Raw genomic sequence first — 72,089 nt, forward strand, 5'->3', positions numbered from 1 at the left:
ATCTCGTTGATCGGTTGTTTTATCAGAGCGTAAAGGATATATAAACCAACCGACACACGTTCGCATTCATAATATTAGTTAGGATGCAAAAGTGTTTGTCCACTACTCCTACTACACACTGAACACGAACATAGGATACTTCTTATCCTGGAAAGTACCTGAAGATCGTGATTGACGTTAATAAAAATTACTTATTAAGGTTTTTCGCAAAAATCGCAATCTTGATTGCATAGGCTTGCATTTAACAGACCGATAAGGATACTTTTAAGCCCACGAAAAAAAACTTCAGATTTTTTTATATCTGACGCAAGAGAAGTCGCAGGAAAATGTATTAGCCATCTTCATGTCAGATTGGAGCCACTTAAGGTCGTAAAAAGAATCTGTCTCAAAAGAATTAGATATTCAACCGAAACTGGGTTTAGTCGCGGAGAGGTCGTCGTAAAGTTGTAATTTAGATAAGATGAAATCTATATGCCGACAGTTTTATGTGATTCCATCAAAGGATAATCCAACTAGTTCCGGGTTCACAGTTGTGGGCAAAAAACGAATACTTTCTAATTCGTGAGGTTTTGGAGCTACCTCGTTACACAATTTGAGACGGTTTCATCAGGACGCCAATTCATTCGATCGTTTGTTTTATTTAACAAATCTGGCTTTCTATTGTTATGTTAATAGCTTGAAGATTAAACAATAAAATCTCAATTTGCGATAAAATCTGCTGTTATTAAAACAAAACTGGTCACTGTTGTGTGGCAATAAACTGCCATTTTGTATGCAAATACAGAATATAATTAATACACAAAAAATTAAAAACTTATTCACTAACTATGGGTCTTATACAAATACTCAGTCACATAGCGAGCTATGAAAACCCATTCGGTGTTTTGCAGTGCATTATCAATCAGTTACCGAACAACAAAAAGACATGGGTCTCCTCTTAGACTTGGAAAGGTGAGTTGTCCACCCCGCTGGCCAAGAGCGGATTGGTGGATTTTCAGAGTTTAGCTGCGTTCCTCACGATGTTTATCTTCACCGTTAAATGATATTTTAAGTAATTAAAATATCATTTAAGGTAGAGAACGTAACGTAACGTTTAAGGTAGAGATGTGCCTCAAACTCTGTCCACTCCGAAAGGGAGGCCGGAGGTCTAATTACTTCTGTCTATTTTGTTTGTCTCACGTCAAGATGGTGCAGTACCATTCCATGAGATTAAAACAAACTTCCAATAGGTATTTCGACGAGTAGACAAATCTGTACTGTGTGTGAAATATGTAATTCAGCGGGACAGATTCTTACATTAAAAATAAATACTTTTATATGTATCTAAAGAATTTTAAGCATTAAAATTATTATATGCGCAATATATTTTGTATAATAATTTTGATGTTTCACAACTGCTAGGCATTCCAGCGCCTTCTTAAACATTTTAAGGGAACAGAACACAGATCCCGAAATATTGTTTGACTAGTTGTTTCCCGCGACTCGTAATATATTTTATGGATGAAATTTTGATGCGAAAAGCCTATGTTTTTCTTAGTACTTAAGTATAACAAAGAATGAGTAGCAGCGACCTCTGCCCGTCGTTAGGGGCAAACTCCGATGGGAGAGGACTTTAGTCCTATTATGGGTCCATATATATTTATGATGATTCTTATACCTTTGCGCATCGCCAATTCACTGACAGAAGTTAGTGCAATTATTAACTTGAAGAAAATTACTTGTAATGAAAATTACTTTTTTGTGTTTAGCAAAGTAATTTTTAGTGATTGATTGATTTATTTTCTGACCCCTGAACTAACCACTGTACAAAAAACTCTTGCTCGGTGTTAAACAAAAACAAATCTATCGCATGCATTTTTCCGGCATTAAAAAATAGCCTATGTACGCTATTCCAGTTTTTTTTTATGTCAATACACACATCGCCGTCTAGTAAGTGTAGCTTTTGTTATGAGTACTTAGACAACTGATGAATAATTTTATGAATAACTAGCTTTTGCCCGTGGCTTCGCTCACGTTAAGTTCAATTTTTGATGTGGTAAAATTTAACTTCAAAGGTTTAAAAAAAAGGTCTTGCTGCTAATAGAAAAATATGAACTTATAGCCGGACTATCACCACTGATATATATATACGAATAGGTTAGAGGACCGAGTTCGATCCTCGGCAGAAACCTCTAACTTTTCGGAGTTATGTGCGTTTTTAATTTAAGCTACTAAAATGTCACTTGCTTTAATAGTGAAGGAAAACATTGTGTGGAAACCTGCTTGCGAAAGAGTCCTCCATAACGTTATCATAGGCGTGTGAAGTCAATCCGCACTTGGCCAAATGCTGGACTTCCGTAAAGCAACGCCACGGTGTCTATCCATCGGGGAGTTAGGTACTCATTCATGCAAGAGCACTACTTAAAGAACAATTATTAATAAAGATTTAGGCAAAAAAAGGAGTAACTCGTTTAAATAATTCAACGTGTCGAGCAAAAACACGCGCACGTGGGCGTAACTATGGAGCTACATGTTCTTGGAGTCACATGTTACATCACAAAAAGGCAACCATGATTCAATCTCACCAACCATTACTTAACAAAAGCTTTGTAGTCGAAGAGCTTATGGTTGTATGGATTAAATAGTTTTATCATGTGATCATGCATTAGTGACTAAACGTATTTAAGTCAAATTTGGCACCCAAATAAATATTGTACATGCACAAAGAATAATTAAGGTTTCCTTTTAAAAGATCATAATAAAAGGTGTATTTATGAAGAATACATTATTTTAGTATCAAATTTTCGAAAATTAAAATGACCTAGATAGATAGATTAATTCTTTATTCTATACAATTAAGGGATAAAAATATTAAATAATGGAAACAGAAATACAAGAAAAATAAAAATGTGCAAAGGCGGTCTTTTTGCTTTAAGCCATCTCCTCCAGACAACCCTTAATGGAAGTTTCATTGGGTAGAGGAAAAAAATTCGTTCCAAATGGTAATTTAAAAATACTACATGAGTTCCTACTTATTGGGTCAAGGGATGTTAAGTTATTTACGTATCAATTAATGCACCCAAAAAATATCCACCAGCTCTCGAGCTACTATATAAATATATCCTCCCAAAAAACTATAACCAGTTTTACACGTCCAGATTCAAGGGCACGCGTACTGGCTTGTATTTAAACAACCTTACGTACACATTTGTTACGACGTCTTGGTGTACGTTTGTTCATATAAACTTTGAGTGGTTTTAACTTACAAAAATATAGGGATGCATTTTAGAAGGTATTTTTATAGGCCTACTAAAATTTTCAGCACTATGCATAGATATCGATAATAAATATCGATTTGGGTACCTAATTGTTAATTGTTTGTTAAGTTTTATGGTATGTATTTTAATGGTTCAATCTATTGTTTTCCCAAATTTTTCTTTTCCCTACTTATTTTTGTATACACCCTAACTCCATTCTGTAACTTTTCTCTCGATAGGTTGCCTGGTAGAGATTGCTTGTTAGTGAAAAGGTCGCCCGTTGTACCTGTCAAATATTTATAAATTTTTATTCTTCCTAAAGATTTATTATGTTTTGGTATACAATTAAATCCCTTCTCATTGTTAGAGGAGAGCCTGCCCTGTAGTGGGCCGGTAAATGGATTGGTGATGATGATGATGATACAATAAAGTGCATTAAATCAAAATAAATAAAATGAAATGCAAAACTTCTATTATTTTGAATATTGCTTAAAGTTATTGGAGATCCGATAGATTCATCGGGCTAACGATGTTAGATGATAAAAAAATCACCGTGTATGCTATATATCCTTTATGCTGTGGCTTTTGTAGTTTTGTATTAATCTGGAGCTAGAAATTTCAGAGATACCGTGATCTTATAGGTCGCCCCTTAATTTGTGCAAATAGGTTTAAGTTATTCAATGTTAATCTGTTAGCATATCTAAGGCAAAAAACTATGGAGATATCCTATTAAAAATGTAAATAAGTACCTTAACTGTTTACACTAAATGTCCCAGTGACCTCGTCCGCCATATTATTGTTTGCTCGAAAATCAGGTTTAGTATTAATGGCTATGAACGTATTTTAACATACAAGTGTTTATAAAAAGATTATTTTAATGTTATATATATAAAACTATACAAGCTTATGTATATTTATTATAAATATACATATAGCATACTTTACATAATATAACTACTTTATTTTTAACTATCTCGTTGGTCTAGTGGTTAGCAACTTTGAAAACGGATCACGAAGTCTTGTATTCGATTTCCGGGTGGACCTATAAATTGTTTGGTATCTCATCATCGTCATCATCACATCAACCTATTACCGGCCCACTACAAAGCACGGGTCTCCTCCCACAATGAGAAGGGATGCGGGGAAGCGGATTGATGGATTCCACACACCTGAGTTATATTTTAATTACCTTAAACGCGCGTAACATAGAAAAGTGAGAGGTGCGTGCTGGGATTCGAACTCGGCCTCCTGAAAGTGAAGTCGACTTCCTACCCAATGCGCTTCATATTATGTGTGTTTGGTATCTATCAGCCTGGAATAAGGGAATTGGCGTTGTTCTCCGCCATGCCAGCACCGGCAATCGACATTTGAGCTTAAAAGTGGAAATAAAACTTAAACTACTCTCAAGCTTGCACCGTCCGTAACCCTTTCACTCCAATCGTCGCCTGAGCCGAGGTTCGGCCACACATGAGGTGCCCTCAACCTTCTTCTTCCCTTCGCTTCTTCAAGTCCCTGGGTTTACGCCAACAAGCCCTCGTTACGCTGTTAAAATCATTAGGGTTAATCAGCTACACCCAGTCCAAAAAAAAACTCTCGTTAAGGTAAACGTTACAAGTTAGTGGTTTGTGCCGAGGATCGAATTCGGTCCCCCTGCAAGAAAGGCTGGACTAGACTATCTCAGTTTAAGCTTTGGCTTATGTATCGTCAGGCGATTAAATCCTCAATTAGGTCTTATTATCTGACACAATAATAATATTGTATACGGAGGCACGTAAGCCGGTTATATACGCACGTTTTACATAAATACATATAAATCGTTTGATCTGTTTTTCTTCGAGCAACCTTTGTGTCGTAACGTATAACTTTTAATAGCTCTGAATAATTAAACGACTCGAGAGGTGTGTCAGTTTCCATGGCCGTTATAATTATTGCTTTATATGTATCTGCGATATTTTAACATGCTAACATTTGAATACATTACTAGTATTCTACGCCTACCGACTCGACGGACAACATTTTTTTTATAAATACAACATTAGAACATTTGAGAGATTTATATATAATTGCTAAATTTGAAACAGAAGAAACAAACTTGGTTATCCATACAAAGATGATAAATGTAAAGTTGTAAGTTTGCTTATTTGCGGCTTGTTGCGTAAGTTTAGGCTTAGCTCAGTGCACACAAAAATTAGTATAAATCAAGATCACTAATAAAAAACCAAATCTCGAAATTCTCACGCTCCAGGATTTCGAAAAGTTAAAGGCGCGCTGGAATTCGAACTCAGCCTCCCGAAAGAGAGGCCGACGTCCTAGCCACTGGGATGTAGCCACTACTATGTACTTATATAAATATATATATATATATATATATATATATATTTTGCACACAATGTAATCAAAATCATCGCTAATTAATTTTATGTACCTAGCAAAAAAACTAAAACTGGTTACACATTTAATTTAAATTATCAAAATGACTGACTGGTTTATCAGGATTCAGGATTAATAAACCTACTTTAATCCAATCGTAATGTGCTACAAATAATTAATTTAAGTATTAATTACTCACGTATTAAAGAAGGCTCGGAATCACTCAGGGAGCGATGGAAAGAGCTATGTTAGGAGTATCTCTACGTGATAGTCGCAAAGCTAAAGTGGCAATGGGCGGGGCACATAGTTCGGAGAACCGATGGACGTTGGGGTTCCAAGGCGTTGGAGTGGCAACCCCACACCGGTAAACGCAGCGTTGGTTGACCCCCAACCAGTTGGACAGACGACATCAAGCGAATCGCGGGATGCCGCTGGATACAAGCGGCCCCGAATCGTGGAGTTTGGAACGCCCAACACGGAAGACCTGTGTCCAGCAGTGGACGTCAATCGGTATATAGGATGATGATGATTATTTCTACTCTTCTCTTTCGTACTCTAGCTCCACAGATCGTCATGAGATCCTTTTGAAAACTAAATGGAAGCAACTAGTACTGACCCTTTAAATAAAGAAAAAGTTGATAGTTGCATATTATGCACATCTCTTTTTGAAGATAGGCCATAGAATAGGCATAGGCAATAAAAACTTTTCTATAGCCAGATATCTTTCTGACAAAGGACTTACACTCGAGGTTATATTGGATTGGATGAGTAAAATCAATCTAATTTAAAATCCTTAGATAGCAGATCGAATGTGGTGGTGATATTCTTTTCGTACTCATACTCCAAGCAAGGAAAGTACCTACTAAATTCAATCGGCCATCTAAAGATTTTGGATTAAGCTGGATTATTTACTTGAATATTGAGGAATAATCAATAACTATTATTTTCAATAAATTATTTATATACAGTAAGTGCGAATGTTGTAAATTCCAACTTAAATATTAGGCGTCAGTCAGCTTTGGTCCCTTCAACTGGAAAGATGATTTCCAGTATTTGGGGGTCAATCTTCTACAGGGGTATGATTCCATGTTACATTCGTTGACGGATCCAGTTGAAGAATGCCGTGACCCTCATGAAACCAGCTGGATGGCCGCTCTGGCACCCGGCGCGGTGCACAAAAGACGTTACACCAATCTGCGTGGTACAAAAAGTATGCTTCAAATTAAATGGTACTGTCTATATAAATCTTAATAACAAGACATTAGAAATATCCTTTAGCACTTTCAGCATCCTTTTGGCATAGTGGCGTAAAAGCAGTCGATATGCGCTGTCGCGAACATCCCGAACGCAGTGCAATAAGCTTTGCAGCCCCGTCAGCACCCTGGACGCATTGTTATATTATTGTTATTTATTTATTATTTATATTACGCCATTAACCTTAAGTATAGAAAACACTGATCTACACAACGCGTACGCGCACGCGCTTTGAGTCATATATTTCTGTTTTTCTCAACAACAAGTAGTTGTTTTACAGCGTAAGAGGCGAAGTAGTTTAAAAATTACAATAAAGTCAAAAACTGTTACAATTTTTTTGTCAAAATTTGAGTGCACTAGTATAAGGATTTCTTTGGTACTGTCACATGTTTAGAGAGGTCAGTGGTCAATCTACCACCTACCGCCAGCTTAGCCAAGACCAAAAAAAGGCATAAGACCAAATACTTTTACTTTACGTTACGCAAATGTTCTAGATTCTGTTATTAGAATAGATTCGTTTAGAATCAAATATAAAGTATGGACGTCAAAAATTACGTCTTTCTAACTCCAAAGTTATTCCACTATTACCAATAATTACCAGTTGGGTTAGGGAATGGTCCGAGGTACGATTCCTGACTGAAATACTTAGTTTAAAAATGTTATCTATATATATAAAAGATAAATCCACTGACTCACTGACTAATCACGAAATCTTTGGAAGTATAAAGCCTAAAAATCCCCCTTTAAGGGTGGGAAAATAGGGATGAAAGGTTTTGCAGATTTGACCTGATATTAGAAAACTGGTTTCTTTTAAAGCATAGACATCATTTCAGGAAATATTTTATACAAATTTACCCCTCAAGGGGTAAATCTTAGCAAATGGGATAAATATATTCTTTGAAACAATACACTGGCTATTTTTACGCTTCGCACCCAAAGGGTACCACCTGACAGTCTATCTGTCCGTCAGTCACCAGGCTGTACTCATGAACCGTCATAGTAAGTTAGTTAAAATTTTTACATTATGTATTTCTGTTGCCGCTATAACAATAAATACTAAAAAACGGAACAAAGTAAATATTTAAGGGGACTCCCATACAACAGACATGTTTTTTTCACACCGTTTTATATATAACTAGCTGTTGCCCGCGATTTCGTCTGATTTAGTTTTTTGGTGTGGCATTAAATTTAGTAGTAAGTAGTTCTATAAAAATTTACAGTACTCAGTATCGCTAAGCCTTGAATTAGGGGTTTGCTGCTGTCCGCTGAGGAGTTCTGTCCTCTATCTCCAACCACAGTTAGGACAAAGTTAAATATCTACATACAGAAATAATTATTTAAATCGGTTATAATTTGTCGGAGTTATAGTATAAATCGTCAAACACTCTCATCCCCTCTCCCAAAGGAACCGAGCTTAATGTCGGGATAAAAAGTATCCTTCTAACACTTCCAAGAACATGTGTACAAAGTTTCATGTGGATCGGTTAAGTAGTTTTTGCGTGAAAGCGTAACAATCAAACTTACATTCACATTTATAATATTAGTAGGGATAGGGAAAGGGATAGTACGGAACAATTCGTGCGCGAGTCTGACTCGCACTTAGCCGGTTTTTTTTAAATGTATGTAGCTGCTTGAATTTGATGTAGCGGGGATCGAATAAAATGGAATACTGACCAGCTGTCTACCAGCACCAGTGCCGATGACCAGGGGTCCGCCGGAGTCGCCACTGCACGTGCTGGTGCGGCCATTGGCGGTGCCGGTGCAGATCACCGAGGCCACGATTGTGCTCGTGCCGTAGGAGTTGGCGCATAACGCGTTGGTGATGACCTGCAGGCTCACGTGGCTTAGAAGCTGGTTCTGCCCGATGTTGGCGGCTAAAGTATACAGTTATTGCCGTGAGTACAAATCGTTGATAAGTGTTAACCTATCTGTATTATTGGATAGAAGCAGGCGCTACCTTGCGGAAATCCATGATATATTATGAAAATAAAGCTTAACTTGCTATAGTCCGCGAAAAACATAAGAATCTGTACGGTGTGATTTATATTTTCTTTAATCCTTCTCTCTTTCTCTACGCACGTTTCGCTCCGAAACCTGAGTATCCTCATTGCGGAGCAGGAGTTGATGCTCCGGTTAGCAAATTAAGCTTAATTTTCATAATCTATCTCTATTATTAGCCCTCGACGCAAAAACGAGACGAGGTGTGATTAGTTTGACGCGTCTTTCTGTGTGTGTATAGCTGTGAATCTGTCTGTGGCATCGTAGCTCCCGAACGGATAAAACGATTTTGATTTTGTTTTCTCTTTTGCTGGAAAGGTGAATTAGTCGGGTGGATTACATATTTATTGAAATATATGATGGGTATCAAATGCTTAGCTTCACTGGTAGAATAATGTAAATAAGATTTAAATTGAAATATATGTTTGAGTAGGCACTTGTAATTTGTTTTGTTTATCTCTTCCTTAATAGTTACTTATTACATAGATAGTTGCACAGGATATATAGATGATTTATAATGAATAAAATCTCCAGTAAGAGTTATAAAAAACTTAAGGATAGGCATTGTAAGAGTTATAAAAAGCCTATAGCTATATAAGAGATTGTCTTCATTTTATATCATCTGCATACCCTATGCACGCCACTGAGTTTACTCCATTTTTTAAGTTTGTACATAGGTATGCAAAAACTGACAGATAAAAAGACAATGTATCTTACTATCGCTGGTCCTCCCGAACCCGGCAGCCACAGCCCAGGACCCAACGAAGAGGTTCGATCCAGATGCCAGGTTAACAATGTTGACATTATCTAAAATTAAACGTGGGATATTAACATCTTAAATCAGTTAAAAAATAAAAATAAACTTAGTTAACTCGCCTTCCTAAATTGTGAGTTAATTGACTGAATATGTAAACTAAACTACTCGTAACTGCCCTCTTTAAGTCGGATGAAGAATTTTATTGACCCGCTATCCGTTAGCTGAGCTGCTTAATAAAACTATGAAATTACATAAAAGTCTGTTCAGCCATTTTATTTTAAATTTTTATTACACTCAGGTTAATTTTTCTTTTATGTAGCTACTTTAATCCCAATGTTTATACTATCTCAATGCAAAATACAATGGGTGCATATCAACCCATTAGCGGCCCACTACAGGGCACGGGTGTGATGAGTAATGAGAAGTGGTTAAGCCGTAGCCCACCACGTTTTCCCAGTGCGTGATGGGCACTTGGTGGACTCCACACGCCTTTGAGAACATTATGACTCTCAGGCATGTAGATTTCCTAACGATATTTTCGTTCACCGTTGAAGCAAGTGATATTTTAATTGCTTAAAACGCATATAACATAGAAAAGCTAGAGGTGCTTGCTTGGATTAGAACTCGGCCCCTCGAAAGTGAAACCGAAGTCCCAACCACTAGGCTATCACGTTCTCTTTCGCATTTATAGTATGCGATTATCTTTCATACAACAAGACCATTAAGTAGAAGTTTTATATAGTAGTTATATACGTAATGTAGAGAAATAAATCATTCATTCAAGATGTGTTAAAATGTAGTGTAACAACCAAGTGTTTTACACGTTCTTACATTACAATGGCGATATTAGTATGAGGTCCTTACATATGAATATATTTAGTTAATCAAAGTAGTAATCCAACTATTGCTCTCTATGCACTTTTGCCACCTCATAAGTAATTCATTGATCCCTTTACTAAAAAAAAACATTTGGATGGGAGTTGATAAAATCTTTAAAGGCGCTTTGAAGACTGCCAATCAAAGTTTAAGTTTTTCCCTTACAAGAAGTTATCCAAATTTTGAAAGAAATAGTAGTCTGTTGGAAAAATGTCCGGGGAGTGCGTTGGCTGCCTTAGACTTTCAATTGGAGCTTATAATTTAGTAGCCTTCCTGGGAGTCCGTGTGCTAAAGCAGCAGTGCCCTAGAGCGATTGACCAGCCTCGGTTGTGTAGCAGCTAGCTTTTGCAGTTGCTGACAAAAGACATCCGCCGTAATCGTCTCGCCAGATTTAAGAAAGCTATAGTGAACGACACCGGCGCTAGTCCACCCAACGCTGAAAAGTTATTTTGTTTGAGTCAATTTTCGCTTGGGGCAGGATTTGGGCTTAGCCATTGCGATGAGCGAATCCACTTTTCATCACAGGTAATTATTCTGCAGCTAGCTCGGACGTTGTTTGCGATAAACCCGCTTTAACAATATCTTTCAATTTTTCATTATCAACTTTGTTCTCCGGCTGTCCACGGGGCTTGTTCTGGAGAACGAAATTTCCAAAACGAAAATGTTGAAACCAAAAAACCCACTGCAATTTCTTATGCGAAACGGACGCAATACGCATAATTAATCCTTCGAGTCATTTCTGCAGCACTGGTGCCACGGTGGAACTCGTACTCGTAAATAACGCGATATTTCAAGTTTAAAAAAACCAAAAGAGGAAACAACAAATTAAATTGGGCAACACAAAAGCATTAGTAAATAGCTGTATACATTTGAAATTAGGATTCCAAACCAATGAGGAGATATTTGAGATCAAAGTCGCTGGTACGACAAAACGCCAATTTCATAGGCAAGGACTTAACATTCCAATCTATGCCAATGCGCTGTTACAATAAAGTGCATTGTAAGACTGGCAGATATACAATAAAGTTCAGCTTTGTATAGAAGCAGGCGTTACTTTGCAGAATTCCACGATATACCTACTATGAAAATTAAGCTTAATTTGCTGTACTCCGCACAAAGCATATATAAGCGGAGATATATAAACCGAATTTGATGGGTTTGGGATTCTGGGTTATTAAAAGGGCAAATGCTTCGTGTAATATAAACACACGTTCCTCATTCTTGGCTGATACTTGGCTGACACACTATCGTCTGCCTTGATTACACGTGCAGGTTTAACAAAGTAAGCTTAATTCTATATTCATTTATTATTTATGTACCATAAATTGTGATTGTGAACATATGATGCATGAAGTGAACAAAGGAAAGCTTATCTCTATAAGATATCTCTCCCACTTACCCCAGGATGTGAGTAAGATGATTTTATTGTGGTATAGGTCAAATAAAGGTGCAATATACTAAATGATGTCAAAAAGACAAAGTCGTTAAAACAAAACGATAATGGCACTTACTGCTTAAGCCTATCCGATTAATGATAATGATGGCCATATCATTGTTCAAGGTCCGCTCATTGTAGTTAGCGTGCAATTGAACAGTCCTTGTGTTCACACGAGTGCCGCCCGAGAAGAGGCGTACGGAGCCGAGTACGACAGTCAGTTGACTGGCCTGGGAATTCCCGTGTCGCCAGCAGTGGGCGGCGGTCAACAGCCTGGTCGCGGATAAGAGAGAGGACCCGCATACTGACTGTCTGTTTCCTTGCAGCTGAATTACCAGGCCACCCTGAGAAAGAGAAAGGTTATAGATTTATTTAGACGGTCGATATGTATAAAAAAACTCATCAATTATCTTAGTATCCCACTAGCTACGCTTACTTTGGGGCTGGCGATGTGTGTGGATTTTCTTACAGTACAGTACGGTAGGTACAGTTACGGTTGGTGGACATAGGACGTCACTTTGCAGTTCGTGGTCCTTGCATGCCCTGCGAAGTGTTGCTTTGTTTATTGGCGACGGTTTTCCAATCACTACCAGCTGGGCATTCTGCTTGGCCCGTCAACTATTACGATAGAAAACACATATTGCTATTAGTCGAAATTCTCCCCGAAATTATATACTTCTGACAGAATACTGGCAGAATGATTTCGAAAACCAAATGTTTCCGCATAATAATTCTACATACTATAAACAAATTAAGTTGGCAACCCATTTACTGGCATGTATTAAATTTATCAATCAGTAAGATAGGTCAGCCGGTGCGCATCACCATTTTTAGCAATAAGATCTTATCACCGATCCATTGGAAAGCAGGCTGTGTCAGATAGCTAAAGATGTAGACAAAATTGAATAAGACTTACCAAATGAGGGTGTTGCCCAAGGGTGGAATGACTTCCACCAACGATCCTCGCGCCGTCGAAGTCCATAGACTCCTCGGTGGCCTTGATACGTGCTGCCTCAGCAATACCAAACTCTTCATGGTAATCCTCCCAAATTGGGGAGACTTCGGCTGAGGCAGCCACGCACAACCCGAGGACAATCAGTAACAGTTGCATGGTAGCGACTAGTAAAGAATACGTTCAAATCTGGCCTTATAAACTTAATTATAATCTTATCACAGGATTCAAAATCAATCATCAATTATTAATTAAGCGTTAAAGAATTTTTTTATGGCCTTCCCCACATTTTTGGGCTTTATTGGATTTGTAGATTAATGTATAAAACACAAAAAGGCATAGATTAACGTATTACAATTCTAATATCTTTTTTTATACGAATGCCTAACACACTCCGGCATTCTGGCACTCCGTTGAGCAAAACGACGCGGAAATGTAGGCTGGCTAATACTTTCATTTGCTCCAGTTGGGTTTCAGTTATGTTCATACGGAGGCGCACCTATAGAAAAATTCAGCTGAGGTATCATCGTATAAAAGTCTTCCAGAGTCTCTGTCATTATGACTACATTTCGGCAATGGGTGATGTACTCGCCGTTGATGTTGTTGCCTAGGCCGCTCCAATATAATAATAATTATAATAATCTGAATTTAAATAATAATAATAATTTGAAACAGTTGTTGTGATCCTTCATATCGTTCGTAGGCATCATAACATGTCTCATGCTCACAAACATCTCGATCTATTTACATCGATCGCGGGTTCGTTGAGCAAAAACGGTGATATTCAGGAGCGACTTCCCTCAGCAATAACTAGTCCAGTCAATTTCGTTTTATCGCCCGTAAAACTGGGCTTTCTGTCACACCGCAGCGTAATAATTTAAAAAACGGTTGCATATTTAGTATCATGCACTTTTTGACGCCTATAATATTTTGCAGTTATTGTACGCATGCTTGTATATTGTACTAGAAGTCCAATATGTGACAATGCAGTCTGTAGTAGGAAGGGCCTTAAACTGAAATGGGTGTAGCAGTTTATATGACCGCTAAAGAGTGATCTGCGCTGCTACCTTATAGTTAGTATGGATACCGCCTAACGATTTAGCGATCCGTTATGGTGTCATGTATGTACTAATTATGGGGATCACAGTGTATTAATACACTGTGATCACACAAATATTTAATAATATGTGTACAAAAAATATTTTTAGTTTATTATGAGTTTAAACTAATAATAAACTAAAAATATTTTTTCGTTCTTATAAGAATAGAATGCCATAAAATCCAATTATATAGAAAGAAAAGAGTGGCATGATGATACATGTAAGGCTCACTATCTCGCTCAGTAAAGACGAACATTATTATTTATTTATCTACTCATATTTAAGTATTTATGGTATATTAAGATTGGTATTAGCATATTTATTTTTTATATTTATCAATAGTATTTTTTTATTTTGTGTAGTCTGGTTTATGTATTAGTATGTAGATAGATGGGCCTCATAAGAAGGCTTAGAGTCACTCAGCGGGCGATGGAGAGAGCTATGCTCGGAGTATCTCTACGCGATCGAATCAGAAATGTGGAGATTCGTAGAAGAACCAAAGTTACCGACATAGCTCAACGAGTCGCGAAGCTTAAGTGGCAATGGGCCGGGCACATAGTTCGGAGAAAGGATGGACGTTGGGGTCCCAAGGTGCTGGAATGGCAGCCCCGTACTGGAAAGCGCAGCGTTGGTCGACCCCCAACGAGGTGGACAGACGACATTGAGCGCGTCGCAGGTAGCCGCTGGATCCAAGCGGCTCAGAATCGTGGAACTTGGAACTCTCTACAAAAGACCTATGTCCAGCAGTGGACGTCTATCGGTTGATGTGTGTGTGTGATGTAGATAGATACCCACCTATTTGTTTTCTTTTTAGTTTTCCTAATCCTAAGGTTGCCTGGCAGAGATCGCTACTTAGCGATAAGGCCGCCTTTTGTATCCTGCTTCATTCTTCATGTGTTTGTTCTTTTTTTTGTCTCGTCTGAGTGGTGTACAAATAAAGAGTATAAATAAATAAATAAATGTAAAACAATGTACGGTGTAAGCGGAGGTCACTTTTATTATTATTTCGGTGAAGGGAGGCTTCCAACTCATTTCACGTACCTACGCTTAATTAACGATTTGCTCAACCACTACCATTTATTTCCGGCTCAGGGACTACAATATTCAATAAAAATGTCAGTGTCCTCGACAGCCGGAGTTAAAGCAAGAAGGTTTATATGGCTTATAAGGGGTCCCCTGGTTCGATTCCCGGCATGAGCATTTTTCATTTATGATTTCCTAATTGGCTCAGTCCCCCCATATAGTTATTTATCTGACAGTAGCTAACTAGTGACGATCTATCATCTAAATAAAAAAAATGTGAATAATGCGTTATACATGAAGATGACCAGTTGGCAACTTGTAGGAAAAGTTACTAAACCAAACGGCAGGGTTGGCTACGACTATAGCTCGTTAACATCCTATCAGCAAAACCATCTTTTAGCCTGTGCGTCTTGAGAGATGATTCAAGCACTGTGTAAGGGAAATACCGCGCGGGCGAAATTTACGGCCGCAATTATAGTTGAACTCGAGCAACCAATACCGCACTGTTATTTGGCGTTGTCCAATCAGATTTAGATAACTGCCTGATCCTACAAGGCATTAGGTTAGGTTAGCGTACTGAGAGAGGACGACGTAGACTCTAATCCGTCCCGCCGCAGAAGAGTCGGGCGTAGCCTCCGGGCGATAGATACGGGGATTCTGTCGCCCGTAAAGGATAAGTCCTCGAATTGAAAGGCACACTCCATGTTCTTGGTGTGCCTTCGATGGTGTTCAGAGGTTCTTGATGTTTACACAGAGAATTGCCTGCCTCGGTAGGCGCCGATGGCTGGGTTGCAGTTGTGTACGAAAGCGTTCCGTTGTGACGAGATGGAACACCGTGGGGTTTTAGTCACCATGAGAATTTCCCTACGAGAAAAAAAAAGGACATAGCGTACTGGGCATAGAAAACGAAAGAATACGAGGTAGTTATTTATTTTTATAAGCGTTGGCGAATCCAGGCGTTGAATGACGTCACCCGGACGAACCCGGCTGGCTGGCCGCGCTGGCAGCCGGAGCTGTGTACGAAGGATGTCACACCGATCTGATGACAAACAAAAGCATCATCATCTTCAGTATTCTCCTCGGATAAAAATAAAATAATATAAATATTTTCCGTCTCTTCAAATAACTCTATGCCAAAAATCAAGTGGATTGGTTGCTAAGTTAGGGCGTTAAGGAAGGACACACAAACAAATTAACAAACACACTTTCACATTTTTAATATGTAAGAATTTCTAGCCTACTAAAGGGCATGCAAAAAAATTGGCGACCACATTGGTTTAGAAATTTTTGTAGTGTATTGTCAAACCCTTTCATTCCCGTATTGTAGGAGTTGAGAAAAAATATGTATTTGCCCATTTTGTGGCGGCGGCGATCTTGAACCTATCAAGCATAACGTAGAAGACTTTCCGACTAAACAAAAAAAAAACTAAATCAAATAAGTTCATCCGTTCGGGGGAGAAACCAACAAACGCACACACAGAAATGTCAAACTTATAACACCCCGTCGTTTTTGTCTCAAGTTAAAATAATCTAAATGGACCTGTTGTCGATTAGCCCCAGTGCCGATGTCCAGCGGCCCGCCGGAGTCTCCTTGGCAGGTTCCGCGCCCGCCCGTGGTGGCCGTGCAGATTACGGAGCCAATGACCACGTTGGGACCGTACACGCCAGCGCACGCCGCGTTGGTGATGACCTGCATGGCCACGTGCCGCAGCGACTGGCTCTGGGTTATTCCTTGGTCTGAAATAGATATTTATTTATTTATCTTCGCCCATGCTTTAAATCCTTTTATAGTGAAACTTTTATTGCATCGTCTCAAACTTTTTAGGCTGTATGTTGCATGTCGCGTGACGGTCGGCCGCGGAATAGGGATAAAGTGACAGGCTCTTTCAGCCGATACCAATATCTATGTTAAATGTCTATAATGTGAAAAAAAGTTTTAAACCACACAAACCTTTTTTTTATAGTTATGATTGACAGACCAAGCAGACGGCTCACTTGATAGCAAGTGGAAGTCATAGCCGATAAACAGAGCGATACAGCATTACAACAATGCTGCTTAGCGGCAGAAATAAGCATGGTAGAGTACTTCCAAAAAGCTTTAAAGCTATTAAATGACTGAATGCTTTATATATCTAAAATATCATCCAAACGGATGGTAAAATGTTGTACTGAATTGATGAATTTCATAATTTCACTCCTTTGTTTTTTTTTCATTCGATCAACACATTCTTACTGCTCGATGCGTTCTGTATCAATTTCAAAAAAAGAACTTTGACATTCACGCGCAAACCGCCAGATTTTTTAAAAATCTGAAAAAAACATTTGCAACAAATTAATTATTAGGTATTGAAACAATAAATAATATACTACGGGAATAGCTTGTGTTATTAGTACGAATAATATACACAAATACTTATTATATACAGATAAACAGCGCCGGACACAGAAAACAAGATGGCTGCGTAGCCGGGGAAGGTCTCTTATATATATATATATATATATATATATTATCTATCTCTAGCTATCTAGCGATAAGGTCTCCAAATTGTACCCTCTATTTAACATTTTCCTTCCTCCATTTAACTTGATCTATGAATTGTTTTTTCTGTTACTGTCCCTGTGGTGTAAAATAAAAGTGCTGTCGTTCATTCATTCAATGTCGTATCATTGTGCACTTACTGTCTCCTTGCCTGCCGAAGCCGGAAGCCGTGGCGGTGTTTCCGGCGAACGTGCTAGAGCCACTGGCGATGTTAATACGGTTGATATTATCTGTGAATATAAAAAAAAAACAGAACTTGTATTGAAAATTTGAAGACAGCTGTTACCTAAGCAATTAAATAACTGATCTATCGTGAGGAAACCCGCACGCCTTAGGGTTCTCTATAATGTTCTCAGAGTCTGCACTCGGCCAACGTGGTGGCAGACCCGTGCCCTGCTGTCGGTCAGTAATGGGTTGATACTGATGATGATGCAGAGTACAGGCTCAGGAGAGAGGGTTTAGAGCATTCACTCAACACGCTACTCCAGTGCGTGATGGGGGTTAACGTCAGTAATTTTTAAATTTAACAGCATCTCAAAGAATAAGTAGATATCTAAGCTTGAGTAGCTTTGATTGTAGGAGAATGTTATCGAAGATGATTGATGATGAAATTTCATTGTAAAGAAGATTTGGAAAAAATTACTAAACACGGCATTAAAAATATGATTTTCAAGCAATATTCAGAAAAGCTTAGGTACTTAGTCTACATTGTACATAATTTTGCGTATAGCAAGTTACTGTGATCAAATTACCAAAACAAAATGAACGAATATCTTATAAATGAATGCAGCTAAGATATGGTTCATAAAATTACTAAGAACTCTATAAATAAAGTGGTTTTGGTTTTTAGTGGTAAACATTAGTTTTTAATAACTTGGAAATCACCTATCAGCCATTCATCCGTCAGCTGATTGTGACACCTTGGATTGGACGGAGATATGGATTTCACGAAGGGTAGAAATTAAAGGAGAAATAGGGTTTCGGCTGAGGATTTCTCTGTTCATCTGTTACAAAGTTAATTAGACCAATTCTAGGCAGTGAGCACGTAAAGGATTAGTCCTCAGTCTTACCTAAAGGTCTACATGATCTTCACTCTCACCCTAGATCATTTGCCAACACCAGTATTTGAGGTCTGGTTGTGAGACGGAGATAATTTAACTTGCCAAACTAAAGTGGGCATTCAGGGCGAACCTGATATTAAGTGGATAACTATCGCCTGTAAACAGAGCTGTATGTTGTAGGGAGCAAAGAACTCGCCATACAAATTGCCGCCCTGTGTCCATCAGCATCATGTCTTTCAGACTAGAACACAGCAATTCTCAGGATGAGCTCTGTCAAAAAAGATCGAATGCTAAGGTGAACCCACGTCCGCCCAGGTGGTGCTTGGGTTTCCCCGTTCGCGAGCTCTAAGTGGGGCCTAAGTGGGGCCTACTTAGAGCGGTTGCTGAAGCGGCGCCATAGCGTGCTGTCATACTGTCTTGTGCAGGTATTTACCGGAAATGGCTGTTTCGGCAAGAACTTGCACGGGATCGCGGAAAGGGAGGCCTCGCCGACCGGCCACGTGTGTGGTGCGCCTGAAAACACAGCGCTCCATAGTCTGGCAGAATCGCGTCACGAACGCCGCCAAAGCACTCACTCCTGGACGGCAAAATCTCGCTGTCGACCGTTATCAATCTGATGTTCGGCAGCGAGCAGGGCTAGTATACCGCTGTCTAGTTCGGCGAAGCCGTATTGACTTTGAAGGAGGCCTCGGAGAGAGACAGAGAGATGCTCTTTCTCTCTGCAGAAGGAGGACTGGTGGCAGGAGGCGCAGATATGCGCATTTTATGCCACCCTCGTAGACACCGCTGCTTGCCTCCGACGGGTGAGCTGGGGCGTCAAAGTTTGCATGCGACCGCGATCCTGTGATGCCCACTAGGCGCGGGCGGCTTCGCTGGGTTATAGTGGGCATTCTGACTAATGCTTTACCAGCCAGCGAGTCTCAGATACCCTTCTGGAGGCTTCCTACATCCGACTGACCAGCCTCCAGCCCCCTTAATGCATTTCCCAGCTTCAAAAAAAAAGGTGGTGATTGTGTTGAAGTGGTTGATATGCTTTACACTTACTGTTGAAAGTAATCCTAGTGGTTAGCATAATGATGGCGATGTCATTGTTAAGGTTGCCCTCGTTGTAGTTGGCGTGCATTTGGACGTTGTTGCTGGTGAGCCGCAGGCCGCCAGTGAACAGACGCACGGAGCCCATCACGGCGGTGAGCTGCCGACCCTGGCTGTTGCGGTGTCGCCAGCAGTGGGCGGCAGTAAGCAGTCTATTGTTGGAGACGATGGATGAGCCGCATACTGATTCACTGCCACTGGTTAGAACGACGATTAGGCCAGCCTGAAGAGCAAGACTTCTTATCAGAACACCAGCTTATTATCTATATATATAAATATATATATATGATGTGAGAATGGTAAGGTTTTTTCTTGTTCTTATTTATATACATATAGATATAGATATATGTATATATAAATAAGCCGTCAATTAAACATTAACACATTGATTTAATATGTAGGTAAAGATGTAGAATGGTAAGGTTGTTTCTTCTGCCTTAGGTTAGCTTTAATGAGAGTCAAAGGGCTCCAAAACACAATACTGCAGTAGTTTTAGCTTTAGAAATGTAATTGTTATCTCAAATCGACGTAAAAAACACAAACTAGCATACAATGACTGAAAGATACTCAAGTTATTAGCACGCAAAAATGACAGTGATTTAAACCACGGGGGGCATACCCACCACAAGAGTTGTTTCGATTTGATTATTATTGGATAACTAAATGTTATGCGAAAAAAACATCGATTTGCTTTTAATATTCTATGAAGATCGCAGATCATAATCCTCCGATATATTACAATACAATAAAGTACTTTTAAAAAAAAAAAAACTGAAACTGAATTTAATAATTTAATTTAAATTATTAAATATATTATAGCCCGACACAACCATGGCAGGTGTATGGTGAAAGTCCTTTAACTTACCAAGTGGGGGTGTTGTCCGAGGCTGGACGCCTGGCCGCCAACGATTCTGGCGCCATCGAAGTCCATAGACTGCTCAGCTTGTTTGATTCGCGCGGCCTCAGCGATACCGAACTCTTCATGGTAGTCCTTCCAGATCTCCGCATACTCCGCAGAGGCAGCCACCACCAATCCAACAACGAGCAATAACAGTTTCATTTTGACAGCTTATAGTGATATCCGTGGCCACAGTTTATATACCAAGTAATATCTTATCATTACGTTCAAATGTTATCAATTAATCTTCCTTCCTTTTAATAAAAAAATCGGAAATCCATTTTTGGATTAACCATAATGTTATTTGAATTTGTTTGTTTTTATGTGATTGTAGCATTTTTTCACCACATAACTATATTGATTGCAACGATTTAAATCACTTAAATTGATAAACATTTGCTTGCAATGCTCCACTGAAATTCAATTCAATTGAGTCGATGGTCAGTAATGAAACTGTGTTCTTTTCTATGGAGGTTTTTCAACAAAATGTTTTTTGATAATTCAGAAAAAAGAAATTAAGTTAAGTGGTCTGTTTTCTGTTTTTTGTGTGTCAGAGATTTGAAAAACAAAGATTTTATTGATTGACCATATACGAGTAACATAAAGCCAGTGTTCCATTTTTGAATACCAACTTATTATGAAAATAAAGCTTAATTTGCTACACTCCGCGAACAGCAGCAGAATCTGTATGGTGTAATTTATAATTACTTCAATCCGTATACTCCACACCAAACAGATCCTCGGCAATGTACCCTCTACGCACGTTTCGCTCCGAAACCGGAGCATCCTCCGGAAATGTTAACTTTACAATGAATAATTGTTTTGACTTAACAATTATAAATTACTTGAAGTAATTATAAATTACACCATACAGATTGTGCTGCTGTTCACGGAGTATAGCAAATTAAGCTTTATTTTCATAATATATTATGGATTTCCGCAAAGTAACGCCTGCTTCTATCTAAAAATACCAATTTGATACTTTTTTGTATGCAAAGATGTTTTGACGCCAGCTACTTCCGTGAAGACGGTTAAATTTAACAAAGATTTAATTTTACCATTGTGCATTGCCGCGGAACAACGCCCGGGTGTTCGTTAGGAATAAGAGTAGCCAATGTCTATATCTCCACGATGTATTCTATATTGGTGCACTGGTTGAACCGAATGTAGGTAAGATATTATTAAACCAACAGTCACAATTACCTTACGCATTTTTAATATGGGTATTTTTCATATATATATACTTAAAATTATTTTATTAAATTAAATATTTTATTAATATAATCAATCTTAAGTGAATTCCGGTTTCTTTTGCGTGAATGTTATCTAGTGGAGGTTGGCAATTTCCAGAGTTCTGTTGCACTTCCAGCTTCTTGGGAATTCAACGTCCATCAGTCCCCTAATATCTCACTCATCGCCACTTCAGCTTCAAAACACTTAAAGCTATATCAGTAATTATAATGGCCATTTCTAAAGAAATTTTAAAGATAACCCAAGCTTTTATCGATTATCGCTCGCTGAATTCTCTCAAAGCGGTGATATGAAGCCTAACGACTACGCCAAAAGTGATCCAGTTTCGTCACAACATTTCTCGCTCTGGCTGAACGGGTTCATTTCAAGCATTCTATGATCAAAACAATGCAAGCAAACTGCGATAAAAACTATTGTGATCCTCAATAGAATTTAGATTAAGTAATATATCAATTTAATTTTATATTATTACTAGCTGTTGCCTGCGTTCTTCGTCCGTGTTTTCACAAATCTTCTGGGCTCCGTTGGTTTTCTAGGGATAAAAAGCCTTATTTGCTCTACGTGCTTTCAATTAACTCTTTGCCTAAAATCAAATTGATAAGTTCGTTAGCTAGGGCGTCAAGCAAGGACAAACATGACAAACATACATGCTGACATCTAAGCTATATTTATATTGAAGAAAAGTGCTGTACGATCAATATATAAACTCAAATCACGCGAATTCCTCCTTGAGAAATTTAAAGAAATAGGTATACTTACTGTAGCTTCACAAAATATTAATAATAATACAGTATTTTTAAGACAATATATTAGTCTATATAAACAAAAAGTGGATATAAACAGTCGACTTACAAGACATAGTCATAAATTAGTGTCATCTGCATATCGTCTGCGAAAGATATAGAAGTCATTTGTGGCATTGAGTACGCTTTTGTAATATGATTCCTAAGGTAATTTTGACCCTACCAATGATAATAAGTTTAAAGAATATGTTAAAACACATTTTTACAGCGAGGTGAGATTGATGAACTAACTCCTTTATGACATGTTGCTTGGAAGCATCCGGCTCCGTTTTCATCTGTCACAAGATAGAAAATTGAATATTAAAATGTAAAATGTAAATAGTTGATGTTGGATAAGAGCAACTGCTGAGTTTCTGCACGGCTTCTTCTCGGAAGAATCTGCCTCCCAAACTGGTGGTAGATTCACTACAATGAGACAGACTTGACGTTTCAAAAGTACTTATAATACCTACTTGAAATAAATTTTGTTTTTCATTAAAAATTAAGTCGGATCACTGGTAGTTGATGAAGTGGCTAAATTTGCAAATAACGCCCCACTTTGTGGTGAATCATAACATCCCAGTCGAGCTTCATACAGTAAGTTGTTGATACGATTTTGTACAGTAATTTTAGCGTACTCAGTTTTTAACCGCTTAAGGTTCTGAGCTACCATTTCTCCAAAAACGTCGGATTCGTCACGAGGTGTTATTGTTCCTGCAGATTCTAAAAGTTTAAACAGACTTTTGGCATCATGTTTTTCTTCATTTCTGGTAACCTCTTTTTTCGTTGATACTCTTGGTGGTTTAAAAACATCTTGCTTTGATTGAATTTCTTCCTCAGCGATGTTTTCCATGCCAACTTCACATAGCATTAACGGCATCTCGACTTCATCGACAGCTTCATGGGAGTGGTTTCGGATATCTGACAAAGTTTCATCATCATCGGATTCACTATCCTGGAATTAAACAATCGAGATATTATATATCATATAACTCTGTTCATCTAAAACTGAAAGGAGACGGTTATATTTTGTTTGTATGACTTTTGCCATTTCTCTAACAAACAGGTTGCTATGTTTTGTTGGCCGTTAAGTAAATCATTTTGGTACTAAAACGTCTATTAACTTAAATTAAATAGCACCCTTTAAAGCTAAAATAGGAACCGGATTTTTTACCATTTTTTTTTGTAACTAACTAACAGACCTAAAGTACAAAATGAAATTTAAATTTAAATCCAAGCTCTAATCCCGAGGTAAAAAAAAGAGCTTACGATAAATATCAAGTCTTCTAATGAGTCCTAACCCATTGTATCTGCTGCAAGTTGCTAAGCGGTTTGGTATATCGCAGACTTCTGGTTGGTGCAGCGTCATTATACCGAATTTCAAATGATCGGACCTTGAAAATATTCAAGCAGTAAATGATCAGATAATTTTCGAGAACCATCTCGTCTTATGCCGTGAGGTCTGCTTTCATAAAGACGAACCATATCAATCCAGTTGTGTTAGATACCACAGACAGACAGATAAAACACATTAAGCTGATACTATTCTTATTTTTAGGTTTAGCCTTTATTCCGATTAAAAAGATAATATTACCTGGTATTCCCCCCCAACTTCGCCCCCTCTCCTGGGCTTCTCATGTAGAAAACTCATGGCGTGGTAACCAAACCATTTCGCCCTAAAACTGCCGCCCACCCCCATGCTTTTAACTTTTTTATAATTCCTTCTTTCCCGTTGATACTGGGATATTATATTTTTGATTTTCCTGTCGACTTCCGTTGTAGTCGTTTGGAACGTTGCCGCCATTTCTTTGTAAGCGTCTTGTTTCTTCATTTTACTTTTGTAGTAGACACTTCTGCCATCCCATAGACTGGGGTGCTTTTGAAATTGTTCTATGAGGGATAACACTTCTTCGCAGGTCCAACTGCGTTTTTCTTCCATGCTCCACCGTACGCCTAACAGAGGTTATTAATCTGGGCGTTTAATTTTTTAATTTTTTTTGTAGTTACATGAATTAAATGAGGTCGGGAACACTGGAAGGGTTGTTTGTCACTTTTTATCAATTGCATGTGTTTTCGTCTGACTCTATGATAACGTGCAGTTCTTATCGAGTTTAAAACACAACTGTTTAGTGTTTCCCCGGAGTCTGGCGGAGAGTTTCAAAACAAAATGAAAACCTCTCGCTCGCTCGGGTTTCGCTAACTAAACTTCTCGAGATCGATACGAGTTGGTTTGCTGTTTTTAGTTGACTGCCTTACGGTTTTGTTTTGGTCTGGGTATGGTGGCTAATATGTGTCCTCATACGTTCTAAACTTAAAAAGAATATACATATGGTGACGTGGATTTTGTCTTAGCAATCCACTTCCATAAATCGGTGATAGCCTAGGTTTCACGCACAGACATTGGCCAGCGTTGGTTATGGGTTGTTGTTTATGATGATTATGATGATAACTCCACCTATGAACAGATTATATAATTTCGATCTGTTCATGGACGCAGGTCAGGAACATGTCCTAAGCAGTGCCGGTCTGTGTCCATCGACCTAAACCAAAGGTCTTATGCCTCATGTGCCTGTAAACCACACAAAAGTAAAGAAAGTAGAAATCAAACCACAACACAACGACTAAATAATTGGTCACATATCGATCGCTATGTGGACTTTGTCAAATTCAAATTCAAATTCAAATTCAAAATTCATTTATTTCAAGTAGGCCTAATATAAGCACTTTTGAAACGTCAAGTCTGTCTGTTTGTAGTGATTCTACCACCGGTTCGGAAGGCAGAAGAAGGAATTTGTGGCTATAGATAGCCAAAAGTTCTTCATGTATTTTACTATTTTCATTGAATAACTTTATTTAATTAATAAGATAACACAGTTTTATTAATCTGATATTGTTACAGGATGTTTTGACACTATCTAAGTGAATTAGTGTTAATCAATCATGCAATAAAATTATTTTTATCGATCGGATTAGTTATATGTTATTTTGTAACACATTCAACTTTGGTATTTAAGAATTACATTAAGGTTCCCGTGTGTATTAAATTTCAGCTTCTTGTAGATATTTTTGTTTTAAATCATCAAGGTCTTCCATTGCCGGCCCATTTGGCATTGTTATCTCAATTTGATCTCATATCTTACTTTTTATTTTCCGTCCCTCAATTTTTGTTCCCCATATTAAATGATAATAAAAATTTATTTATTTCAAGCAGGCGTAAGTTATAAGCACTTTTTGAACGTCACCGGTTCGGAAGGCAGATTCCACTGGAAAGAGCCGGCAAGAAACTCAGCAGATTGCTCTTTTCCAACATCATTTTATAGCTTAACAATCTCTCTGTTTTGATTGATTTTGGTTGGTATTATGTTGGGGCATTAAGAAATAAACATATTCAAAATATTATTTTGATAGTTTTATCTAGACTTTATTGTCGGCTTTGACGGCTGGACAAATTCACACAAAATACATTTTTCCATTTTGGTACTAACCCTAAAAATTGCTATAGATGCTACTTACCTACTGCTACATACCTTTCTATACATTGCGTTAAGGCAGCCCACTCAAATATATATTCTCTATCACTTCTTAATTATTTTCAGCTTTGAATCCCATATTTAAATAGGAACCACTCGTACAAATAGATAAATACCTTCATAAAAGCCAGTTACGTAGGCCTTCTCTAAATAGACAGACATTGTATTTGATTCATAAAAGCAGAGTGGTTATCTGGATGCAAAAAGCTTTCTCTAAACAATATCCACTTCCCCATGCTTTGGAAACGCGATGCCATAAAATCGAAAGAGATCGTAAAGATAGCTGCAAAAAATCCGTTTCTTAAGCTACCTTCCCACCGAGGATGTGAGGTAGCTAAAGTGGTGCGAGAAAGCTACTAGTTGTAAAACAGTGAGCTAAGCGCAGCTTACTTTAAAAAAAAATTCAACAATCAGTGAGTTGAATACACATGTCTGCAAATACCTCGTAAGTATTATTTAAATCATGAACGGTTTTTAAAAAAATAAACTTTTTATGATTTCCCCATTACAATATCCATAACCAATTACTTCTAAATTGGTTACTTTAAATTATTATATCTTTTTAATAAGTCGTTTGCAAAGTACTACTTTAAATGAGCACTAGGTACTTACGAATGCTTGACTTATTTATTTTCGGAGACTACACATAGGACCATCAATTTAAAACAGAATGAGATTGTTTTTAAGATTTTTCAAGATCCACATTTTTCAGCTTCAAAGATTTTTATAATGATGAATCAAAATAATGGTACTGTATGTACCTTTAAGATTTGTAAATGATCATTAAATGATATATACGATATAAGTTGGTATATTTGTGCGTGAGACTCTGATACTTCGCCCTGCATTCTTACCCCTCATGGCACGGCACCCTTATACATCCCTGACTTCATAAACCGGGCTGCCAAATATCCCCACATGAGCAAAATACTAGAACTTCATGAATTTCATCAAGCGTTTGTCTCTTTCGCACGCACACCGCCCGTCCTGCTCGCACTCAATCTCCATTATGACGATAAAGTGACGTTGAGCGTAAGATTGGTGGCAAAGTATAGCCTGATTTAGAACTGTTACGAAAACACTCGCTTAGCGAAAACCAACCCAATTTCTTCGTTGTTAGATCCTATATAAGATTTTCTGGAGTGGTAAGGACAACTTTGCGTTAGTAAGGAAGTGTTTCCCTGGGAGAGGAACGCGCTATCTTCAAGGGCTGCTACAGAATATTTGGACTCGAGGGCTGTATCTACCCTATCATCGTTATCTCTTGGTGAAAGTCTCGGAAAAACTGTCGCGTCGGAGAAAAATGACAAAGGTTTGCAAAAGTGTTGTAAAAATGCAAATGTCTCGAACGATACAAACTTTGTCTTCTATAGTGACATAAAAAAAGTAGTAACTTTTCAATTAGGCATGAGTTTGACATATTATCACGATTAGATGTCTAGTAGCTTAGTTAAAGTCAAAGTCTAAGTCAAATATTTATTTGTTCAAATAGGCACATATATAGATGGCACTTTGGATGCATACGTTATATGTAAAATATAAAATAGAGGTGAGTTGATGGAGATAACTAAATTCTTCAACTTTAAACTGAAGCTACTAATGTTAATGTTTTATAGCACATCACTACAAAACATCGGTTCGCAAATAGAAGCTAAAATGATACATAACTATTTTGTCTTTGCCTATTTACCAGACACAGCAGACTTTACTCGCATTTTATTGTTTTTTTTAAACCTTCGGGAAGTATCGACTTTCTCAGAATTAAATATACTATGCATAGATGCAATATATATCCTTGTCGAATTTCATCGCTGTTAAATAATTTAGCCGTGAAAACAGACAAAAAGAGATACTTTCGAATTTATAACATTAAAAGTATGGATCTAAAAATACGTTTTTTTATGTTATATATTTATAATTACAAACTCAGCAGATGATGAGTATGCAACTGTTTCCAAGTGCAAAACAAGAATAAGCCAGGAAAAAATAATTACCTATATATTGGTGCCTAATTTTGATTCATGATCGAATGTTATACCCATAAGGAAGATATCATGAAGTTGTAATTTGAACGGGCTTTAGAATCTTACGGCCCAACTGCTGCTATACTTGCAAAACAGTTTATTTTGTGTTTGTAGTCGTATCATCCAACGAAATAAAAGAATATAAACACCGTCCGAAAGCTTTGATGCTCGAACCAGTCGATTGAATGAGTTTTAGTAAAAACGGATTAAGATTTTTTATGAATAAATAAAACTCGGAGGGGAGATATCTACACCGCGGGATTATTTATAATAAACGACGTAATCCGCGCCGCTGCACTAGTATTACGCCGGGGTGACTATGATTTTTGTAAAAACGGAAAGACTAACTTTTTTAACTACCACCTAATTAAAAGTAACTTACCTACCATTCCAGCTTAGTTCGGTAAGGAACTCAGGGCGGATTTTTGTCCTAAAAGCATCGTGTACCGTCGCTGTAGGGAAACAAGACGGACAATTCTTCTTAGGTTTACGTATTTTTTGTTTTGTTTTATAAATAAGAATATAATAAGAAATGTTATTTTAAGATTATATTTTTTCCATTTTATTTATTTATTTATTCGTAATCAACAGCGTTACTATAAAAATATATTTATAAATAGTTTCACTTATTATATATTAATTTGGTTTTGTATGATGTTTTATGTGTTTTTATTACAAATATATAATTAAATAATTAAGATCACTTTTTATCTCATCGACTATTTTATACTTTCTTTGTATTATTTGTTATTACTAGCTTCTGCCCGTGACTTCATCTGCGTGGACTTCTGAATTGGGATAAACCTTCGATCGTTAACAATTTTTAATCTTACCACGGGAACGGTTTGAGATATCGGTACAGAAAGTACATGTCCTTTTCCATAGGTGACATGTATACCAAAATTCAAAACTGTTGCCCGTGGCTTAGCTCGTAAACAATTTACAAATTTTCGTCGAGAACTACATAAGATAAAAGGTAGCCTATGTCCTTTTTTTATATCAAAGGCTGCATGCATGCCAAATTTCATTCAAATTCGTTTAGCCGTTTTTGCGTGATTGAGTAACAAACATCCACATACACTTTGACATACACGCAACTCAAAACTCACTCTAATGTTTCATTATGACCACCAAATCTTAACCCACCATCTACTCACTCTATACTCCGTCAATCACTAACACTCAAAGGTGGGCACCAAGAATTAATATATAAGCGTCGAGGTTTTCACTTAAACCAAATCTCACATACCTAGAATCTTTCTTAGAATGCATATCAGCGCGGGAAAAATAATGTTCCACTAATGCTCTATTTAATATTCAATGTGTTCTTATGCTGGTAAGAGATTTAGCGTTCCAGTACGATGTCTAGTAGACACCGATTAAAAGTATGGGTTTCAAATAATTGCTGTACCCCTAACAGGTTAGCCCGTTAGCATCTTATAATGTTGATGACAAAAAAAAACATCCGTCTAAGTTTTTTGTTGACTTTCTTAGACCAGGACGCGTTTCGAACCCTCCTAGAAGTTTACGAATATGGTTATCGCCATCATCTAACTACCGTACACTTCTCATGTAATGTACGCATCAAAAGTGCCACATATGGGCCTACTTGAATAAATGAGGCCACCAGAACCAGAGTGACCCAAACACAAGCTACTATTATGTGGATATGTGCCAAAATAGTTAAGGTGAAATTTTAAGTAGATGTAATTAAAAAAAAAATCATAGACACTGTATTCAAAATTTGTAAAATATGATATTAGTTATTGATAAAATTTAGATGAACTGTAAAAATAATCAGTATTTTTGTTATTTGTAATTTTTTTTGCAGATAGGCCACTATGGCACTTAGCATTGACAATATATTTATAAACAGTGTATAAATAATAGGCCAATATGTATGAACCTTATCACCTTTTTTATTAATTTAAATGCAAATTGTCATTTTTCAACTTAAATACTACAAATTAAACTCAGAACTAGCTCCTTTATTACTGTGTAATTTTTATTAAACTTTAGATTTATCTTAAACTCATATATTATTAATTTATTATAGTTTTTATTTCAACTTAAGACTATCTTAGGCATAACATGACAAAGTATTAAATTAGCCAGTCAGTTAATCAGTCGAAGAATCACTAATTGCACCATCTAGTTCATTCCCCGCATTGGAGGAGACTTTGAGTTGTTCATAGAAAGGGTGATAGATAGGTGGAACATATTCCAAAAGGCATAGAAGGTCTTTTTTTTTCTCATGGCTGATTTTTCTTCCCTCTGGAAATAAAATCTCGAGTTCAAAGTTTGACGTATCTTTGGATGACCTCTTGCTGAAATTAACCTCTGCGAAAAGAACTTCTGGCTCGTTGGAATATTTGAAGAACATCGAGAATGGATGGCTTTTATTGTACAAAAGCCACTGTATTTTAAGCCATTCAACTTTACTTCGATCAACGCCGATCTTCCTGTTTGTGATATTAGTTTCCAAGGCTTTGGTGGATATAAAGTCATCTCCTTTCATTTCCACAATTTTGAAAGGTTTCTTTTTTCTTGCTGCTAATATCACATTGTTCCAATGTTCGGGAACGTATATGTCTGGGAAATACTTCTTTTGTTTTTCCACCAAGCCAAAAGCCCGGTCGCAAGATGAAAAAGAATGTCCGCTGACCGTAAATTTGTGGTCTATATTTTCCACTGTAAATTGAGGACTAGAAACAATATGCATACATAACGCTGCAACTTTTATGTTGCGGTTTTGCCCGCCACACTGGTCAGAGTACATGATTAGCCTCTTTGTGTGTACATGTTCTCTGATAAATTTTAGGAGGCATGAACCTATTTCTTGTGGTCCCCTGGATGCTGTCGATTCATCCCAGACATACATAAACATTTCGTCTGTACCAGCATTATGAATGCCTAAACAGTAGGTCCACAACTGACGCTTGTAGTAGCAAATACCAGTTGAAATTACTGGTGTTGGGAGAGTCTTCATTAAGTCAAAGATTATAACGGTAGTATCGTTATCCTGCTTCGCATTTTGCATGTCAAGTTTTAAATTTTTCATCGCAGATTCTGCTTTTCGCAAATGAAGTTCTTTGGCGATAGTAAGCTCATTTTTTTTAGAAAGCTCGTTGTTATCGCAAGCGTCAATTTTTACTTTGAAATTGTCACATCGCTTACATGAGTCAGTTACTGGAGCATGAAATGTGAGGTTGAAATTTTCATTAAATATTTTTTCGAATATGTATTTTGAAACTGGTCCTGCAACCTTACTTTTGTATTCAGAGTACATTATTGACAAATTTAAGTGAGGAGGCAAGTACTGTCTCGATTCACTTTTGTGTCTTGTGTAGTGAGAATCATATTTCGGAAAAGTATTGATGAAATCCTTTACTTCGTTTACTTTTGTTTCTGGAGTTTTATTCGACGGAATGTGCCGGCCTCTTTTATCAATGGGAGCGGGATCGCCAAGAGGCTTATTTTTCAGAACCCTTGTAAGGCGTCCGTCCGATACTTTAAAAACTTGCTTAAAAAATGACTTACACACACGAATATGTTTTCCATTCGCCTCTGGTAAGTGATACAATCGAGAAAATTCCTTGGGCTTCGATGTGACGTTTCCAGCTACCCGATCCGATGTGGTATCTCTAACTCTCACATAAGACCTTGCTTTTATCACGACATGTATGAGTGAATATAGGTATGCACTTTGCAAATCAAAATTTGCTAGGGCATAAAACTTTGAAAAAAGTTGTTTTTGTCTGTCATGTACAATTTTGTCATGGCATTTTTGATTACAGGTGCATTGAAGACCTGTATCTATTTGTTTAGCAGGAATGAGAACGCCTTTTGTATTTACGTATGCCTCACCTCTAGCTCGTTTATTTTTTCTCACATTCTTTTTCCATAAACTTTCTTTGCGCATACGCTTCCTTGTATCTTTGTTTGTTGAAAAAGATGGCTGACCCTCTTCATTGTTTTCAGTAGACGAGTCCCCAAGAATGTCTTGTAAACTCCTCGATGAGCTCCTGCTACGTTGTTCTGGGACATACTCAGAACCCGAATCCTCATAGGGCTCCACCGGACTCAATCCAAATATATCTGCAAAAATAAAATTATTAACTAATTATTATAGCGTAAATTAATAGCTAAAATATATAAAAATCAGAAAAGTAAGTAACAACCTACATACATGACGAAAACTTAACATTAAAACTTCTCATAAGCACCCTCAATTTTTTTCAAAAGATCTATCCAAGAACGCCTCCTTCAATAGTCTAATACGCGAAAAAAAAATCCCACATTGTTTTATTACGGAACTCTAAAAACGTAAGCTTACCACGTAAGTCACCTTCAATGTTGTCAGTAGCTTCATTCTCAGTTGCACTCATTGTAGCTTCTGCTGGGTCTGGCCCAAACAAAAATAGTCAATGAAAATACAGTAACAAATTAAATAATAACATAACGAAAACTCAACATTTAAAACTAAGAATTACCTAGTATGTCATCCTCAATGTTTTCAGCAGCTTCATTCTCAGTTTCAATCATTGTAGCTCCTGCTAGATCTGTTCGAAACAAAAATAGTAAAAATTAAGTTAATTTGTAGGTTACAATTTATTGACATCGAAAAAACAAGAAAATATCTGACTAATAACAGGTATTCTTACCTCTTAAGCTTATTGCTGTACCGCCAACACCTTTCCGCACGTTCACGTAGATTAATAACTAATCTATACACACTTATTGCGTAAAAACACCAGTTTTGTACCCACAACACCAAAAATGTTTACACGTAAGTACCAAAGACCAGAGTGGCCCATGTCACATGAGCCGTAATGGCGGCAGATACTATAGTGACTCAAGTGATCTGGGCCACTATGCTCTATTAATATTCATTTAAGAATCAAAATGCCAGAACAATTTTTTTAACGCCATCTATGATTGTTTACTGAAATTACCTTTGAGCCACTCTGGCTATGAACTTAAGGGTTTGAAAAGGAGCATTGCCGTGGTCAACTAATATATCACAAATTGTGGTTTGGGCCGCTCTGGTTCTGGTGGCCTCAAATATATCTTTGACTTTGACTTTACTGCATTATTACTTGCCATCAGGTGAGATTGCAGTCGAGGGCTAATTTATAGTGAAAAAAAACCCCAAAATCGTGTGACTGGGACGTGTGGTCGCCCCACTACGCTCGCCGTCCCACCTCCCGCTGAGTGCATATTCAATTTGACACAACATCAAATTTGAAATCAGCTGGTCGTAAATACTTCGCCGCCCACCCCGCCCGCCCTGCCCCCCGCCCAGAGCGCATCGATCAAAAACGCGTTACCGACACATTTGACGAGGTAATGTCGCGTGAACTCTACTTACTTTTTTATTTCATGACAGAATCGTATTCGAATATGATCTCATACAACCTTGGGTACCCATGATATTACATACAATGAACATTAGCACCTTGGTCCTGTACCTTGTTGATGTGTACATTGTGTACATTGTTGATATTGGAAAAGAGCAACTGCTAAGTTTCTTGCTGGCTTCTTCTCGGTAGAATCTGCCTTCCGAACCAGTGGTAGAGTCACTACACACAGACATTTCAAAAGTGCTTAAATTAGGCCTACTTGAAATAAATAAATTTTGAATTTCGTACCAGTTTTCAGATACAGTCCGTCAACAATCACAATTTTTTTCATAACCTAGAAATAGTGGTTTATGCGTTGGTCTCTTACTAATAGAAAATCTATAAATATCGACATCATCATGAGCTTACGACTGCTGAGCACTAGTCAGCTCGCTGCAAGCTGAGGGTTTGTAGAAAATAGACCCTTAAGGATCAAAATATCATTATCTACATCATCATATTTCTCCTCCCAGAATGAGAGGGGTCAGGCCGTAGATATATTCATATCTTTATCAGCTTCTATGCTGCTTGCTTTGTTCTTGGTTGGTCCTTTAGTTTCAAAATAAGTATTTTTTTGTGTTAATATTTGCTTGTATGTAGTATTAAACGTACGTGCGTAGAGTACGTAGTAGGTAGTTAAGTTATTTTGGACGTGGAGCGTATTTCACCACGCTGTCTAAGCGTGGATTGCAGGTTTACTTATGATGTTCTGTTAAAATGGATACAATATTTTCATACAGTGTTAAGTCAATCTGGATGCCAAAATATCGTATACAACATATCCTACACAACATAACATCATATCCACGTCCAAAAAAAAATTACTACTACGTACTCTACGTACGTACGTTTAATAAAACATAAAGCAAATAATTATTTTGAACCTAAAGGACCAACCACGAAGGAGCAAGCAATATTAAAGCTACCAAAGATATGTATATGAAAATTTTAAAGCTCATTGCCCAACATACAAAAAAAGAAGGTATGAACTGGGGCCGTATTTTGAGTGTTTCGTCCATGGTATATAACACATATATCATATAGTTTTTAATATTTTCCTAAGGAAGTAAATTGATATAAAATATGAAGTCTCATAAGTAATAAAGCAGGCGATAAATAATGGCAGACATTAATAATGTTTTTGTAGCGCAACAGCTGTTGTCTAATGTCTATTCTCAAGACGTCCCCCACAGCGAGCAGGTTGATTCCCAAGACGGTTTACGGCTGCCTACACCGCTAAGACAAGTATAGTAAGTAATTAGTAGTAGTAGAGCTTCTTGTGTGTCGCTCGTCCGGGAAAGTATTATTACCTTGCTTATTTCTGCTGCTAAGCAGCATTGCTGTGTTCCAGTCTAACGGGCGTGGCTGCGGTGTCATTTCAGGCACACCAGGCTTAATACTGTCGCCTCAGGTTGATAAACCTCCTGCTCAGTGTTCCTCTGTTTATGGGCGATGGTTTTCCTCTTTTCATTAAGTAGGTCTACCCGGCCCGTCAATTTTTAGAAATAAAAAATCATTCCAGCCATCCATTCCAGCCTGCTTCACTCATCATAAACATATCAACCCATTAACGGCCAAAATTTAAAATATTGTTTAGTATTTATTTTTATTTTATTTTATTCTACTAGTTAAGCTCTTTCATATGATACCCTTACTGATGGAGGCAATTTATATACACAGATTGGACCGATTTTCATCAAGAATAGCGTAAAACACTTATTTACCTTTCAAACAAATAAAAAAAAAACAAAATCGGTTCATCAGACAGACACACACGCTCACACACACACATAAACACACACGTCCAACTATAACACACCGTTTTTTCTGCGTCCGGGGTCGGTAAAAATAAATAAGAATAAGCGTGTCTTAGTATTAATTTACGTTCGTCTTCAGTGAGCCTTATGTGACGTATAAGCGCAGGCATATAGAGTTTCTTATGGTTTTTGTGAGCGATCAGCTGTTCGGCATGGGGGCCCTTATCATCGCTGCTAGCCCACATACCTACTGATAAATGCGGAGCAGACCAACGGACGTCTTCGCATAGGGGTAGCAAATTATACGTTGTGAAACGTTTCGCTCTTTGCTATTTTAAAACTTTCGAAGTTCCATGTAAAACAATGACTTTGGAAGAAAATTTGATTGGACATCAAATATTTTAACCCCTACCCTCAATACCCCTGTTATTCCATGCCTTCATGGAATAACAAACAAACAGTCTTTTATGTTATTAGTGAGAAAGTCTTTGATCTTTTGTTAACTGTTACTATACCTGTTGGTTATGACTTCTGACAATGCATTCTAACACCGGAATTTAATAAGGTATCCGCAATCCAAGATCGATGTACATCGTAAATTAATTAATACGGACAGATCGTATGCATCAGACAGATTAATTTTGTAGACGCTTTAGAATAGTAGCTGATCTTCGATGTTGAGAATAAAGATCGTATCATAAGCTTAATTAATTTCAGGAGTAATATAGAAGCCTGCTCACCTCCCCCTATCGTGCATAACTTTTCTGACAGTTTTAGCCGAAAGCGTTCTGTCGTCTCCGTGCAAGGTGTGCCACTGCCATCGGCGAATCATGAGTTTTCCGTTTCCAATTAGCGACTGTCAGAAAAGTTACTTTACAAAAAAGTGGCAGTTCATCAATCCGATCTTTATTATCAACTCATTACTGGCCCTATGGCCGACGTCCACCACTCTGGCCAAGTGCGTATAGGCAGACTTCAGACAGCTTTTTTTAAGAACCTCCATGGCGTGGTGAGCGCGTTGCTATGCTTGCTTTTACCGGGTGTAAGCCCCGGCAGGGGCGATTTGGGAATTTATAATTTTTGAATTTTCTCTGACCTGTTCTGGGAGGCTTCTGCCTGCCTTCTTCTATTAAGCGATATAGCGTTCCATTACGATGTCGTGTACAAACTGTTGTAGGAGTTTGGGTTCAATATAACTGTCATACCCCCCACAAGTTACCCCGTCACCATATAAGACTGCATCATCACTTACCAGCAAGTGTGATTGCGGTCGCGGGTTAATTTTCAGTGGACTAAAAAATCCTTACAGGCCTAGAGACTTCCAGCTGAAACGCAACATATTCATGGGTAAGTATAGGTATGTTAACCGGACGTCTAACAAAGCCAGAACGAGGGACATGCCGTGGTGGTTTTTCAGTTTGGGTATAACCCCCCTTTAGTGGGGGGAGTCAAACATTACCTTCGCTCTGCCCAAGGGTCGTAGGTAGACATACATTTTTCTTACCACGCCAAAATTAAAAAGGGGAGTAGGTACACAATACCGCACTTTTCCAGCGTGGATTGGTACGAGTATTAGACTACGGCCTTAACCCCTTCTCATTGTGGAAGGAGGTATGTGCCATGTAGTGGGCCGTTAATGGGTTGATACGATGATGATGATGATGATAAGTGGGTATAAGGATTTTTTTTGTACGTGGATAGCGTTTCAATTTGTTTTGATACCAGAAGCATAAACCACAATCTTTAGTGACAATCTTTACAGCGTTTTGATTCGATTCCTTTTATTAGGGGAATCCCGGTTTTACGACGCGATTAGGAGCCGCCGCGTCCTCCGATCAAATAAACATACGGAACACCCCGGTGGCTTTACGAGTTACGAGCGCACTGATTGAAACCGGTTTACGAGCCGCCCCGCGCGAGCCCGCTTTCATCTCATTCCAAATAAACCTTAGCGTTTTTACATGGCCCTGCATGTGTCTAACTAGCATAGGGTTTTTTTAAACAAACCAAAGTCAAATATGTTTTGTGCTTTCTAACGCCTTCTGGCGCAGTGGTGAGCGCTGTGGTCTTATGAGTAGGAGGTCCCGGGTTCGATGCTCGGCGGGGGCTATTTGGATGGCGAAATACTGCTTACTAAATTTCGTGAAAGTCGTTTGGGCCGTTTCCGTTATCTGACAACCCTATCTAAGACAAAAGAGCGACACGTGTATGGTACCTACGCTACGCGATGAGTTCAAAGTGACGGTAGTCACTTGATTTTAATTTTGAATGTGATGTCCTAACATCTTTCAGTAAAAACTATGCCACTGGTTTCCTAAAAGGGTATACGAGACAGTACATTATGTACCTCTAAAGCCTGTAAAGTAATATTAAAATTTTAATTTATACGTTGTATATACATATATACAAGAATTGCTCGTTAAATAATTTAATTGTTATAGACATTAAAAACTGCCATTGTTACAGAGCTCGTCCAGAGAAATCACTACTACCGGCGCTCTTATTACTACCGGCAAAGAGCACTTTGCTAGTATAAAGGTCACATGAACCTCAGGTTGTTCCTTGCATGCCCTGCGGAGTTTTGCTCTGTTTATAGGAGATGGTTACATTAAACAATTAATGGGACATCAGCTGGGTCCGCCAATTATTATAATTAATTAAAAACTTCATATTCGTCTTTTTTAAAGACACGGCCATAGGCTACACCGGCTAAAAGTGTCCCGAAATCACAGAACTCACAGAAATCCATAACTAATAAGCAAAGCAAAGCAAACGTATAAGTATAGTCTGTACTATGTATATCATTTAAAAGAACCTGCAACATACAATTAATCACTTGTGTAGAAACTCTCTTAAGTGAATAAAAGCACCATCAATGATTGACGATTGTATTTAAGAAAAAAATACGAGTATAAGTAAAATCTCTTTAAGTAAGAAACTTTTTATAAATAGTTCATGCTCCAAATCCGATATCTCAAAACTCAAAAGGATGTTGGCCGGGAATTGAATCCACGCCCCACGGACCGCAGGCGAGCAAAAATACACGCGTGGCTGACGCTCGTATATCTACTATTGGTTTTGGGTTCCGTCGGATTTGGTCGGGTACGTTTTACACGTCGTATTTCCTCTTTTTTGCTTAAATGTCTAGAAGAAATAATGTTTAGGTATATTAAAGTAGCTGCTGTCCGAGTTCTTTGTCTACTTTTACAACGGTTTATATAAATCCCGTGGGAACCGTTTGTCCCTGGGGTAAAAAGTAGCTAATATATCTCCATTTAATATATGCCAAAACTCAAGTTCAAAGTAAAATGAAAGGAAGGACAAATCAAACAAACACAGTTTCGTATTTATAATATTAGTACTTAAGCATAAGGGTTCTTGATGACCCATGAACCATGACCATGAGTTTTGGTCACCATCATTTTCGTCAACCTCAGATTATTGGAAAATTCACAGTAAATTGGGTTCAGGTTCCTCCCTCATACGATAAGGGGGTTGGCTCTAGAGCATAGACCCACAACTCTGTTACAATGCGGATTGGCGGGCCATTACGATTATTTTCACACAGGGATAACAACCGGATCCAACCACGGCAAAACGTGCTCTTAGAAGCCTTAAGGTGGATTCGCCAACTTCCAAACTTTCTGGAGTTTGGAACTTAGTTTACTTTTCTAATAATTGACCCGATCGGGAATCGAACCAAATACCTCGTTAATTACTGGTAGAAGAAAAACATATATATCGTCTACGGAACTCTGTATTGCAATTGTAAATATTTTTTCGGGAACCGAACCTGTCACCCTCACAAAGAGGGTTATTATCGTCATTAGAACATCCCACCCCACCTTAAAATGCACTCCAGTGCACAAGTGTAGTCTGATGGTATCGAAATGGCCAACTATTGAATAAAATATCACAGAATATGCTTTTTGCAGCAATATAAACTATATCGAGCCCCAACTAAAGCCTAAATTGTATATACCTACCCCTATTACATAAAAATAAATAAAATAAAATAAATAAATATACTACGACAATACACACATCGCCACCCAGCCCCAAAGTAAGCGTAGCTTGTGTTATGGGTACTACGATGACTGATGAATATTTTTATGAATAGTATAAATAAATATATAAACACCTAGACACTGAAAAACATTCATGCTCATCACACAAACATTTTCCAGTTGTGGGAATCGAACCCACGGCCGTGGACTCAGAAAGCAGGGTCGCTGCAAACTGCGCCAATCGGCCGTCAAAAGCTTCTGATATGAAAAATCCATTCTGTCTAGCATGACAGGGCAGTGAAAATTTTTTTGATGACAAAAAACCGAATTTGTCAAACAACTAAAATGCAAGGAAAAAATATTTTCTACTTTTTTAAAAATTACTACGTACTTTCTTTGTTAGCTCAGTATCTAACGAGTAGGTAAACTTAGTAGGTAGAATGATAATTGGCAACGTCTATACAATGAGACTATACGTACAAATGTATTGTGTTTGCCCGCCAGTGCGTGTCATTACACGCTTCGGTTTATTTTTGGAAATTCAGTTAGCGTTTTGGGATCCATTCGAGTGGGCGATGTTTATCTGCCTCGTTGGTCTAGTGGTTAACATGTTCAACTACGAATCATGAGGTTCGAATCCCGCACCGGGCCAAAAGTTATAAAGGTATTTTGAGTTAGGAAATTGGCGCTGTCAACCGGGGTACCATAGCCGGAATCAAAACGATAAAACACGTAACAGGCTGTACGTTCCTGGACCGGGACGCTTCGTGCCCTGGTTATTATAACTTGTGGTAATAGTCGTTAGAGCCCACCACCAACTGTTAAACCGTCTGTCCTATGGGGCAGCAGTGGGACGTTTATAGGCTGCAGATGTTGATGATGTCCAACTACTCACTAATTCTGAACCACCTCTTTTACAAAAGAAGGGAGAATATTATTTCTATAGCATTTATGAACGTCTCCCTTACTTTATTAGACCTCAGCTCTCACCACAACGTTAGATGGGTGAGAGTTCAGGTTTTTTTAAGGTCCCGCGTTCGATTCCCGACGGGAATTTTTAATTATTTTCTGAATTTAATCTCCCTCCAGGGAGGATTCGGCACAAGCAAATTACCACCCTACTGGCATGCAATGCTGTGTATTCATTGATTAGAGCTTTATATCTGTCATACCTCTAACGGGTTGACAAAAAGAGTTAAAATTAAACTGTGCGCCCCACAAATATACACGGCATAAATTTGTTATAGTTTTGTAATGTTATTTATTTATTTATATTCTTATTCTAACACTATCATTACAGAATACTTAAACCTAATGCGATAGTGTAGCTTTTTTTTTTTACATAATCTTAACATTATAATATTTAATTACCTATTCGGGTAACAAATAACCCACATTGCGATCCTCGTGAATTCACTCAGAGCGCAACAATACAAATCACATTGCTCTGATATGACATTGAGGAAGTTAAGTCTCTAAAAACAAAAAAAATAAAAAATAAATAAACTAAATAAAAAACTCTATTGTTGTTGAAGTGAGGTCCACGGTTTCCGAAGCGTAGTGGAATATGCGGAAAACGAGCGCTCTTTCCAGCGAGATTTTCATGGCTTTAATATGTTCTGCAACTTATCCATAAATACCGCCATGCGTGGCTTGATTTCGTCTACGGTGAATGTAACCTCTATTGTTCGAGACCAACGCTCCTAAATAGACGTATGATTGGACGGCTTTGCAGTTTACCTTCTATATTCTAACCTCTAGCTAAGGCCTTTATGGTACCTACCCACCTACTCGTCGTTATTTTTGGATCCTCAACAACGTACCCATTAATCTCAACTAGGTAGGTACTAGGTACCTATCACACTAAATGCTCACAAAAAGAAAAATTACAAAACTTAAAGCATTTCTCACTCGTATAACAGACATAAATTAATTTTTAAATAGTTTTTTAATCACTCTTTGTCCTGAAACATCCACCCTAAAAAATCCTGGCCATTATCGAAAATAGGATCGCACTTTAAAAAAACAAACCATTAATAAATATCAATACAGTTCATTTTTCAATGACAGTACCATTTACAAAAAGACTATTGTAAAAACTGCAAAACGAAGTGAAACTTATAAGTACAACGATAGAATACATTTTGCAATGATGATGTACGTTAAGGCAATTAACAAACGAAGGTTTGGTATAACAATGGTAGAGAGTTTGGTTGGCGAATGGAATGATCGTAGGTTCGATTCCATACTCCGGTAGATTCCATATTCAAATATTATCTTTAATTGGTTTCCCATATAATAACCGACTTAGGTCAACGTTGTTAAATGTTTACTCAGAGTATCATCATCATATCAATCTATTACCGGCCAACTACAGGACACGGCTCTCCTCCCACAATTAATGAGATGAGAAGCGGTTACGGCCGTAGTCCACCGCGATGGCCCAGTGCGCATTGGTAGACTATAAGAAGGTACACCAAATTGCACTGAAATCCGTTACGGAAAATCTGTTTTGGATTTGATATCGATATTCAAGTTCTCTTGGAATCTAACAACAACACAATGATTGTTAAATTTTAAAATGATGTTGGAAAAGAGTTACTGCTGAGTTTCTTGCAGGCTTCTTCTCAGTTGTATCTGCCGGTGGTAGAGTCACTACAAACAGACAGACTTGAAGTTTAAAGTCATGGCAGTGTTTTTTGGGAAAAGCGTGGAAATTTATTTATGCGGTGTTTTGTATTCCCATACCTAGGTTCCATCTCTCATCAGATTATCATTTTTGTAAAGAATAAGGCGTTACGTCACTTATATTAAACACATACGCCTAATCGGTTTCTACGCGACATGACATCGTAACGGAACGCTAATTCATTTAGCGGCACGTTTTTGTCGGTAGGGTGGTAACTAACTACGGCAGAAGCCTCCCACAAAACAAAAGAATATCCTACTAAGTTTGTACTTCAAAATATCGACTTAGCGCCAACATTTAACATGTTGTCGCTAAGTCGATATTTCGTCGAATTAAAGGAACTACTGAAGTCGGTTATAATGCCAAATGGCGTCGATTACGTTACATTACAACTGTATAAAGGCCGTGGCTATTAAAAACTTAGTTTAATCATTATTTCTATGTGCGCGGGTTACATACAACTAGCTGTTAAGTTTTTCGCATAAGCTTCGATCAATAACAACATGTGATGCACACAAAAACCAACCTTAAATTGTAACTCGTAGAGTTTAATACATTTTATTCTATAGTTATTGCTTTCGTTTGGTTGTTACAAAACATAGCTACATACAAAAACGAACCTAGCTGATAAGAAATTACAGTTTACTTTGCTTTGTAACAAAAGCTCTACTTTCGTACAGTTTCGAACTAGTCACACAGACGCAAAGGAAAATATGTTGTATAAAGTAATACTAAAGGTGTATTTTGTTTTGTAAAATAGTTTTTGCTTTCGTTCGGTTGTTACCAGGCGAGTCAGAGGCAAGCTCAGGGAGTATCAACCTTTTTTTGGGACGACCCTGTTCCAACTTTCACCTTTATTTTAGCTGAGCTTCTGTTTCTAGGCGACGTTCAAATATCCATTTTGAGGGATAAATTGGTCTTTCTTAATTTCATGTAGATTTAGAACATTTATTATGTTGTATTCGTGGGTAAATTTAATTTTTAGTGTAAGTATACGCCGACCCAAAAAGAGGAGTGTTATAACCTGGACCGCTGTGTATGTATATCTGGGTAAGTAAAGTTGGCGAGGGTTGCCATAAAAGTGTTTTTAGCAATTTTCTGAAAGCTGATCTTTATGAAGTTTGTTGCATTCACTAAATGTAGTGTGGTTATTTACTGAACTGCAGATTTTTGTGTTATTTCAGTCTGTTAAATTTTATTGCTGATTGAAAAAGTGTTATAAATATTATATTAGCATTTAACATTAGAATAACTTTTCGTGCGCTAATATATAACTTCTGAACTACAACTTTTGCCGCTAGTAAAATTTTAGGTAAAGCCATAAAACTTTTATTTTTGTTAATCCCAATTAAGATATAAGTCAAACAATATATGTAAAGAGGACAAAATAAGTCCGATATAGTACAAATTAAAAATTGGTTTAACTTCTCCCCTCTTGTCGTACTCCCTAAGGGACGGATGTTCAAAACATCGTTCCCTACTCACCTACGATATAAGGAAATCTCAAAGTTTTAAGAATTTACACCCAATAATAAAGCTCGGCTTTTGTCAGTTTGCCAGTTAGGAAAATTAATTAAATTATTAGAAAAGTTTGTAGGATAGACTGTGTGAATATACATTATTGGAAAGGAATAAGCTTAAAGGTATATTTGATACTTATTATCCAAAATAAGTTTAAGTATCTTCTTCTTATTGAAATTATTAGCTAATAAATAATAAAAAGAAACATAACTCTCTAGGTAAGTATCTACACATTAATATTTAAATATTCAAATAATATTTAACTTTTACAACAATTAGCCACTGTAATAGCGTGTCTTGTAACTCTAATAATGATAAGTGCTTAGCTGTTATTAAATCTCTTACGGCAATTAAAGCAAAAGAACCACTCTACATTGATAAATTAGGTTGGTATCTACTCATTTATTTCAATGGAGTTTATTTTACTATTCTTGGCTAGTAAAATATAGTTTTAGATTAGGTAGGTAGAGATAAAATGTTAAATATCGATTTTTGGTCAGAAGAAAACGTTTACAATTTCAGATAAGAACTGCGAATGGCTAATAGGTACCTCTTGAAATACATACCTATCACCAATGTCGTTCTTTGCAGTGAAGGGAATCCTGTTAAACTAAAAACCAACTAATTTTACGTGTAATGAGCAATTAATTTCAATCAATTACCAACAAACAACAATTGTATCACATAATCTATGGACATAAAAAATAATAAATGCTAAAAGGTTGCCAACGAGAGCTCGATGCCATAAATGCACTCTCTAACGCAACGGGGCTATAACCTTTCCCAACTGGAACTCGTATTAACCGCCGTTAGCATCCACGGATAGAAATGAACCTTCACACGTAGGTAATAGGGGCGACGGATGTGTCATTTCCTTTGTGAAGGTCGCAGTCACTTGCGCCGTTTCGCCAGTGGCGGGCGACTTAACCGCGGCTGAGCGTGTGTGCGTGTATGCGCGCGTCCGTGAACAGTTAGTGAGGCTGTGTGCGCACGTACATCACCTCGGTCACGTAGGCTCGGCTAACTGGCGTTGCTAACGAGTTTTTGGGACGTTTTCTCGGTTTCTTTGTTCTGGATTATCGTGATTAATGAATTATAGAAGCTCTATTATTTTTAGATATTCAAATAGTTTTAACCCTTGCTGGAAGGTTGGGTTAGTTAGTAGTTTGAATTGTGTTTGACAGCTTCCGTGTTACCTAGCTATCGGGCGACGAACCGGAACACCATAGTGTTTTAGTCTATAGCATTCCCAAATAACCTTTTCGCTCTCTTCGTCTTATGCATGAGAATTTTCTGAAGAAAGGGTTAGGTAGGTTAGGTAGGTAGTACCTAGATTTTTAACAAAGAAGTTCTTTCAGAGTGGCTATAAACACCTTGAATGAATTTCAATTATCATTTTATTTTGTTAAAAGTATGTGTCTACTACCTAGGTAGCTTACAATTACTTTTCTTCAGCTCATTAATAAAACTGATCACACCCACTAAATTCTTCCTTAAGTTTACCTACATTAGATAAAGCTTTTTTAAGTTTATCTGGATTAAGTTCAGCTTACAACTTTTCAAATGAGCGAGCTCAAGATTCGAGAAAGTGATTGGTAGAAGAATATAAAGATAATGTCCATTCGACTCGTGTGCAAGTGCACATAGCAACAGTTCTCGTCAGCTGTGTCGGAGGCACCCGAGCGGGGCCGGAGTGAGCCGAGGCCGCCCGATGACTCTCCGAAAGTTTACCTTTTGTTCGCTAATACACCAAATTTAGCGCCCGATATTGCACTCGGATGCAATTCAATTTGAATTTTGCACATCGAGCATCCGAATGTCATTGCCTCTTATGTCATGGACATTACCAACGTCATTGTGAAAAGCCCAACTTGACTTTACAAGGCGAAGCAAAGTGGATGCTGGTATAGCTCCACACAATGTTGTGGCCTAGCTACTAGTAAGTACAAGCGTATAACCTATTGGTTTTAAAGCTTGTAGTGAGGTTTTTAACTTCGACACGCTTTTCGGGAAGAACGAGTTCGATCTACGCACCTAAGTATATCTTTTCGAAGTTAGGTATGGCCTCTTTAAGAACGTAAATGTCCATTGCTTTAACGGTGAAAATTATATCGTGAGGGAATCTATGAGCATGAGAGTTTACCATAATCGGGAGTAGTCTACCAAATCCCATTTGGCCAGCATAGTAGACTACGATCTAACTTCTTGTTTTGAGAGAAGAAGTAAGGGCAATAGTATAAAAAAATTTGATGATTTACGCTATCGTGTCTTTTTACATGAAAATCTACTATGTCGTACTAAATTGCCATTACCTACTTTTACTAACTTAAAACTTTGAGCCTGTGGACTGTGGTAAGATCGCAGTCAAGCACTAACTTGTTAACAAACAAAAAAGAAGTATCCAAAAAGTAAGCTTTCATAAACTGTAATGGATCTTTGTTTATTAAATCCAGCACCTTAGTCGTATTCGGTGTAACTAAAGTTGAATACCAAACGAATATAGCTTGTATATGTAAGTAATTAAAGATTGAATTGCGTTAAACAAGCCGATCATCTGATGAATGGTACATCAAAACGCGTTATACCGGTCTTGTTAAATGAAGTCGAAATATTATATGAGCATAAGAACTTTCTTTTTATACGGACGATTTGGTTGGATTATATTATGCAGGCTGGGGGTTTGGTGGTGCGATTTAGAAATTAGAACTGAAACAATTTGAACCGCAACGTAGTGTCATATTACAAATCGATAAGCCAAGTCAACATTTAATCAGTACCAATAATTGTATTCCATACAGCAGCTGAAAAAAATAGATATTCATCAAACAAGAAATAATTCATTTTAATTAGCAGTAGAGCGTTTTGTGACAAAGCTCAACCGGGGAAGTGTTATCGCCATGACTGTTTTTGTCACCAAGGTCTGAAGGGTGTGGTTGCCGGAGTAATTACAGGAGCACGGCGCTGAACTACACCTCAGGTTGATGGACACAGGGTGGCACTTGGCAGGATGTGTTCCTTGCATGCACTGCGACGGTGTTCCACTTACAATCAAATGGCCCTTATGCTTAGTTCTTCAATTGTTACTAAAAAAAACGTAGCTAATTTTTTTAAGCGATTAAAAACTCCTTCAAATACTCCTTTGGCGACCTTTCTCGCGGAATCTTGACTCGATTTCGATTGATTCTATTTTCAATTTGGGCACTTATGATTTCCGTGGCGACACTCACCTAGAAGTGCCAAGCGATTAAGCGTTGCAGAAGGAAACTGGGAATGGCTTTAATATAATTGCCAAACAACTGACAAGCTAGCCCTGCCATCTTAGACTGCATCGTCACTTACCAACACAATCTCACATCTTTGATTGTAGTCAAAGTGGAAAAAATTGCATTCAAATCGGTCCATCATTAGATCCCAAGGCCAGCATAAGCAGACAAAAAAAAACTACATTTTTTTTCGGTCGGGTGATTATAGATATGTATGGACACAAACTTTTTATTATCTACGTTAGCTGTAAAAATTTTAGTTTTATAACGAAGGGTCTTTTGTCTAACCTAATTCGTGTAAGTTAAAAGGTATTATTAACCTACCTATCTTAAGTTTAACGATAAATTAACAGAACTGTAATAAAGTCGAACAAATTAAACGTTGTTACCCGAAGTGGGGCGATTCGTAACACTGGGTTTATGTTTCTTTCGTAAATTATTTTAGTCGAATGTGATGTTAATGCATAGTAGGTACCTACAGGCAATTAATCAAACAGTGAATAATTGTTTTCCGGATCATGCACTTTGGTGCGTTACAATACACCATGGATTTTAAATGGGATTTAGATGGTTTTACTTTTCAAAACAAAAGTATCAAAATTTCAGTTCTTATTCGACATTATCTGATTAAGAAGCATAACCGACCTTTAAAAAAACAAGCCACTTTTTGTAAGTTTAAAAAGTATTAATACAAAAAAAGGTTGACGTTGACTGCCCTTTTGTATAAGGAAGAATAGTAATAAAAATACAATTTTTTTTTAAATTATGTTTAAAGTATAAGCTTTAATAAAATTTCTTGTGTTGGAGGTAAATAACCGCCTATTAGGAGTGAGGCAATTATATTAAACACATCCTAGGTAATCAGCTTACGCGACATCGTACCGGAACGCTAAATCGCTTGGCCGCACGTCTATGTCAGTAACAACGACCAAAGCCTCCATCAGAGCAGAGACAATTCAGTACTTTAAGCTAGGGATCGAATCCGAGACCTCCCACTTTAAAGACACAGCTGCGCAAGGAAGGTCGTCAAAGGCGTACAATGTTAACGATTACTTAAACTATAAAAAAGCTTGGGTGTGAATTGCTAACTTCATAGCTTAATATTAATTTACTGTAAGATGGTGATAACATAAAAGAATACCTACCCAGCTTGGTTTTTTGTAGGCTCTTCTTAGACCAGGCCGCGTTTGGAACCCTCTTAGCTTTAGGTTTAAGTTGGCGTACCAAGTCATCACTATCCCCTTACAATTATGTAAACATATATGTATGAACGCTTCATAAGTGCCTGTGATAGGCCTACATGAATGAAGAAAATTTGAATTAGAAGGATGTCGGAGAGATCTCCCCCTCGGGACCAAGAAATGACTACAATTCGGTAGGTAGATACAAAAACAAAAGAGACTATTCGAATCTATTCAACGATGTTGCAATTTTTTGCAGCTCATAAACCAAAGGAAACAGGATGCTGGTAAGTGAATCTGATTACCTACACTATAACATAACAAAAGGCAATCTATTTTCAACTCTAATGTAATGGATTAAGAGTTTCTAAACTAGACATCTAGGTTTACATGAAAGTTTGTTAAAAATTGTTTTAAAATGTGTCTTATTTATAAAAGCATATGGTTTATTTTCTATTGTGACATGACACATCATAATTCGCATAGAATGAAAGTAACTAATAGGCATGTACCATCGGATTAATATAATAATGGTTAATTTCAAGTTGTTTGTAATTTTGTATACATTTAAGTATCCCCGTTGGTCTTGTGATCAGAATGTCCGACTGCGCACCACGAGGTACTGGGTTCGATCCCCGGGTCGAGCCAGTTAATAGTATAATTTTCCATCAAGAAATTAGTACCAGCCCGGAGTTTGGAAATCTGCGGTAATACACCCACGTGCCTCGGAGAGAACCAGAACAAAAAAAGTCTGACTACAAGTATTTATTATACCACGTGTAACGGAATTACGGAATAATATTGAAGGATGCATAAGAAGATTTCACAAAGAATCTAAATATTAATTCAAATTTATTTTTCCATACAAACGAATTCAAAACATTGTAAGTGTTACTTATGACAACCCTATTGCAGATAAGAGACCGACACGCGCACAGTACCTACGCTACGCGACGCGTTCTTAATAAAGTGACAGGAGTCACATGATTTTAATTTTGCATGTGATGTTAGGGCTGTATCTGATTTATTTCAGTAAAAACTATGGCAGTGGTTTACTCTAAAAGTAAGGTTTTCGGTTACACACATAATATAGTTTATAGTTTTGTACTGATAAGGGCAAGACAGGGGCAATTTGGGAAGCGATTGGCGATTAGGGGTATGACTACCATACACCCACAGTTACGAGTAGCTTCTACCTAAGACTGCATCGTCACTTACCACCAGGTGAGATTGCAGTCAAAGGCTAACTTGTAGTGGAATAAAAAAAAAACGAGGCAGTTATATACATTAGTATTAAAGTAAATAAATAGAACTAAATTACTTAATTAAGTAAGTAATGTGTTAACCTAACTCTCTGGCTGTGTGCACCTATAACTTGCGGTACACCATTTACGGTACCATTAATTTGAGACAAAAACCAGTAGCCCAGCGAGCGGTACTGCCTAGTAGGTAGCTAGGCAACTAGATTCTAGGCTTCCTAGAACTAACGGCGTGTCGGCACGACTCGGCAGGTGACAGACGGGCTGAGATGTGGACCTGCATCTTAAGTTCGGCTTTTTACATCTACACACAGCTTGATGCCGAGGATTTGATGCAGCATAGTTGCAGGACTTATAGGTTTGGCATCTTTGTTGTGCTACAGAAAAATGTGCAAAAAGAAATAATATTTAAAGAACATGTAGTTGGCAATCATTATTTTGTCCAAACGTTTCATCTACTTATATTATAAATGCGATATCATAACACCCAAACCGACTCACAGATAACTGTTTTTTATTACCTTTACTATTATTTTTTCAGCTTTAAATTGACCTGAACACCAAATAACAGTGCGCGTAGGGAACAAGCCAGGTTCGAAATTATAATTTATTGAAATGCCCTTATAACTTACCCACTTATTTACCTTTTATAATTCCTTCGATCCTATATTATGTTGTTGACAGTTGGAGGTATAAAACCACAGAAACAAACCCAAACAGGTCGAAAATAAGAACCACGAAAGCCAAATATCCGAATAGTAAACCCGTCCCGCGCCTACACGCACCGATTCCAAAATAAACTAAAAAAAAGATACCTCTTCGTCAAAGAAATTAAAATTTTACATCTGTGATAGATAGGTTGTTGCTTTGGCTTTTAGTTTTTTTTTTAAGTCAAAAAAAATGCTATTTGGTATTTTCTTATTATAACACCGACTAGACTGTCTAATGCAAGCTTTAATGAAGTTTATCATAAATACATGGACGTAACTGGCTAAGGCTGCCTTTCTACCAATGTCTGTGAGGCAGTTAACGCCTAAAATTAATAAAAAACAATATTATTACAAGCCATCTGATGTTAGATGAATTTAATTTAGAAGTTACCAAGTATGCTACCTTGTTCCTAATTTGGCCAATTTTGTCACGTAAGTTAAACTGAACTCTTTGGCTATGTGTTCTTATAACTTCCGGTAAAGCATTTACGGTTACCAGTAATTAAAATAAAGCAATATGTTTTTAAGTATTTCACACAATTCCTTGCGCGTTGAAACATATTTATGGTGAAATAACACCTCATATAAAACACCAGATATAAAAGCTATTCTATAATCCGCTCTACTGTATACGTAAATCTCTTAGCTTTAACCATAAGAAAAAAGTTGAAAGTCAACTTATCTAGACTGGGCCCCATAAAAGTTTATGGGGTACGCTCGGCCCATGTCGTGACGGCACAAATAAAATATCTCCACTAATTCTATTCAAAGGGTTAGGTTAGATGGACGCAGATAAGTATTGTAATGAAACCGTTGTTTTCTTTTTGTTGTGGTACGTGGTCCTGAAGCGGATAGGGTTAAGTTTTTTTTTTATTATTTTTATCGTATACTGGTTTTCCGTTTTGCCCTCCAGACTCAGCTGATATAATTATGTTTCGATCAATACCTTCAATTCTCGAGGTAAGAAGAGTAGTGCTATTAGTTTGACTGCTTGGGCTGGGTCTCTGCGTTACAATAGAACTCTTAAGGATGGCAGGAATCAAATCAAATAACGCGTCCATGATACATTGCAAATATGCTGAGCTACCCATTATGGGAGGTGTACAAGAAATCCTATCCTACTTTCTATCCTGCCTACTAATATTATTAATTGAGCAAGTTTGGTAAGATGGATGGTTTATGAAAAACCAAAAAAAACTAATGATAAGATCTTTTTTTATGGACAATTTTATTTACCCAATAGTAACATTCCATAACTTAACTTGGGAGCGACATATAGCGGGATGCAGGGGCAATGGTGTCATAGGGAGCCGCTGGACACAGGCGGCAGTGGACCGTGGAAAGTAAAAATTATTTATGTTCTAGAAAAGTATGTCCACTTACTGAGACAGAAATGCTTGTACCAAGGACAACATATGTTAAAATAAGTATTTTATATATAAAAAACTGAATACTAGATACATATTATACGTCTTACTTTCTTAACGCCATTTAAGGTTAACAATTGGCATAGATACCTATATTGCAAAACATAACAAAAAATTGCACACTGCCGCTATTATCAATGTTTTCGTCGACCCAAATACGCAGATTCTGTGAAAATGCTTCTATATTTGAAAACAAAACAAGGCATACTATGATGTCGAAGACTTGTACCTAAAACGCTTTTAAACTTTTCAATAAACAAGATATTTTTCTGAAGGCTGAAAATTCAGTGATCACCCCTCTAGAAGTAGCAATATCAAAACAATAACTTTAGTAAGGGCACAAAGCTCGGAGAACCGATGAACGTTGGGGTTCCAAGGTCTCGGAATGGCAACCCCACACCGGAAAACGCAGCGTTGGTAGACCACCAACGAGGCGGACCTACGACATCCAACGAGCCGCTGGGAGCTGCTGGAAGGGCCCAGGATAGGAAATGTGCGTAGAGAGTACATTGCCGAAGGTTGTTTGGTGTGGAGTAATAAGATTGAAGAAATTATAAATGACACCGCACAGATTTTCGAGCAGAATATTACCTAAGCTTTATATTCATTGTATAACTGTAGTAAGATTTGTATACGCAGCATTATGTAAACAAATTACCCTCCACTTAACTTCTTGTAATAGGAAATAGGAAAGCGAACTACTTAGTTAACTCAATAACTAAATATTACGCCCTTAGCACGTTCGCGGAAATTTAGTTTAGTTTTACTTTAGTTAAGGGAAATGTTAGTGAGCGATAACAAATGGCCAATGTTATTTGTGTTCAGTCAATTATATTAAGTAGCTACCTAACGTTTTATACGAAGTGGAGACCTTTCAGAGGTAGGTTTTTTTTCACTCGTACCATAGTTACCCACATTGTTTCTCGAAGACTGTTATTGAACGTTACTAAGCCACAAATTTGCAAGGTTGAGCGTTGGTTCAGGATTTTGTCAGGTTTGTTGGCAAAACAATTCTTAGGATTAACAAAAAGCTCGTTTAGCTGGTGCTAATTGAATTCGATGATGAATTTGATTTGAGATTCAAACCTCTGGAATCCTACAAGTTCCAAAAACGCTTAAAACTGACTGTAGTACGTAGTAGTACTTTGGATCAATAGTTTTTCAGGCAAATGATATTAACGAACACACACGAACATACATCTCCTTTCCACGTCATTTGTAACTAGATACATTACATCGTTTCGAGCAGACGCGGCTGTTTGTTGTGGGCTTCTTCTTGGACCTGTGGGCTTTTACAATGATACAATTTTGATTTTATAACGCATACCATGACGCCCTTGAAATAAGGATTATAAGTTCTGAAACAAGAGCGACAGCAATTTTATTTTTGCTGTTTTAGACAATCGTATTAGGTAATTGTAAAACCAGAAACCCATTGAAATATACACACACATCCAAATCAGTCCAGCTGATAAACGTATGTACCTACAGAAGAATTATAATAATAATATATATACTACTGTCTTTTTTATAGACTAGAGAGTAGACTTCCAGGAACCTCCTGGACCATCCGTTCAAGACCTAAATTAGCCAACACGGGCCAGCCTTTCTCGAGTTTTAGTGACACTAATGAACAGCAATTTATTTTTATATACATATATAGAAGAAAGAAACTCACATCACTGGTGCCTGGCGATAGGTACTGTCCCGTTAAACGAGTCGTACCTGCCGCTGCCGCAACTATTGCCAGCTAGACATATTCATAACAGCTGTTTCCTGCGCTAACGGTGCGGCCATTTTGTTCGCTATTTTCTATTTAAAAGTCAATTGAGATCGTTATAACTGGCCGCCCTTTTTAGTTGAGGTATTAAAAATTTGGTCAATGAAAACAGATGTTTTATCCGACTCAGAAAATAAGTATGATGTTTTTATACTATACAAGATCTGCTCTCTCGTGGGCAATTAGCCAGCCCGGCCCGGATTAGCCAGCAAATTAAGCAATTGCTTAGGGAATAATGTCTTGGGGGGGCACCATAAAAAGAACTAAAACCAAAACTATCTAGAACATGAAAGTTAAGATTGTTTTATAAGCAGGGTGATTACTTATCTTATAACAGGTGTACGGCAGACGTAACTCTCGCAATAGTGTATGCAAAATACAAAAAAAAAATGCAGTAGCATTTCAAGGAATAAAAAAAACTTGGTTGTTAAGGTCCAGCAGGTCTTAAGGCTCGTGGGTCGTGTGCCTTACTTACTAGACTTGTGCTTTGCTCCATTTTACTCCTCTCTATGTTGCAAACGCATGCTGTCGTATTTCGGACACATAATGCAGCGAGGAAATGATAGCCTAGAAAAAAATACAGTTACAGGCAAGGCACCCGAACACTGAAGGCAAAACACCGAGAGGCCTGTCACCAACAAGATGGGCTGACCAGTTGAAAGAGTCAATTTCGTTCTGATTGTATAAAATCGCTACAACAGAAGCCGATGGAGACAATTTACATACTCGAAGCTGATGTCTCACCAGAAACACGATCTTCAGTAATACCAGATAGTGGATCATAGATAGAGAGTTCTTCATAAGATGGAGCGCATAAACTAATGCAATCCACACATTCGGAGTGTAAACACACAACGGAGGCCTTGCCAGAATTCAACACACGACTGACCATCCAGGCTGCTACCTAACCATAAGTTAATATTAGTATTCTTATAGTAAGTATTCTTATGGCTGTATAAGCAGTAAATGCCAGTTCTAAACGAATGAGCACAGGCCGTTTCCGAAATTGGATTCACCGGAAATCGAACCTGCCACTTCTTGTAGGGTTCGTTTATCCCATGACATTATTTAGTATCGAAAGTTAATCACAAATTGAGCTTTATTCATTTGTTGTTCACAAGTGCTTATGAATCAACGATTGCTAGTAAATTTTGTCCATCACAAAACTGAAAAAAAATTACGAACATTCGAAAGTGCCTATAAACAATTGGGTTTAAGTACCTATTTGACTTGTTGATAAAAGTCTTGGTCGAATTTCAAGATAATTGAATACTCAATAAGTAGAGAAGTTATTATTAATAACTGCTCTTAGAAAATTACCCCTAACCCAGCTCTCTGATTTCGTCATCCTTTTAAAAGTACAAGTATCGTCTCTATCGCAATAAAAATAAGGGTTATTTCTTTGTTCGGTGACGTATGTAAGGGTGCCTGTGATTACGTCATGTTTTAGCCCCTTTGGTGAGAAAGGGACCTGATCGGCCGTCTCGCTTCAATGGAAGAGCAGTTCTTTGTTCAGGTGGATTTATTTTGGACAAAGGATGAGGTGCTTTCTAGTTTTTAAACGCATAGAAGTCACAAATGTGTCGAAAAGTCACAAGTTTGAATCTATAACATAAGAACATTTACAATATACATCGTACTAAATCTTTATAGGTTAAGTTTTTTTCAGTGAGTTATACAATAGTATACCAATTCGCCAGGTTAAATTGCGTCCTAAAGAACATATACACCACCAAGCAATTGATTTTAACGATATGTTGTTAAAATCAATTGCTTGGTGAATTTCATAATATTCATATTTAAAATCAGTAGCTTATTGGAGACGAACGTAAGCAAACTTTGAGCGGAAACCGAATTGAGAGAGCTCTCTCCTTTTGACAGGGAGGTTTCCCTGGCGCAGCGACGAGCGCTGAAAAAATTTGAGGTCAGGGGTTCGATTCCCGACAGGGGCAATTTATGAATTTATCCCACTTTCCGAATCACACAAACGTAGCAGCAAACTCTACAAGTCCACAGATTTACGATATTAGTCCTATAGATTGTATGCCCCAAAGAAAAACTTGATAATCGAGCCTCAATCCGGGTTGCCATAAAATTTAATGGTGGAGAAATAATTGGATGCCGCGATACCAACCGTGGTCCGATGGCGCATTATATGTTAATGGTGGACACGCAGATAAGACACACATATAGACGGGGCGCTTGCCCAACTAACTGTTCGATTCTAGCAAAAAATGTTTGACCCAATTATCTCATCTGAACACCCTAATCTCTAAAATCTATGTCTAATAAAATCGCATGAATGTCAAATGTATAGTTCCATCACAAACTATGTTAGGTTTGCTGTAAAAATTGACAATGTCGTAAAGTACTGCTTAGTATGAAAGTTAGATAAACTTTATTGTAATAAAACACAAAGAAACAGTAAATCATCATATCAATACGGGGTCACTACAGGGCACGGGTTTCCCACAATGAGGAGGGTTTAGGCCGCAGTCCACCACGCTGGCCCAGTGCGGGTTGGTGGACTCCACACGCCTTTGACCATTACGGAGAATTCTTAGGCATGCAGGTTTCCTCACGATGTTTTCCTTGAAGAAAGTAATATTTTATTTGCTCTTAGAAAAGTTATTGGTGCGTGGATTCAAACTCAGCCACCCGATAGTAAAGCCGAAGTCCTAGCCCCTAGGCTAATACTGCTTCATACATCTTAATCAACATATGTAGGTACATGTTATAGTGAACTTAAACATCACTTACCTGTGGGAATATTGTAAAACACATAGCCTTAGTTTAGACATTTCAATATATTGTAAAGTTTTCCCACTTTTACAATAATTGAGTTGGCATTACTGTCTATTTTTCACATTCTGCGTCTGCATAATGGAGTGCCGCCAAAACTAGACAATGGTGTTTGGCTTACGACTTACGAGTCTTTGTATTTGATTGTTTTAAATTGGTAACGTTCAAATTATGCGTTGGCTTTGTTGGAACCCAACCGAATCACATAAAGAACTGCTATTTTTCGTGCTTCATTATTTTAAATTTTTTCGAATTAGTATAGTTTCTTTGTTGTTTTTAGAAACGAGTCTGATTTTTGTGAATACCTTGCGAAATCTAACTTTCGCTGCGTCTCTTGGCGCTAGACCTAATTTTCTATTTCATTCCTTTTTCAAATATGCACGTCTTTTTAAGCATTAGCACTGATATACCTGCAACACATACATCTAGAGCAATAATTTTTACTAACATAGTTTTCAAAGGGCGAAGGTTACATGTCATAAAAACACGACTCATATCTCCATTTTAATACTACGACCTACTTTAGAATATCACGAAGACGACATGGACAAGTGGAGACATGTCCCCGATGAAAAAATTACTATAATAATAATAACCTAATAAGTGAACTGAATAAAAAATTATAAAAGCGAATGTTTACCCCAAATAATAAAAGCTCCCAAACTCAGCCACCGTCTCCAGTTACACATGTTAACTTACGAAAATAAAATAAGAACAAAACACTTAACCCATTTTTTGTGAAGTCGACAAAAACACGCATAAATCTACACTTTTTCCCTTCGGACCCTAAAACCTGTCCATGCTTGTATCCAGAGATGCACTTTAAAAATATCCATTGTATTTTTAACCATGTCAACATAAACTTTAGGTTCAATTTCGTTTGTTGTGTGGAAATAAATTGATAACAATTGAATGCGTTTGCGTCAACCCCTTTTCCAGTTTGAAATCTATGCTCATCGAATTACAGTTGAAATTCCATTACATTTTTACGCATCTTAATATTTCACTGGAATTTCGACACTACATACATTTAGTTGAGGTACATTTTAGCTTGCAAGAGTACAAAATTGGTACAAAGATTCACAAATAGGGTAGTTTGGTGCAGGGGTCGGTTGCTATGCAGGATTTCGGAGGATTTTTTACGACCCCGTTTGGGAACACCCGGGGGAAGCTTCGGGATTCTCCATCGATCAAAATCACAAGCGTGTAAATTGTCATCATCAAACCCTATTACCTCACAAATAAAGTTTTACATATTCGGGCTTAAAACTAATGTACTACTTATGTACTGATAGCTGCACTCCAATAAACAGTGCTGCTTATATTGCAGGAGGAATTCCGTGGTATATTATAAAAGTTAACCTTAATTTGCTCTGCGAAAAGCAGGAGAATCTGAATGGTGTAATTTATAAGGCTCCGGTGTCGGAGCGAAACGTGCATAGAGGGTACATTGCCGAAAATCTGTTTGGTGTAGAGTATAAAGATTGAAGGATAAATTACACCATACAAATTTTCTAGCGTTTTCGTTGCGTTTATAGAAAATTAAGTTAAATTTTCACAATATTGATATTATAGTAAAAACACAGACTACTCTGTACGATTTTTTTAATCTCACAGAACACAGAGTCTCTACAATATCCTGCATCCTACGTCCATTTCGCTCCTATACCGGTCATCACATCATCAATATTAATATTGGTTATTTAAAAAACCTAACGCCTTAAAACCTACGCCTCAGATTGATGGACACAGGGCAGCAGGTTGCAGAACTTGTTCCTGGCATGCCTTATGAAGCATCTGAAAATCCGTTCGTTTGAGCTTACTGGGACATTGTGGTTCATCTTTTTGAATCAGAGTGCTTTAAAATCTAGCAATTAATGGTTACGTGGAATTAACATAATGTATCTTGCACAGTGCAGTAAAAATTAAAATAAATGTTTTAATCAGGTGGTACAGTCAGCTGTATAAATAAAACACATGATTCGAGGACGATGTGTGTTTTTAATTTGCTCAACTGTACATTTTGCTTGCTTTTATTAATTATATTTTAGTCGACCTTACCAGAAAGTAGTTATCGTGCGTCATACAAACCTTTTGCATGGATATGATGGAACAATACCAATTTGTCACGCTGAGAATTGAGTAAGTTAGCCTGACGCGGGATACGAACCTACGACCTCATTAGTTTTTCTAAGACCAGGGCGCGTTTTGAACCCTCCTAGTTAGTTTTGAGTTCAAGAATGTATCACCATCATCTCACAATAATGGTAACGCAATACTTTTTAAGCGGTGATAGCCCCATGGGTAGGACTTCGTCTTCACTTACGAGGGGGCGAGTTCGAATCCCGGCGCGCACCTCTAACTTTTTTAAGTTATGTGCGTTTTTAGCAATTAAAATATCACATGCTTCAACGGTGAAGGAAAACTGCATTCCTGAGTGTTCTCCATGTGTTCTCAAAGGTGTGGGAAGTCTCCGTACCGGGCCAGCTTGGTGGACTACGGCCTTAGCCCCTTCTCACTGTGGGAGGAGACCCGTGCCCTGTAGTGGGCCGGTAAAGGGTAGATATGGTGATGATGATGATGAATATTATATGTTTGAACGCTTCATAAGTGCCTTTCTCTCCAGAGCATTGTGAAAGGTCTACATGAACGAATAATTTTAAAACATTGACAGATATTGTCGAGAAACATGATATTGTCACAGCAATCAAATATTTCGTTTTGGTACGAGTTGGTAGGTAGATACTAGATACTCGTATTTTGGTGGTAATGTAGTAAAATAAAACGTCACCTTGCTAACATGGGTGCGGACTATTCCAACTACGCAAGGGTTTAGGCCGAGTGGGAGGGTGGCTGGGCACTAACGAGGGTTAAATTTAAGCTGCTTCGAATTAGATCACTCGTAAGTCGTACAAAATTAGCATAATTGCCGCGAAGAGCCGCTCGCCCGCCATTTTGAAAGCCCCTTTTAACTGTATGCCTATTTAAACTGCACAGAATTAAGAAGGTACAGAAACCGTGTACACGACCTAAATTGAAGCATCAAAAACCACCCCAACTTAGTAGTGTTTCTCGAAATCTTAATTTACTTCTACAAAAGTCGAACTTAAAATTGCATAGCAAATACATTTTGCATTCAAATTTATAATAGAATTCCAGTAAGTATAAAAGAAAAATAGAAATGTAACGTGTTTATATATACCCTTAAAAATATTTAAATAATGAAATATTATTATTTTTATTATTAAATGGTCTGCCTTCCTACTACCCCAATTGCTGCGCCCTAACAGGGTTTTCATTATAACTGCTAGTAATGTTATGTGAAAGTAAAAAAAAAATTAAATTGAAATTGAACAGGCGGTTAGTCACTTAACTCACTAAGCAATTGACGATAATTATTTTACCACTTATATTCTAAAGGTTTACGAGCAATTTTTCCACGGGTGTGACATGAGACGTGCTCCGGACGTCTTCTCTGTTTAGAGACACAATGCATGCAATAATGGCTGAATGCGGGTTCTGTATTTTAGTAATTCTGTGTTAAACTACTTAATTTTATTTTCCGTCAACATGATTTTAGTGCCCCTTACTTTCGCAACTCGCATGAAGAGTATAAACGCTACATTTTCTTTTCTAGCTAGTAATTATTACTGGTGTAATAAGCAACTGCAACTGTGTTTTGTGCCACGTATAATTTGAGTACCCTCAACTTGAAGGAACTGACTTGAACTTGTCATGATGATGACAAGTTCAAGTACTTAATAAAAAAATATCCGGTGCAGAAAAGCGAATGGAAAAAGGTAAATTAGTTATTTGAGTGTGTTGCAGTTTTCCGCATCGTGTTGCTTTATCTTGTATCCGCCTGCAATTATAGTTTTGCATGTCCCATCGTTTGTAAGTAATTTAAAAATGTTACTTAAGTATACATGAAGTTTTTATACGGCCGATTGGCGCAGTGGGAAGCGACCCTGCTTTCTGAGTCCAAGGCCGTGGGTTCGATTCACACAGCTGGAAAATGTTTGTGTGATGAACATGATTATTTTTCAGTGTCTAGGTATTCATAAAAATATTCATCAGTCATCTTGGTGCCCATAACACAAGCTACGCTGACTTTGGGGCTAGATGGCGATGTGTGTATTGGCGTAGTATATATATATATTTCTTATTATTATACCCCTACCAAGTTAACACACTATAATCTTAGTACATTATAATCTTAGAATGCACCACCAAGTGTGATCGCACTCTGATTGCATTAATGATATTTACTAGATTACAGTCGTATTAATTAATAATTGCTAGTTTTACTAAAATTATTTACATCATCATCAGATAAACCCATTTCCGGTCCACTACAGAGCACGGGGCTCCACAACGCTGGCCCAGTGCGCTTCCGCTTAAAATTACCGCTTAAAATTATTTACATTCACTGATATTTACACAAAAAAACGAAATTTAAAAAAAAATCTGTTATCACACCCACGTATTGAATGTATTATGAATAAATATGGCGCGTAACGGAAAAATGTGACGTGTAACCGAAAAATGTGATGGTAATTTTCTTCCAACGCCAATACAGAAGTTTCATTTATAAAAAAAATTGTCAAAAATAGCGTTCGTTTACATTCCGTTTGTATGTCAGACAGGCAAACACACAAAGCGCTCAATATCATAACTGTCTTTGCAACGAGGTTTAAAAAACTACTTCAAAATAAATATTTGAATGACATTATACTAAGTTACCAACTTAATTCAATGATAAAAACCGTTTCATGAAAAAAACCGTTTCAACTTATCGTTAACCGCAGCTGATAAACTATAGAAAGCTACAATAGTGAAATTACAAAACATTTTTCAAGTGTTTGACTTCAAATTACAATAAATCGCAGCATACAGTTTAATGTCTATGAGAATAAAGAATAAACAGAAAATCATTAGCAACCCTTAACGACTTTTATAAATCTATTCCCTGTTCAGTTACAACAGAGCAGTTTTTTCAATAATATCCCATTGCAATTGACATATTCACTGCGAAAATAATATTTACACTTATAAATCGATTGCCAGTTCTGTATTACGAAAAGTCATTATAACTGAGCTTTGATTGCAATTGTTGTGTATGTAGGTATTTATGGAAACTACTAATTCTGATTCTGTTTTTGGAACTGCCAGGCGGCAAAATTTCGCTGCTAAAAAAGCTACAATTTTTTTGCGAAGCTATTTAGCGCAGAAACCTTTTACTACTACATGCTATCATGACTTTTTCCATCGTTTAACATCGTTTTTAATTTTTTTTCAATAATAATTGACGTCCCAAGTAAACGGTCCATCTGGTGGTAAGTGGAATACAGCCTATAAACAGAGCAACACTTCATCAGGGCATGCAAGGGGCACGTCCTGCCCTGTGTCCATCAAATTGAGGCGTAGGTGAACCGGCAACCACGCCCTTCGGACCGGAATACAGTATTGCAACAATGCTGCTTAAATAAATAAATAAGCATGTACTTCCCCGGACGAGCCTGTCATAAAAAGCTCTACGACTATTAAAAATTGTAGTCAATGGTTAACTTGTAGAGGAATAAAAATCACATTTGGTAATACATTTCAATGCATATCTATGTATTGAATCTCTGTATTCTTTTAGTATAGTTATTTCTAAAAGTAGCTACTCAGCTCTACTCTTCAATTTTTCTCACATTCGAGGGCTTCTGAAAGAAATCTCTATACAGATAAGTTGTCCTGGTGCAAGTCCTGTCCTTTTTAAGTTAATTTAGAATTTTTGATACTAAGTAAATAAATCTTAACAAAGTGATAGAAAGAAACGTGTGTGTACTTATGTACACGCGTTAGAAGTTATACTTTTTTGGCGTAACAAGATAAATTTTTTTCTCTCTGTATAAAAAACGACACTAACAATAGAAAAAATTTAATTATTGAAGGTCAACTGTCCAACCTTTTTTAGAAAAACTAAAATGTTGACTATAGCTAACTTCATGGTGTCGGTTTTTTGTGACGGAATGCGCGCGCATTGTATAAATTTACTCTCACCATTTTTCCCTAACACGCCAAAAGAAGTATTACTTTAAAAGTACGCTCGGGTCGCAAATGGTTCCTGATTATGATTCAACTGGCATATTAGGTACATGATAGCGATTATCGCAGTGATTACATCACAGCTCCATAATAGCGGTCCCAGGTATGTGTTCGGGAACAAAGGAGCGCGGCCCGACCCTCGGTAACAAAGAGTGACCGGCTAGCGGAGTTTACGATCGGAAATAAGGGGAACTATGTCGTCTATGTAATGTATGTTACAGATAACTTACGTATGTTAATATCGGTTATTGCTTTTTGGGGGATTCGCTACCATACGCTCGCTGGTTGTATTATCCGCGCTAATACAATAAAACGTGTTCCAGATATACTGCGTATTTTGAAGTAAAATCTGCACGAAATGGCTTAAGTTCAGTTTAACCAGCGTTTCTGGTTAAGTTCAGTTTTCTTAAATTATTTTTATTGTGGCAGATATAGAAACATTTTTGGCATCACATCCGGCGTTACCCAATACCCATTAGCGGCCCAATACAGAGCACGGGTCTCCTCCCGCAATGAGAAGGGGTTAAGGCCGTAGTCCAAGTGCGGTTTGGTGGACTCCACACACCTTTTAGAACTCTCCAGCATGCAGTTTTCCTCACGATGTTTTCTTTCACCGTTCAGCAAGTGATATTTTAATTACTTAAAACGCACATAACTTAGAGGTGCGTGCTGGGATTCGAGCTTGACCTCCCGAAAGTGAGGTCGAGCTTCTACCCAATGCGCTATCACCACTTCTGTTTTAGCACCACAAACAGACTTGACGTTTCAAAAGTTCATAAATTAAGCCTATTGGAAATAAATGAAATTCCCTTACTGAATGAAAAAAAACACCTAAAATTTACAACATAATTTAACTTGACTAGTAGATCTAGCGTTTGTCTAACGTTATGAAAATTAAGCTTAATATGCTATACCTAGAACTCCACGAAAAGTAGGAGAATCTGTATTGATAAGTCATTTAGAATTATTTCAATCATTGTAAAGTCAACATCTCCTGAGGTTGCTCAAGTTTCGGAGACGTGCGTAGAGTATGAAGATTGAAAAAAATGATAAATTACACCATACAGATTCTTTTACTTTTCGCGGAGAATAGTAAATTAAGCTTCATTTTCATAATAAATAATGGAATTCCGCAAACTAACGCCTACTTCTATCCAATGATTGTCTTCACGTTCGAATGACGTTTGAACCTACGACTTTTGAAATTTGGTCCGGATGATCATAGACCTACTGTGGTTTCGACTAATTATTTTTTTCATTACCTAATATCGCATATACAAGCTGACCCGGGGCTTTATGGGAACGTCCGGGATTTTTGGGGCGATTACAATTTTAACGAGGACACTCATTTGTCCCTCGCTACAGTAACTCATGTTAATGGCCCTGCGGCCCTCCGACCCTCGCTAGTGGGTCCCTGAGGGCCCGAATTAGTGCTCTTCGCTTCACATTAAACCACTGGTTATTGATTAAATGCTTGTATGGCATGTAAAATTTATTAAGCAGACCACCCACTAGCTTAATGGCGATCAAGTGAATCGTATGGAGCTGCTGGACCTGAAAGGGATAAGATCCCAGGGTTTTAGAAATTTTCAAGAAGCCTACGTTCAGGAGTGAACAGCGGATTCCCGTGGGTAAGACAAAGATATCTTCTTCTTTACATAGTATAAAACAAAGTCGCGATTTTAATGCAGTTTTCAGCTATAGATAGAGTTATTCAGGGGGAAGGTATATAGGTATGTCGTAGACATGCATACTATTGTAGAAGAGAAATACAAAGATATTCAACGATTTGTAATTTGATATCGTAACCAAAAACTTTCGTGCGCTTGCATTGCAAAAGCTGGCTAAACCTTACGAGGACGATTAAATAAATGTAGGTTCGACGGAATTTTATTGTTAATCACTCCAAACTGCTCCACAATAGTAGGTATTTGCATCCACATTGCAACCGTGTGAAGCTAGGGCGGGTCGCAAGTATAGTATATAATTATTTTGTTCGTGTGTTTGTTATCTAGCTCCTCCTACACGTTGTGTGTGTGTACAGTTCAAAATAATTGGAACTACCGGAGGTGGCGCTGCTGTTTGCGGGTCACCAAATTTGGCGCTGATTTTCCGCGCAAGACGACGTGACTACTGAAGGAACTGCGAATGTTATTTTTTTAATGAAACATCCGTACTTTTAGTAATTAATAAATTATATAGCTGGTGCTTGTTTCCCCGATATTTCCACGGAATAGAAACTTACGCGGGCGATATAGCGAAGCACTGTGACACGATTATAGTGCTTCCTTGTGGCAAACTGCCATGTTATCTAAGAATCTGCCCAGAAGTGATACTTTCGTAATACAAAATACAGCTTTCGAATCAGTCCATCCATAATAAGAGCGCTAAGATCACTCATGCGCCACAAACAGATAGACAAAGCGTCAGAACTTATAACATTCTTCTTTTTGTATCTAGGGTTTGTTGAAAAGTTGTGCATGTAGCGTAACACAAGTAACGCCGGATGTTTTATTTTATTCTGATTAAACAACAAAAGGCCGATCTGTAAATAGGAAGCCGATGCGACCGTCAGTTCAGCGCCGGCGTTCGGGCGCGACAGACCTGAGCTGCGTTAATTTGTAGTGGAGCGGAGGACAAAATATGCCGTCGTGCATTGTTAAAACTTGTAGAAACAATTCAATGGTATGCAAAAAGGAGAGCGGCGTAACATTCCATAAGTGAGTGTTTTAATTTTTGTAGGTATATTTGGTATTTCGTTAAATAATTTGTATTTAACGTTGTCAGTAGTCTGGCGTGTCAATCGTCAAACAATTTCCCCAACCCTGGGGGTAATTTTATACACAGCTACTTATTCTTTTGATTACAGTAGGTGTGTTTTGCTGTATTGCTTTGCTTGCTTGCGTTTGCTTTTTGCTATAAATGAATGTGGCTTTTCTTTTTTCTTCACATTACGAGAAAAAAGTACAAAGTTTTGAAGTTCTATTTGTTAGTCGCCAAAATCGCGAACTTCTAGTTTGAATTTGTAATAAATATAAAGTATATTACATTTATAGAATGCATGTTATAAACTTTAAGCATTGAACATAACCCTATTCCGATTATTTTACTTATTATATGGTTAAGATAAGAATAGTAAATTGCTTCTTAGAGTAAGGGCCAGTCTGAGCTGCCTCATTTTTTGTGGCTGGTTCGCCGCGGAAATGCAGCCAGCGTTCTTGGCACCGTTCCACGCGATCCATGCGAGTGCGATATCGTATTTGTAACATTTTATAATTTATACAAGCTGTTGCCCGTATTCTTTGTCCTCCTTTAATTAGGCTTTTAAAAAATCCTGTGGGAACCGTTTGTTTTCCTACGATAAAAGTAGCTTACGTTACTCTCCGTCCTTTCAACTAACTCCATGCCAAAAATCATGTAGATTGGTAAGTTAGTTAAGGCGTGAAAGAAGGACCAAGAAACAAACACTACAATATTTAAAAATTTTATAGAATCATTATTATCTGGAAAAAGGATATAAATTAGTTATTTTAGATTAATAAACAACCCTTGTTGGTTTTAGAAATATTAAAAAAAAGCCTTAATTAATCAAAGTCACACTTTTATAAATTGCTTGTTCCAGATTCCCAAAAGATAATCTCTGGCAACGTAAATGGATACATATTATTCGTGCCTGCAGAAGCGAAGAAAACTGGTCACCCTCCCAGTTTAGTGTCGTGTGCTCGGCTCACTTCGCAGAGGGCGACACCTACATGACACACGGCGGGAACCGAAGAATAACTAAGAACGCTATCCCTACATTGAAGTTAAACGATGTAGTGCCTAAAAAGAAAAAATCTGATAACAGCCCAACGCCAGTTAAAAGCGCTAACGTATCTGTGCAAACCACAAATCCTGGGGAATCTGTAGATGATGAGATACAAAGGTTTTTTATTATTAAGGTGGAATCAACAGAAACAACAGAGACAGGTGATGTTCATATAAAAAATGAGATGGAAACACAAACTGCTGATGTACCTCCAAACGTTACAGTTAAAGTCGAACCAGTTGAACCAACAGAAGAACAATCAACCGATTGTTTAATTGACCCATTAGCTCCTGAAGAGAGTGATCAAGCCGACACAAATTCAGAGAATTTCGCGAAAGAGGCGGACCTTTCATATTATGAACTAAAGTTAGAGAGAAAAGTTGAGCTGTTGCACGTTTGCAGGAGAAGAATAAAGATACTACGTCAAAAAGTCAAACGATTGCAAGAAAGGAATCTTAAAATGAAAAATATTTTAAAGGAAATTAGATACAAAAAGTTAATTGACAGAAAAATGTTCAAAAAGCTGACTACTACTTTGATAAAAAACGATGACTAACGATATTATTTAAGAAAGTAACTGTATTGATGTATTTGCGCGTGTAGCATTGTTAAACCGATAATACTATTTTTGGGCAGTCTGCCATAAAAATATGACTGCACAGCTACAAATCATAAACTGTGCGGTAAAATTATTGTTCTAGCAATGAGATCGTTGCACATTTTTGTTAAGTTTTTTTCAATTCCTTGTATTGTAAAAATCCCAATATGTACATTTAAATGAAATATACAAAATATAAATTAAACATTTCCGTTAGCATTTTTTTCTTCTACATACGCTAGTAGTTTTAAAGTCTTGTTGTAATCTTTTATACATTTGGATGTTTGTATATCAATCAATCTTAACGGCTGAATATATTTGAATACAACTTAGCGCAACGATAGACCAACTTGATGGTCCCAGCGTGACATGTTGCGGGTCGTATTCTTTGCATGCGGAGTGTTGTTTATAGGCCCGTCAATTACTTAAAAAAAATCCCCTTTTTAAGATACTTTAGTTTAAAATTGTAAAACTGTCGTTGTTCTCAAAAGTTTTGAGGTTTTTTATTTTCAGAGGTATATACTTACAAATGCGTTTTGTTAGTGTGAAAAAGACATGTGATGCGGTTTACCTACTACACTACAGACATTTTACTTGGACGTAATAGCGGGTGAAACTAGACCTATATAATATTACAAGTAATTGAATTAAAAATAAAAATAAACCCCGATATAATAAATTGATACCAAAATTGAGGGAGTTGTAACTTGTAAATAAAAATGTAATCCGCCATTTTGTGACAGCGGCCATTTTCATCAAACATAGTATGAACACTCCCGACTAATTCATCTGTCAAACAAAAAAAATAATCTTAATCGTTTCATTCATTAATTCGTGAAACACGATGCCATAGACAGACAGACACACACACACACAGACACATCAAACTTATAACACGTCGTTGTTTTTGCAATGAAGGTTAATAACACTTTCCATTTCTTAGTCCAAATAGAGTAGGGCAAACTAGGAACTGGAAGGGAAGGGACGGGAAGGATATTATTGAGGAATTATCGCAGCAAGGAGCGACGCAGCGTCGCCGATTCACTTAATGCGAAGTTATAAGGTTATATTCTATATAAAACAACTCGCCCTAAAACAGTTGTAGACACTCTTCGAGCATGGGAAAACTGGATATAATATCCAAAAAATATTCGTGTATTAATATGACTAGATGAGTGATAGCCTAGAGAGTAAGGCATTGGCTTCCCTTTCGGGGGACCGTTTTTGAATTAAAGCAATTTAATTTCACTGGCTTCAACGGTGCTGGAAAACATCGTGCGGAAACCTGCATTCCTAAGGACTTTCCAAGTTAATTTTCTCAAGGGCTTGCGAATTCCACCAATCCGCACTTGGCTAGCGTGGTGGATTACTTTTTTTATTACACGAAGAGACCTGAGCCCTGTAGTGGCCCGGAAATGGGTTGATTATGATGATGAATATAAAACGAGAGTAAGCTTGTTCATGCTTTGGCAGGTAGACAAAGTTTTATTTTAAAAATAAGACTGTTTGTTTGTTACACGTTCGATTCAACGGGCAAAGAGATACCTTGCATTCAGGTTATGGTCATCGTATGTACATTTTTATTCCTGAATGAAAACTGTCACCACGACTATTTTTTTTTTGTTTCCTACTACTACTTAAAAAAATCTTTGCTTAATGTTGCGTAGGAGTAGCTGACATCTTCAAAACTGGTACAGAACACTTATGAACCACGTAAAGCAATCGGTTACCTTGCGTGAAATTTTACAGACACCGATGTTAAACCCGGGCGTATTCACATATGTTTATATTCAAGCTACAAACCGATAAGGGATATAGGTTTTATATCAATAAATATATGAATATATATACTATGACAAAACACACGTCGCCTGCACGGTAAACTGCATAATCACTAACCAGCACGTGAGATTGTCTTCAAGGGCTAAATCAAGGCAAAAGTCCTTTACACTAAGTAGCACTTACTACGTTCGGCGACGAACTCAACGTTGAACGCAGTGTATTAGAGAATAGCGCCGCTGCTACTGCCTTTTAGCGGTCAGTAAAATATGACCTTGTTTTCGTAGTTAGGCCGACGCAAAAAAGGGAACATTGCCATTCTGCGGCCGTAATGAGGGAACTGGAGAGTGTGTTCAGTTAATTTGTGGGTTCGCCTTCGCCCAGTAGATACCTTCTGGTACGTTTTTGTACTCCATCATTCTAATAAATGTCCAAATGATGCGTATCTATTCCTATCTTTTTATGTCTATACAACATTTAACAGAATTACGAAATAATATTAACGCATGCATATGTATATTTCAGAAGAACCATGTAAGAATATTAAATCAAAAGAATCATATTTATTTTTCCATATAAACCAATTCAAAACATTAACAAAATCGAAATAAGCTTCACTGAGACTCATAAAGAGTACATTATGAACTGTCTCCGAGAATAATCTATAAAACCGAAACCTAAAAGTTTTGACGTGGCAACGTCTTATAAATTGGTTTGCCGGGTGACACTTCAAGAAACTGCGTTACGCTCCGCTCACGTTATGCGCTCACAATGAGAGCGAGTGAGAGGCACGCGTCCCTTCCACTCGGGCATGGTTAGCCCGCCTAAGAGCGAGAGAGACAGACATAAAAAGTGAAAGGGACGCGTCCCTTTGTAGTAAACGCTGTTTCATTGTACGCAAATGTATTGCAAGTTATTGTATGTATATTTGTATATAAATACGTATGTTGTGTAAAGGTAAAAATAAAATTTTGTTAATATGAAATTCAGTGCGAGATTCTTTGTATAAATTAATGTTTTAAATATAATTCTTTGTATAAATAAATGTTTTAAATTGTTACTATTATTTCATCCTTCTTCCTACTATACGAATGAATATTCACATTAAAATTATTTTACCACTCAAAGTCGTTGTCACGTAAAACTTTCGCCCGTATACCGACTACCACTTTACAGGCAACCAATTTTATTTTTTAAGTAAACCACTGCCATAGTTTTTACTTTAAGAAATCAGATACAGCCCTAACATCACATGCAAAATTAAAATCAAGTTACTCCTGTCACTTTATTAAACAGCTACTATGCGCGTGTCGGTAGTTTATCTTCAATAGGGTTGTCATAAGTAAACACTTAGAATGGTTTGAATTAGTTTGTATGGAAAAATAAATATGCTACTTTTGATTTAATATTTTAATATGGTGATTCCTTATGAAATATACGCATACATCTTTCAATATTATTCAATATAATCGGTGATAAATATTTTGTAAATCAAAGCGTGTTTACATTAACATAATATAAAGTAAACCACTAAAAGCCAATGCAACAAAGTCACTCTTAAGTGCTTAAAATCAGAATGCAAGAAGGAAATTTATAATATGACAAGACTGTATAAGCCGAGATATTCGCAAGCAATGTCACAACCCAGTCACAGTAATTATGCCATTTGAAGTTTCATTCAACTCAGAAGATTTATTGTGCAGCTCTTTATGCAAACGAAGTGGCCGACATATCTCATAAGTAAATAGGTACTATGAAGACTTATAAACTTCGATTTTTAACTCTCAAGTATACATCATAATAAATATATCTATCCTCATACCTATGAAGTTCAGCATATGCTACAATTATAGCGAAAAAAAAAGAATTACATTCTAGACCATCTTTCCGTTCTGTTCTGTAGTTATCAATAGTTTTCTCAACGGACACAAATACAGACAACGCAAATTAAATTTGCAGTAAGATATTCTAATAAAATATGCAGTGAGTATCATTTTGTTTTTTTTTTCAGTTTATTTACACGAACAAATTTTAAGGTTTCCTTGTTAATAAATATCCGGTCTAGATTTATGGCTCTAATTTAGGATGCAAAACTTTGCGAAAATCAGTATAAGGTAATGTTCTCTGGTTGCTTTTCCGGGATAAAAGTATCATGTTATCTTCTCCAGGAAACAACCTAAATCAGTATGCGCTGAATTTTATCAAAATTGATTTGTTTTAGGGTAATATGAATAGTGTACGTCGCATCCTATTAGATACCCTGTTGCATGTTAGGTAAACTTAATATTTAGTTATAGATTGCTGCATTTAGCTGGGTTCTACTAGGTACTCTTGTTTATATAAAACTTATCTGTGGAAACCTGTTATTAGTTTTAGGTCAACCAATTTGTTAACTATTTAGTATATAAAATTGTAGGTTAACAATAAAGAAGTTAAGCCAAACATAGGTAACAAAAACTTTCACATTTACTCCTAACATTAATAAGGAAATCTTGTCAGGTTTTCGTGGCAAAATTATAATATAATTTTAGCAAAACTTCTTACGAAAACATGACAAGATTAAACCGCCACTGAGCAATTTGATTAAATCTCGTTCCAAAGTATCTTTGAAAGTGTAACATAATGACATAAGCGTGCACCAGTTACACGAGCTATTCAACTTCACTTTAAAACAGCAATAAAAGTAATACTTTTTTTTTGTCTTTCAGAATTAATCAATTAATAAAAGTAACGCATTATTTAATATTCACCGTTTTAGGGTTATAGAATGGAGGATGAGAGTCGCTTTGAAGGAACAGGATTGCCAAAATGATCTTAATTTGTTACACTCCGCGAAAAGCAGAAGAATCTGTATGGTGTAATTTATAATTTCTTCAATCTTTATACTCCACACCAAACAGATCTTCGGCAATGTACCCTCTATGCACGTTTCGCTCCAAAACCGGAGCATCCTCAGGAGATGTTGACTTTACAATGAATATTTGTTTATTAACAATTATTCATTCCTTTTCTCATTTCCTGCTTTTGCAAATTAAGCTTAATTTTCATAGTATATCATGGATTTCCGCAAAGTAACGCATGATCTATCCAACTTTTGTGGCGTAAATTATTTTGAAAAAGAGAAATGAAAATAAGAATAATAATAATAAATAAGTATAGAGCGTTGATAGCCAATTTGTTAAGCACTTCGGCCTTCCTTTCTGAGGGTGAGGTTCGGTGCGTGCATTAATGCATGGTGCATTTTTAGAGTTATGTTCATTTTCAAGTTTAGCAAATACGACTTGACTTTATTTGGGAAGCAAAACAACATGAGGAAACCTGCATACCTGAGAATCAGTGGCGTGCATTCAGGGTATGCAGAAGTTATTCAATGAGCGATCAGATTATATAAAATGGAAAAAACCTCCAGAACGAGTTATAAAAAACTTAAGGATAGGCATTCTAAGAGCTTTAAAAAGCCAACCCTTTTTATCATCTCCATACCGTGTGCTTACCCTCTATGCACGCTACTGCTGAGGAATCTACATAACGTTGTCAAAGGCGTGTGAAGTCACTTGTCCACTCTTCGCCACTCTTTGTCTGCGTGGTGTAGGTTGTGTCTCATCCTGGGAGAACACGCGTGTCCTGTTAATGGCGGTAATAGGTTGACAATGAAGTATCATTAACGCAAAGTATATTAAACTATTATATTGCAAGACTTATTATCATAGTTATTTTTATATCATTTTATCCATAACCTTAATCAAGCATAAAGAAAGTGGAGTTATAGCAATTGGGTGTATAAATAATAAATTTCGTTTCCGACTAAATTGCTCCGAACTTGGTCTGTAACGCA

At 37.3% G+C, this 72,089-nt stretch overlaps 4 protein-coding genes across 5 annotated transcripts; 1 reads left to right on the forward strand and 3 right to left on the reverse strand.

Moving 5' to 3' along the window:
* Positions 1-6,695: 6,695 nt before the first annotated feature.
* Positions 6,696-13,037, reverse strand: LOC120630929 (collagenase-like). The gene is made up of 5 exons (XM_039900275.1): positions 12,843-13,037; positions 12,003-12,270; positions 9,576-9,665; positions 8,535-8,734; positions 6,696-6,800 (listed from the first exon to the last, which is right to left on the reverse strand). Exons 1-5 carry the CDS (start codon positions 13,035-13,037, stop codon positions 6,696-6,698), a joined length of 858 nt encoding a protein of 285 aa, XP_039756209.1.
* A 2,898-nt stretch (positions 13,038-15,935) lies between these two features.
* LOC120631035 (chymotrypsin BI-like) lies at positions 15,936-20,753 on the reverse strand. The gene is made up of 5 exons (XM_039900430.1): positions 20,559-20,753; positions 19,646-19,916; positions 17,681-17,770; positions 16,542-16,738; positions 15,936-16,040 (listed from the first exon to the last, which is right to left on the reverse strand). Exons 1-5 carry the CDS (start codon positions 20,751-20,753, stop codon positions 15,936-15,938), a joined length of 858 nt encoding a protein of 285 aa, XP_039756364.1.
* A 9,050-nt stretch (positions 20,754-29,803) lies between these two features.
* LOC120631000 lies at positions 29,804-33,233 on the reverse strand. Of its 2 annotated transcripts, XM_039900387.1 has the most exons (3): positions 32,672-33,233; positions 32,515-32,583; positions 29,804-32,276 (listed from the first exon to the last, which is right to left on the reverse strand). In XM_039900387.1, exons 1-3 carry the CDS (start codon positions 32,721-32,723, stop codon positions 30,298-30,300), a joined length of 2,100 nt encoding a protein of 699 aa, XP_039756321.1. In that variant the 5' UTR covers positions 32,724-33,233; the 3' UTR covers positions 29,804-30,297. The 2 variants fall into 2 exon arrangements, with proteins under 2 accessions (XP_039756321.1, XP_039756322.1); XM_039900388.1 differs by lacking the exon at positions 32,515-32,583.
* Positions 33,234-64,664: 31,431 nt separating this feature from the next.
* Positions 64,665-66,634, forward strand: LOC120631046. The gene is made up of 2 exons (XM_039900443.1): positions 64,665-64,789; positions 65,692-66,634. Exons 1-2 carry the CDS (start codon positions 64,713-64,715, stop codon positions 66,431-66,433), a joined length of 819 nt encoding a protein of 272 aa, XP_039756377.1. The 5' UTR covers positions 64,665-64,712; the 3' UTR covers positions 66,434-66,634.
* Positions 66,635-72,089: the final 5,455 nt, after the last annotated feature.

Source organism: Pararge aegeria, chromosome 17, assembly GCF_905163445.1.
Source record: "Pararge aegeria chromosome 17, ilParAegt1.1, whole genome shotgun sequence".
Taxonomy (NCBI): Eukaryota; Metazoa; Arthropoda; class Insecta; order Lepidoptera; family Nymphalidae; genus Pararge; species Pararge aegeria.

Coding starts and splice junctions, on each gene's coding strand:
- LOC120630929 (XM_039900275.1), bottom strand. CDS start 13,037: ATGCAACTGTTACTGATTGTCCTCGGGTTGTGCGTGGCTGCCTCAGCC. Junction 9,666..12,002: donor TAATCGGATAGGCTTAAGCA/GTAAGTGCCATT, acceptor GTTTAATTTTAG/ATAATGTCAACATTGTTAAC. Junction 8,735..9,575: donor GTTCGGGAGGACCAGCGATA/GTAAGATACATT, acceptor TGTATACTTTAG/CCGCCAACATCGGGCAGAAC.
- LOC120631035 (XM_039900430.1), bottom strand. CDS start 20,753: ATGAAACTGTTATTGCTCGTTGTTGGATTGGTGGTGGCTGCCTCTGCG. Junction 17,771..19,645: donor CACTAGGATTACTTTCAACA/GTAAGTGTAAAG, acceptor TTATATTCACAG/ATAATATCAACCGTATTAAC. Junction 16,041..16,541: donor CTGGGGCTAATCGACAACAG/GTCCATTTAGAT, acceptor GTTTGTCATCAG/ATCGGTGTGACATCCTTCGT.
- LOC120631000 (XM_039900387.1), bottom strand. CDS start 32,723: ATGATTGAAACTGAGAATGAAGCTGCTGAAAACATTGAGGATGACATA. Junction 32,584..32,671: donor CATTGAGGATGACATACTAG/GTAATTCTTAGT, acceptor TGTTTGGGCCAG/ACCCAGCAGAAGCTACAATG. Junction 32,277..32,514: donor CATTGAAGGTGACTTACGTG/GTAAGCTTACGT, acceptor TTATTTTTGCAG/ATATATTTGGATTGAGTCCG.
- LOC120631046 (XM_039900443.1), top strand. CDS start 64,713: ATGCCGTCGTGCATTGTTAAAACTTGTAGAAACAATTCAATGGTATGC. Junction 64,790..65,691: donor AGCGGCGTAACATTCCATAA/GTGAGTGTTTTA, acceptor TGCTTGTTCCAG/ATTCCCAAAAGATAATCTCT.